Below are 61,359 nucleotides of genomic sequence, written 5' to 3'. Positions count from 1 at the left end.
TTATACGATTGGAAATTTAAAATTGGAAACTCTAAAGTGAGGTAAGTGTTTAATAGATGAAGATGTTGACATTCTCTGTGCTAAAAAACAGTTTTTATCAACGAAAAATTGAATGGCCCTTTGGGTACCCACATTTTAATTACGTGATGGAAACTTTTGGCTTAGAAAGTCAGTAATAAATCTTAATGGTTAAAAAATATCAGTCAGCCAAAGTTTGGCCACTTTTTATCCATGTGGATAAGGTAAACATTTAATGATTAATAAATAAATGAATAAATTGGAGAATTACGAAAATCTAATAGAGAGAATTAGTCATGCGTTCAGTACAAACGCAAAATATTCCAACTAATTTAATACGTGGTTTTAAATGCTAAAATCTTTTTATAAGAAACCAGTGAAATGTTTTTAAAACTGAAATTTTTTTATTGGTTTTCTACTTTTTACAACACTAACATAGAATAACATTTTAAAACACACTCTCTGTTTTTGTTTTTTCTTTCGTATTGTGATTTTGACTTAATCGAATTTTGCTCCGATTCGATTACAAATTAATTCAAATTGGATTCGATCGTTCGATAAAACAATTATCGTTTAAAAAAAACGGCCAAGTTTTTAAAAAAGTTTATAATAACAAGTAATGGTATAATCTAAAGAAGTTCAATACAAAGATTTTTTAATTAATTTGATACTGTAGCATCTAGTTTCTTAGAAACGTTTTTTTTATTAAAAAATACGTGTAGTGCTCAGTAATTAATTTCTCAGTATTTAATTTGTGTTTCTGTTGTCGTTAAAAATTATAAACTTTACATTTTACAAGGAAAGAATGCAAAAAATTATTCCACTTATTACACATTATACTGGAAACGGCGTTCATTAGGACGCTCCCCTACCAGTCGGTGCCTTTTTGAACAGAGAAAATGTTACATGGCGGTCGCACTGGTGTTGTACCGTACTACCAGAATATAAATCAATCCGTAACTGGAAGTACACGCTAAATCAACAAAAAGAAAATATTGTATCGTTTATTTGCATATGTGCCTTAGAGCGTAACAAATTTAAATCAACATAACTTGTCGAACGAGCATTATAACTGCAGAAACACAATCGAGAAAAATACGTAAAACTTATATTCAAATAATATTTAAGATACAATTTAGATGAGCAATTATAAAATTTATTTCTTATTTATTTTATTTAATTTTAAGTAATTGTGTTTGTGAGAACTATAATGCTTTATTTAAAAGAAATCTTTTAGATTACGGGTAAATGGGCAATTTATTACTCTCAATTTTGTCCGTGGCTGGAAAATCTTTGGCTTTTATAAACTACCTGCGAATTAAACTATGAATCAGGTTATTAGTATACTGCAAATCTTTGTCGCAAAATTAGTACATATTTCGGATTAACAAATATTGGTGCTATGGCGTGTCAAAATGTTGCTTTGAAGATATATATTACAACTACCCAGCATGATAAAGTAGTGCTTGTTCCGTGAAAGACGAGTAAAATTGTATGATATGCCATTTTAAGTGATGAAAATATAAAAACATTACATAACAATTTTTAGTCGTTGTCTGTGTGACAGTAGGCATCTTGGATAACATTGACCTCTTTAATATGCTTGTATTGTTGCCGTCATTACCCACGAGTATCGTAAAGGTCCACCTGACAATTCGGAGGACCTTTCATCGACGCATCAATCTATAATAAAGTTTATAACTTGAAAATGAATAAAATAAAAAAGCATATTTTTAATACAAAAAAGAAATCGGGAAAATTTTATTACTTATCGGGTAGAGGAAAATACGGTCGTTGTCTGTATGATAGAAGGTATCTTGGATAACATTGATCTCTTTCGTAGATGACAAAAATTATTGGATTGTTTACGTCATTAACGCAGCTGTCGTAAAGTTCGACGTTAGAGTTTGGTAAGTTTGGAGGACGCTTCATCGAAGAAACACCCTATAACAAGTTAATAAGGTAAAAACAGGAAAGTTTAATCAATACAAGAATCTCTATAATAATAGCCGTCGTCTGTCTGTCTCTGCGCGGACCCCCCGCTGAGTTTGAAAATAATGTTACGGAAACACGAATATCAAATGCGATATATTTTTATTATTATTTACTTTGTTGCGACGGGTAAATATAAAGGACGGCCGAACCCGTGGATTTTTCCACGGGCAACGATTAGTCTCTTTAATAATAGCCGTATTTTTGTCTGTCTCTGCACGGACCCCCTGCTGAGTTAGAAAATGATGTTACGGAAACACGAATATTAAATGCGATATATTTTTATCCACTTTGTTGCGACGGTTGGCTCCGTGGATTTTTCCACGGGCAACGACTAGTTTCAGATATTTTTTACATCCTTTTTAATTACATTCTACTGCTAACCTAAACCTGTTAAAAGGGCTTCAGCTGTTCCAACTGCAATAATTTTAAATCTAGCAGACTCGTTTTGTTTTAAACAACCATATTAGTTTATATGTTTCGAATCTTGTTTTGCCTTGTTGTCCTTAACGATCTCCAGTTTCAGAAATTACGCTCTTAAAAAGGCGCAGCGTCAAAAATAATTTTCTAACATATTTTTGTTAGTGATAAATACACATACACAGTTGATACAGAGTTTAATATTGCATATAATTTCCAAATTATGATATTATGGCATTAGTGTCAGGCTACTTCCTGAAACTTTAGGATAGGATAAAGGAAAACAAAAATATCGGACCAAGGACATATATGTATGTAAGTATAAATATATTTTGATACTGCATAAGTCAATGACGTCGGAGGTATGTTCGTGCGATTTACCTTAGCATACTGTCCAACCAGAACTTCAGCAACAAACATATAAAAGATTCCTGATGCATCTGATGTTGAATATTTATGACTGTAACTTGCGTTATTAGAAAAATAACTTCCCTGACCAAAGTGAGTAGCATTCTTTCCACATACTCTCCAGTCAAAGTTTTGAACACAGATTTGATCAATAACGGTGTGACTAGTTCCATGATATAAAGTCATCTCATTAACATTGGTTAACCTTTTCGAAAACTCATCTTTTTTTCTAAACATTAAAGATAGACAGTCTTGAGAGTTGAGATAAAGAAAAGGTAAAGAGTTCAAATACTTTAACACTCTCATACATTTGAAATTGTGCAAAGTGTGCACTATGGCAAATTTCTTCTATAGTGATGACTTGAAAAGATGACATTGTTAATCCAAACGAGTCCTTCAGTTTTTTGCTAATGGCAGCATCCTGTAGTGGAATTCTTTGTCCAGGTTTGAAGGTTACGGGCCAATGCGAAGGTGTGCGGTATAATGCAGAAAGAGCTAACTTCTTCCTGAATAAAAAGTTTATTTAGTTGAGTACGAGCATGCTACACAGCATTACATGAAAGATTTCCAAAATACACCTACGAAAGTGTACAAAACTGTACTGGCTCCTATTACTTTTACATATGCAGCGGATGATAATTGGTTCATACCAGCTTTAACCCGCTTAGGTTACTGTCGGTTAACATCCTAAATTGCTGAAAATGATCACAGACTTAAGTAGAGAATTAACACTGCGCTAGGGATGAAAACGTTATGGTATTTATCTTACTGTTAAAAGCCGTAAGTTGCACCTTTTTATCTATTTGAAAATTCAAATTTTTTTTAAAGCGTTTAGTACCTACGTATTACATGAAATGTTATCTGAAATAAACTTTTACAAAGAACATTGCGGCTACGTCCCTGTACGAAACTTAAAAACTTTACCATATTATATAGACATATTCTAAATTAACAGTATAAATGGTCGGTAAAGTAAAATGTGGTTTTGTCTGTCCGTGAGCGAAAGATAGTTGTTAGCTAGCGACGGATAAATACGCTAAGGGAAAAGAGATGAGGAATTGAAACATGTATAATAAACTAAAAGGTAAAAGGTGAGTGTTTAGTAACAAAGTGTTTAGTAAAAGCAACAACAAGACATTGAATCATTCAATGATTTTAAATTATATAGCACAAATGCATCGAAAGAGAAAGTAAGAGATAAATGGATCATATGACATATTGCTATCTATGCTTTATCCATAACGCATAGATAACAAGAATTTTTTGAAACAGGTGTCTGTCGATATTTATGAAAAATCGATAATTATCACAAACAGAAAAGAGATATTATTAAAAATGGCAGGAGGAAAAGGAAATAGCAAATCTGCAGCACCAGCACCAAAATATTGTGGAACCACCTGTTCACCTGTAAGCGCTGTAATTCCTAGGTGCTTAGACATACGGACTTTAAGATGGCTTTTTGTTTTGCCATAATAAGTGGTGTTGTAACGACTACACTTAAAACAGTAAACCAGTCCGAGGCGTAATGAATTGGGCATTCTGTTTTTAAGGCAAAGCAGCTACGTTGCCTCCTTTTGCAATTAAATATAAGCTTAACCGAACAATGTGCAAATTTCTGTTAAAACAAACTGTGCAAACGTGTTATAATTTGTAAAGGGATATTTCATAAGAAAGGTAAAACAAAGACTAACTATTTCCTTGGGGCAAGGGACCCTGGTTCTTTCGGGTCGTAATTCTGCTTTTGACGATTCTGAGACAGAATTCAACACGTTCACGAGATTAACTACCACTGCCTACCTTATTAACTCTGCTTCTTTAAATACAGGTCGTCTTCGCACATTTCGTTTAGTTCGGTATCTTTCGTCCTGGTTTTCTTGTGTCATTTCTTGAAAATAAAGTTTGTACTTGAACTGATTGGTGGAAAAATTACAATGCTGATCTCCTTTAATGTAGGCTTTCTCGAAAGGATTACATTTATCCTAAAGATTGAATGAGTAAATGCACTAAAACGTTAAAAGTTTTTATGACAGACTAATGTTTAATTTCCCTAAAAAATGCCATAACAAAGTGATTTTGTTTTATTCAGTTGTGATTGACGGCAGCAATTCACTCGATAAAAATAACGTATAATTCTATAATGACATTCTTCTGAACGGGGGCCTCCCTTGTGTCGCCTTAAAAAGTAGAACAGCTATGACTAGATTCTATTCACCCTAGGGGAAGAATTTTGTCAAAATTTGTTGCAGCCAAACAAGCTGCATGCATTTTTAGCAATGTAAGTATCCATCAGAAGTAACCTGAGCTTCCTCTTACCAATCATCAGCTTGTTGGATACAACACAAAAAAACAATAATATTGGAAAAAGTTAACAGCACTTCATCAAATCCAATGCTAACTGGCTAAGAACGCTGTTCTTTATGTAAAATAAGTTTGTTTAAGATGTACAAGGATGGAATATGTGATAATATTTTTATCTTAACATTTAAGAGCACATAAGTATTACAAAAATGGAAAGTAATTGGAAAAATATATCGCAATTGTTGTTTTAAGCTATAATATTTCATGCGTGTCAAGGTCGACCCGCTTCAGTATATAGGCATTATTAATACAATGATTTATATATTTTTTATTTGATATTTTAGTTTTAAGAAATATCTCACACTTGCGTTTCTTCTAATCGCGTTCTAATGAAAAGTGTATTATGTGTGATTGTTAGACTTGTCGCGACAATGCAACAGCTTCCACAGCGCTCGTGTTCTGTTTATTATTCGTCTCAATGTTCTGATAAAAGGTAGTTTGGAGGCAATGGGTCGGGGTTGGCGACAATGAACAACATCTTTCAAGAGAGCTCTAACTCCAGTATGTAAGGAAAAAGAAAAACACGTTAACTTGCTTACATTGTGCTTGTATTCTTCCCACTTTTCTACATTCATTTGCCAATACCATTTCCACTCAGTTGATATAAAAGCTTCCTCCGCGGCTGTCTGTACAGCTGACATGGTGGACAATCGACGTACAGTGACGTTATATCCGTCATATGTGCCACAAGGAGATATGCCAGAGGAGAACATTATGTGGAGATTTCCGTTTCTAAATTGGTTAGAAAAGGTTATAGAGCACTAACAGAAATGTACATTCGCGAAAAGATATTAGGGAGAGCATTTTCGAGTTATAAATTTAGCGAGCATTCTTGGTTACGTATTGTTTTTTTAAATTAAATGCAGTGTATATTTTTGCAATTGGAAGCTCTCATAGAAAAAATAAATAGTTTAGGCGATTAAAATTCAACGTAATTTTAATCAAAATTACAACTATTAGGGCAATAATTTTTTGTTTGTTTAAAAAATTAAAAATAACATTTTCATACACAAACTGGGAAGCAGATGGGTCACAGTATTTCTTCTCAATGCTCGAATTAATTTCGTTTGAAAAGTTGTTCCAGACTTCATTGTTGCATGCTTTTTTATACTGCCAAAGATATGGTGATTTTGTGGGTGGGTGAACCAAATGACAATTCATTTCTGAGGAACATTTATCGACTAAAAAGTTTCGGCATATCCCTTCTTGTTTTAGCCAATCAAACACATCTATACAAAAAACGATATTGGCATTACACTATGTCCACTAAACACATTATAAAGTTCTTAAACTGCAGGTGGAACTTACCAAGTGACGTAGCATCGGTTTTTATTTCTACTTCACTTGAGTCTGGTATGATAACACAAGTTCGAAAATTGTCGTCATCTATTTGATATTCTTTCATCAACCTTATTGCTTGTTTGCCAGAAAAAGCACTGTCATGTTTAAAACGGCAGAGACCTTGCTTCTTTCAATTACCTTCCATAAAATCGATACAAACATGTAGATTGGGACACAAATCTTCACCATATTCACAATTCTCCTTTGTATAATATGAACAAACGTATGGATATCGCATTTTAAGTAATAGTAATAATTGATCCTCATTCACAGACCATTCCAACTGTTGCATGAGCTTCTTTTCTCGTGGATCTTTCAGGTTATGGTTCAATTTACAAGTGCGCATATTATGCGACTTCCCTGATAGAAATGCTTGACATATATGAAACATTTTACAATCAGGCTTTGTACACCCGACATTCATCTGCCAATATTTATAACACGGTCGCACTTCTGCGAGAAACAAATAAACATGTCTCTCATTGCTTGGAGTTGTGACAATTCGAAATGTGTGTTCGTGGTCTTGTAACCATGACAGCGTAGATTCTTCATTATCCAGGTTAAGGAGGGTGGATACATCAGATATTAAACAAATACCATCTGATTTATTTTTAAGAATGCAATCAAATACATCCTTCTCTCTTGGTACCTCATCTTCCGATTCAATGCTTTCTTCCTCTTCCGATTCAACACTGCCTTTGTCCTCCTGTAAATCACTTTGGGATTCTTTAACCACATTATTCTCAGATAAACTTAAGGTGGAGTGGTATATTGGATTCCGTTCTACAATATCTCCAGTAGATGCATATCTCAAAGTTTGTTTTTTGGGATATGTATGACTCATCTTTGAAAACAAAATATTTGATAGAATAAATACTTTTTCGGTAGACTTATTCTTATGCCATATCTTGTGCAGCGAAAAGCACCTAAGAACTGCTAAGTTGTGTTTGTCTTTCAAATTATGCGAAAAAGCGCAATTCAAGTTGGTGCATTCGCCAATGCAAAATTTAAGACATATATGCATTCTACGACATTGAGGTTTAGAGCAACCAGATTTTTCTCTGTAGTAGCTGCACACACGTGGAAATGAACTACGAAGGTGTTTAAGTAACTCTGATGATTTTTTATCTTGAATTCCATTTTTTAACATTATCTTTTTGTTGTGTGCATCTAAAGGACTGTGGGAAAATCCAAACTTGCAATCCTTTAGATTACACTTCCTTCCATCCACCAGAAATTCTTTACACATATGTAACCGAGGACAATTTTTATTTCGACAATTTCTTTTCATGTAGTGAAAGCAAATTAACAATGGACCATTTTCTTCCTTCTTTGTACATTGAGCTGGTGACACCTTTTTGGTATTAGATTCGTTCACTGGAGAAGTGTTCTTTGCAGTTGCTATTTTGTGATAATAAGCTCTTGCAGTAAGCATGTTAAAAATTTGGAATACTTTTTGGTTATGATTAGAGTTCAGATTACGTAAGTTGGCAGTTGATATCTTGCTTGATCCAGATAACCTGCATTGACCTGAATATGAACCAACAACAAAGTCTTGACACAGATGCAAGCATCCACAAAATTCTTGTTGTAATACACCACTTTTTTAAACACTTTTAAAGAGTATTGACAAAATATAATGTTTAACATTGAAGTTTCTAAACTGGTAAGAAACAACATTCACAGATTGACCTTTTAAAGCGCCTTTGTTTTTTTTACTAAACTTCTTCTGTTTAAAGCCATAATTTTTATGTTTAAAAATGAAGCTCCTGCGGCTACAACCTATATGCAGATGATTCTATTTCGTGAACTCAAAAGATAAATTAAATTTTGCGATACAAGCAAAATATTGTTTTAGAATGAAGACCAGTTTTACGTTTTGAAAAATGACCCTGCAATGTGTGTTTACACTATGACCGAAATTTATACGTCTAGTTACAGTCGAAATATACTAACTTGGGTAGAGGGAACAGTTTAGGGAGACCTAGAACAGTTTTTATAAGAATTCACAACACTTCTTCACTAGATCACACTGTTAACATAGTCGAAATGCGCGCCTCTCTGGTACAAAGGATGACAAAGAAGAAAGAGACTGTAATGCTGTTTAATAACAGAGAAATAAATACTTACATAAATATATTAAATTTCCTAATAACGACAATTAATACAACTTTCCATTCTTTCGAATAAGAACTAACAACATTTTCATATTTTAAAAGTCTTATTTCGATATGTACAGTCATGTGACTTATATTGACAAGTTGAATTGGCCATTATATAATTTATGGCCGCCTTTCCATTGCTATGAATATCGTATTAATATTAAAAACATGATTAGGCTTTATAATCTGATGAATATTTGATAACTTTACTTAAATATAAAATATGCAAAGTTGTATAAGGTATTCAAATAAAATAAAATAACATTCACACTGGACCATTTGCCTGTCGAAAATGATTCATTAACTATATTGACATAACAATTTCTGGGAGGAATGGTGGTTAGCCTACTAAAGCTAATTAAAGTCGACTTAAATTATCGAAAAATAAGTAAATGTAGTTTATATAGCCTAAACGTGGTACACCGCTGTCAATTTTTACTGCGACAGAAAAACATCCATTACTGAGCGGCAATATGAGAAGCACGCAATAGATCAAATCTTGTAGATCTAATTATGTACCTCACAATGTGTTTTTCACCATTCGCAAACGATAACGTCAGACTTATACAGATAAATTAGATATAGCACCGACTTAAATTATCTTTACTCTTAAATGCCTCCCTCAGTAATATTTCACAATAATAACGATGTATAGTCTTGAAAATAAATCGGACCTGCGCAGGATCAAAACCCAACTCAAGAACTCTGCTACGCACTCATTCCGTTTTCGTGAGAGATGACCAGTAGTAAGGGACCAGATTAATATCAATACTTCAGACGGTATAAACGAATTCGCTAAAATAATTCGTTTCTCAAATGACAGAAATATAGATATTTGTCTTAAAACAGATAAGTAGCCCTTATAAGATGAGCACCTACAATCCTAAATTTCATAAATTTTTGGAACATGGCAGTTTTTTAGCAGTTTCTCAAAATCGCAAAACAGCATCTCCTTTCGAAAGCTCCCCTGCAAAAAGCCTGCAAAAACTTTTGTAGGTCCTTAGAGGAACGTCGAAAACGCGGTAGCCGCAGTGTATGCATTGTGGAACAATTTATCCGTCCGTCCGCAAAAGTCCAGGAAACCAAGAAAGTTACCCATACTGTTGTCAGCAAGTTTAGAGTATCGGATCTAACTAAATAACCTAATATCCTGAATCCGTTAAGTGCGTGGGTATAATAATAAAAGGCTGTAAATCATTACTGGCGGATATGATACTTAGCGCCAGGGGTTCTGCGCTGCAAACGAGTGTCATATCCCAATTTCTGTTCAACTTTTCTCCAAGCATTTGCCACTCCATATTTTTCTCGATAATCTTTGCAATTTTGATGGTAAAGACATGTAAAATTTCGAACAGCCTCTGCCAAATACTCATCTTCCCTTAGATCGCAACTATTTGTTTTCCCCACTATATAAACATCTTTCACAAGACAGCTCGTTTCGCAACACATGTGAAACTATTTCTTGTGCTTGGCTTGTGTTAACATAGCAGTTTCATGTCAATAGAATCTATCCAACTTTTTTAAAAGGACATTCGGTATTTCTCTGAATTTGCACTTTTAGAACAATTAGTTGCACTTTATAATTGTCGCTCTGACCATCGCACTAAAATTGGGCAATGAGAGCCAAAAAGTGGCCCTCTGCAAACTCCAGCAGAGCGAAACAATGTCAATGTGTCACAAAAGTCAGAACGATCAGATAATCCGCACTGGAGCAAATTCAGTTTCAGCATTAATCTCAATAATTTTCTGACCATGATTGTAGAGAAGCATTGCGATTTATAAACGGGATCTTTTTCCAGGAGTGATTTCTGCAAGCCTTAACGATTTTAGAAAATGATTTTCCTGATCACATTCATTGATAAAATATAAGTAAGGTCTTTGCAGCTCAATATTTGTGTGTAAGCGTATTTAACAACACAGCGGTAGAGTGTATCTCGAGGTTATAAGTAGCGCTTGCTGCGTAATAAAACTAAATGTAACTCCTACTTTGGCACTGATAGTTGTGTCTTAACAGGGTCATATTAATATACGGTAGTTTTTCCCCTTCCTAAGAAATTGAATCACTTTTTACTTATATTTCCTTCAACAAAGCCAAAAGAAGTGTATTTCTTAATACACTACTGAATATCCGTGGTAAAAAACGTCTGGATAGCTTTACAGGTTCTTTAATTGGAAATATACATATATGAGTATATATAAATTATACATTTGAAAATGTTCTGTTCAATCTAACTCATTTTCAGAGAATCGGAGCGCACAGTCAGCGTATCCATGTCGATTAGAATTATCTTTTAAAAACCTCGCTTGGTATGTGTGTCCGTGGCTAACCGAATTAAAATAGCAGTACCCATAATGGAAACTAGCCGGGAAAAAAGAATAATACTTAAAAACCATTTTTCACGCCCTGTGCAGCTCTTAATACTTATTACTAAACTAAACGCTTACAGTGGTACTCCTTTTCAAGCATACGCAATTTTGAGGCAAAGACAAAGGCTGCTGTGCTTCAAATACAATCCTCCCCTTTTTTGATATTTAGGATAAATTTCTCGAAAAGTAACAAAAGTAATCCGAAGCAACGCAAGGCTAAGCGCTAAGTACATATAAACCAAGCCACGCATTAGCATGGAACACACAGTAAAGGTATAGTGTCTATCATACTAACAGCAGAGCACTCAATCAGACAACTTGTCTTAATGACTCTCTCGCCTGTTTTGTTCAAATAAAAATCGATTTTACCCTGGCGTTAACCAGTTATAGCTACAAAAAAAATAGCTGAATATAACATAGGGTAAATTATTCGGACTCATAAGTGTTTAGAATTTCATAGCCAGAAACGCTATCCGGTCCGCGTTATTATACTATCGCGAAGACTGCCTGCCCGCTTAGACGAAATTTGACCAACTATTTTAAAATAGACGCCAGTTAATGCTTTCGGGACTATGAAGTGTCCCTTGTAGTTACCATTTGATAATCTAAGAAAATTTAAAAATAAAAATGATCATAAAAAAAAATTGTTACGGCAGTATAAACAAGAAAGTGTGTAAATATTTTCTTTAGTGATAGTTATAGCGGGATTTTCTTGCGATACTTATTTTTTGTCTTTTTGTGAAGTAATTGATTTTTTGCATTATTGGCTTTGAAAAATTTCTCTAGGATTGTATGTATTCCAAATGGAAAATTCAAACTCGTTTCTAATTTCTGCTAACATTTGCACATTTCCATCCCTGATATTTAGGACTGTGAAGTGGATTGCCCATCATGCAGGCATCTGCAAAAGTGAGACCTTTCTAGGATACCCGTTGCATAGTACAGGCAAATAATGCTGTTCGGTCATTCCAGGAAATATTTAAAACGGCCGATTTCACAATTATTTTGTCACGGGTTATAGTTAGCTATATGACAATGTTATGAATTGTTATGAAATGTGATCCGCAACCATTTTTTAACTTTCGTGCAAAAGTATTTTTCGAAAAATGCTAGCAAGACTGTACTATTTCGTTTACTTTAACTGGATTAATTAATGCTGAATGTAATATTGCGGGAGTATTTTCTGCTATCACAAAATTTGCCTAATAACGGATTCGAAAAAATAAGTCCTGCAGATATATATAGTATTCTCACATATATCTGCTTATTTAGTCTGGCTTATCGGGAATATTAAAAAAAATAGAACACAATATTCGTATACAAGGTTTCTTTCAGTCAATGATTCAAAATGATTACACAAAAGTCAGCAAAAATTTTATCGCCTTAATTTTGAATTTTCATTAACGATCGTCGAAAAATTTTCGGAATTTTCGAACTTTTGGCGTAGTAAACTCAAAAAAGTCCGACTTAAGTTGTGTTTTGTGGCTGAGGGGACCGAAGAAAACAGGCCGGATTAATGGAATGACCATTTTGGTGTGAAATGGGTACGAAAATTCAAGGGGAACAAGGTTTTACTCAGACTTTAAAAAACTTCCGATTTAAACTGTGTTTGATTAACAGGGATGTAGTGTACTGTAAAAGACAGAAACTTATGCGTTTTTTTTTATCTAAAGGGCCAGTCTCTATAACGTTTTATAAATAACCTTTCAAAAATTAAGAAGGCTGAACAAAAATTTATAGATGAGTTGCAGCGTGACATAGCTGTTTTGATTTTGCGTCTAAAACAATGGACATGCGCACGCATGCACACAGGAAGAAATATAAGGAACAGGCCGCAACAATCGAAGAAATCAAGTTAAAAAGGCAACTTAAAACCTGATCTTATAAAGAGAGCAGAAGAACTAATCCAAGCTTCTATTAGCTCGTTTATTCCTTATTTTTATAAATAAAAAGAATAATTAATTTTCATTGCCTACTCCTTCTTTTATTGCTTTTAGCGATGCGCTCACATGTACGGAACTTTGTTAACATTTGCAACTCATCTAAAAAAACCCGTTTAGGTACACCTCACCCGATATTGATTCATCTGACGCAAAACGAAAAGGACATTCACCTGATCCATCAAACGTGAAATATGAAAAAGCGGCTTTGTTAGATGACGAAAATAATATGGGTGCTAATGATAAGGTGTGTGTATAAAGGATATGCAAAAGGAATTCAATTCAGGAAAACTATCAAATTCCACTAAAAATGACTTTGGAATTTGAAAGCTTACGTTACGGACATTATTTAATGCCGGTATAAAAAAATGCATCATAAAATGTTTGCGACATTAATGTATGCGATTAAGCTCAAAGTCACAAATTTAAATGCGCAGAGTTTAGGGAAATAATCAAAATCGCAAACAATAATTTTGCAAAATCCATATTTGCGAACCTTCATTTCACAAACAATTATGCATGTGCCGAAAACGTCTATAATATTGCTACATTATTCCAGATAAATCTCTCTCATCTTGCTCGTAGATATGGTATACCAGGACCTTTGGGTGATATGGTTTTCAGAGAATTTTTGGTATAGCATGATATTGTCTTATCGAAATTTGGTAATATATTACTAATCATACCATGTTTACTTTTATATCGGTAGAAATTCTTTTCTTTTTCGAAAGTCCATCCGAGTCAAACCCATCAATGTCTTAAAATTTTATGACATGTGCTCCGGTAGCCCGGCCTTAAGCAGTTTTCCGACACGTCGACAAAAACAGAAAAGTGCTGGTCAGAAGCGTGGGTGGATTGCGGGTTATACGGAAAACAGTTTGACGCGCTATAACTCGCCCGAGAGAATTAACTTTTACGTTTAAAATCATCTTGGATGTTCAAAGTACAACGTAAGACCTTTTTTCCAGCCATGAGTTTAAAGATACTTTTCTATGACTAGTTGATATCCAAATCTTCACTCTTCACGATTAATCTTAGAACTTACACGAGAATTTTTCTTTTTGCAATATGATAGCTGTACAACTATTTAAACGACGGTGTTACCGCAGTGGTTATACTTTATCACAGTTGCGAGAAAGTTAATTTTTTCAAAGAACACTTCGCGTACAAATGAGCCCTGTTACAAGGCGATGTAGTTTTTTAAAATTTCTTTCCTTTAAAGACAATTTGTTTTTTTCTTGTCTTCACCAATCAGTAACATTTATTTGAATTAAAGTTGAAGGGCAATGATTGCTTGCGAAAAACATTACGCCCCAGAGGTACACTACAGCAAGTCCTTCTTTCGAAATGCTTTAATTAAGTTAATTAAGCTTCCATCCCCTGTGCTAAACGCACAATCTGTTTTTTTTTTTCACTGTTTAATGGTAACTTTCAAGGAGGAGTGTTCTATCTTTGTATTGTGGTGCTGCAAATTCTAAATAGTTCGCAGGATTCACTTAAGGTGAAAGAATGCTAAATTTATGTTTGCGAGTTCGACTAAGCATAAAGAACACTAACAACCTTCTTTTTTTTTCACAGCTTACCATATTTTAAGACATTCGCAAATTCCTGCAAATTCAATATAGGAAAGATCAATAGTTATTTCGATTTAGTAATTTGCAATCTGTAATTCCGCAATTTAAGTAAAAATGTCTTTATTCGCAATCTTTGAATCCACATTTTGTGCAATTGTCTAGAACTTAAAATCTTAATTTTTGCACACTTTTATTTTTTAAACATTTATTTCTCTAAAAAATTATATGTCGATATAAACAACAACGAACAATCTTTATCTTTTCTTAAGTCTATTATATAACGAAGTTCATGGTCGTTATTGCGCAAAAGTTTACCAACCCAATTTAAGCGATATAATGGCTGACGACACGTCACTGACAGATATGATTGTATACAGCGTGGTTGAAAATTTGATGCGAAGATAAACATACTGATAGAACAGCTAAATCAATACACTCCGGATGATTGTTATAAACCAAAAACCCTTTCGTCATAAATTTTCGCGGCAGATGTACAAACTAGCAATATAAGTACGGTAAAAAAGTTGTTTAACCATATTATGTTTAGCAGTTTTAGGACTTTGCACGCACGCAGGGGCATAAATTTTCCATCCCTTGTAAAATCTTACAGGATATAATACGCACGGGAAAAAAATTAACAACATTGTAGTTTGGAAAAAAAATATTAGCATAGTTATTATTTCTTCGCTAACACTAAGAATTACGGCAAAACAACATCCAGGCTTTCAAAATCTGGAAAAATGCGGCCACATATGTTAGTTGGGAAGCGTCTTAATCAGTATCTTACCACAATGGGCTTTCATTTGGTAACAGAAAAGCCCTAAAATAGTAGACAAGGAAAAAGTCATTATCTTCAATTAATTTGATTGGATAATGCATGATGTCAACTGATTTTGTTAAGCTCCAGTGCATATAAAAAAAGTCTGTAAATACGAAAATGAAATGGAAAAAGTATTTCCTCTTTGCTGCTTAAGCATTTCACCAATAACTTGTGAAGTCATTAACAGGTACATATGTAGATTGCTTTAAGGAATTTCGTTTATTGTACCTTCAGACGAAAGCCATTGGCGTTATCATATGTTCATAGCTAAAAGAATTGAAAGCAAACAATCCAATTTTTTCGTGACACTTTCTTTCTCATATTATCTCATGTTTTTCTCAGAAAAAAAAATAAAATAAATGAAAATTGAAATTACATTTGTACAGTTACATGGAGTAATAGGCTATATCTACAAGTAAGATGTTGTAAATGTGAAAAAACGGATTTCACTGAAACAGATTGTAAATCGCTCCGAAAAGCTTTCTCAATTTTCTCAATATGGAAAAGACAAATGCAAAATTTTACTTAAGTAAATCTTGGTAACACGTGAATGATCAGAGAGAGAGAGAGAGAGAGAGAGAGAGTGATAAGTTCTTTCCGTTTTTCTGGTGACTGCGTTCTGATTGGTTAAAATGTTATGCTCTCTGCCTTTCTGAAACGCAAATCATTCGAAGCAAAGACGAAGTAACATCCGAAACCGGTTTGCTAATATTATTCCATATTGAATTTTAAAGCATAATTATTATTTATTTTAACACATTATCATGACTAAAAGATTAATCTGTACATGATTTTTGTTTTTATTTCATGAAGCTATTGTGAAGAAACAGTAACCATAAAAGGAGAATATCGTTTAATTTAAGCACCTAAAGCCGAAAAAGAGCGTATTCAACTAACAGTTTTATCACGCACACTCCATAAGATACTGCATGATGCACCAACATATAGTCCTTTAAATATCTTAGTAAGATTTATTTACAGTACAAAACAAATACACTCACAATTAATCGCTTGTTAACCAATCTGATAAAAATCTTAAGTTCAAATAAGATAAATTACGTAAAATCGGATGAAGATAATCCGCCAAAAAATGAATGAAAAGAACATACTCAATCTTTTCAACTATTATTCTAAAGTCAAGTTTAGCTGCATATATACATAGAGATATCTCCATGATATAAACCAACCATTATAAGAAACAATTAAAATCATTTGATTCTGAAAGCTTTTTGTATTGACATTTCTTAAAACAACTCTTGCTTGTTATAAAAGCTTGTATATATATAAATTTTGATGGTCCCACTGAAAAAGAGAAGCCAGACCCACCCCACCGGATTTTTAACTCTTTCGGTAGTCCATTGTAAGTTCTCTTAATAAATTCTTTTTATCAGCATCAGCATCAGTTCATTTATTAAGATAGGGGAGCAAAAATTTCCTGCGGGGAGTAATAATTTTCAGGTAAATAGATACTCTCGGTAGTAACAATATCCCGGGAAATAAGTACTGGGGAGTACTTATTTCCTAGTAAATTATTACTGGGGAGTAAACTTTTAGGGGAGTATGTTTTTACGGTGACACCGTTAACAGAAATAAAAATGGAAAGTTATTTTGCATAGAAGTCAGTGAAGACATTTATTTAAAATAGTGTATTATAAGAACACTAGTCGTTAGTCCGTGGAAAAATCCACGGGTTCGCCCGTCCTCTTTATACCGCATTGCGTGCGTCTCGCTACCTGCGCAGCGAAGCTACCATTTTGCGTGACAGACAGACGGACGGACAGACCTAACAGACGTATACGGGTATTATAATATAGATAATTACAAACTGTGAATGTAAATCATAAAAATCAATTAATAGCTGTTGTTCTAAAAATACTTGAGTTACATACCGAATAATAGTAATTATACCACACACAAAGTTAAATTTCGCGAAACACAATAATAACTTTTTTTTCAATTAAAACTGTTTTTTTTATAGGGCTCCTTTGTAGGAGAGGCAAAGATTAAAAATACACAGAGGTTAAACTTCACATAAAAATTACATAAGTTCTGACAAATCAGGGAAAAGAATAGTATAAATCGCGTTTTAAAAAAGAAATAATAACTTTCGCAAAAAAGTCTTTTTTGCGAAATTTACGAACACTCGTTAAACTTGCGAAAACTGATTCCTTTATGTGCACAATTTTTCATACTGGTGAAAGGTAAAATCTTTTATCGGATGGAAGCAGGGTAAGGCATTGAACACTAAACCGGGGCTCAAAAAAAGTAGGTGCAAAAAAAAGTAATTCAACGATGTTTTTCGCATAAGACAGGTTTATGTGTTAAACAGTGATTTACTTTAAAAAAGATTTCTGTGATGTGCCTTGATACGGATAGACATAAAAGCAATTTTTCTCCAACTTATGTCCTTCATTGTAGAAATAGCAATACGAAAGAATGCCATGACTTTGGAGTATAACGATTGCTGTTTATATGTTTAAAGCTCTTCTTCTTAAATACATATCTAACTTAGACAGTCGTTGTTTGTACGATATAAGGTATCTTGGATAACATTGGTCTCTTTCGTAGATGACAAAATTATTGGATTGTTTACGTCATTAACGCAGCTGTCGTAAAGTTCGACGTCAGAATTTGGTAAGTTTGGAGGACGCTTCATCGACGAATCACCCTATGATAAATTTATAGTAGTGAAGAATTAAACAAGAGCGTTTTCTTGCACACACAAGATGTTTGTAACACTTTGTTACAATTTATCATTGAGTATGAAGAGATAAAAAGGTAACATGGTAATTTCAAAACCATAAAGTAATGATAGTGTAATTTAACGTCCAAACTTGCTTTCTTTACAAATGTGTAAAATACATGATTTCTATAACCATATAAAATATCGATATACAGTGTGTCAGTGTGTTTGTAAGGGACAATTTTCACATATGTTCATTTTCCTTTATTGTCGCCAAAAAAGGTATGCTAATCTTTCTAACGTTACGGCACGACGATGATAAAATTGATTTATGAGGCCAGGTAATTTGGAACACGCTTGGACAAAATTGGGTTAGGTCTTCGTAAATAACAAACTTATAAATAACAAATTTACTTTTTCGTGGTCCTGTTATATTTAGGTTATATTGTATTTTTTATGTACAAAATATTTATTGTTTTAAAAAAAATATATATAAAAAGATTGGGTAAGTTGCCCAAACCTGAATTTCCGAATCCATTTCAGATTAGGCCGATTGATGACGTCATCAAAAAACATTTAAACCTCGATATATCGGCAACCGTTTGTCAAAGATACACGATCTTATACATTTTTGATCAGTGTTTCAAGATTTATACAATGAGGGTAACGGGTATACAATTTTATTTAAAAAATTTTTTGTTATTGCCGGTCTCTGCTGACGTTAGCAAAATCTTTAAACCCTTACATCTCCTTAGGCGTTCGTCGAAAACGTATGATCCTATGCATTAGTTTGATGAACTCTACACATTACAGACCACAGACAAACTTAATTTTGCCATTATTTTGTATATGCACTGCTGAAGTCAGCGAAACATCTAAATCAATCTATTTTTCCATTGTCTTTCTGCGTAAGTGGATTATTCTACGGACCTTATCGTAATGCCTTATGCAGAATAAAAAGGACAGGCGAACCCGTGGATTTGCCAATGCAGAAAAAAGTTCTCTCACGGTATAAATTATTGGTATAAATTTCCTAGAATACAGTTGACTCTCTCTATCTCGAACTCGCAAGGGACCAGAAAATTTGTTCGAGATAGAGAAAGTTCGAGATAAGTTGGACATTTGTTTATAAAGTATTACTCATTTCTGTTTTTATTGTTTTTGTTATGAAAGAAATATTAAGTGTGTAAACCTTACTTGTTCTAATGTAATAATCATGTTTATTTTCTTTGCATGTTATATTTTACTGGTTAAGAACCAGAAAAAAAGTGGTGATTAAACACAACCTTGTAATACTACTTTATAAAAGGAACAAGGAAGCACAAATCTCAAAATAGAGTGAAGAAACATTGCAAATTTTTTAGGTACTAAAGGCACTCCTTTTCTCAAAATTGATATCTATAATCAATATTTGCAACTTCAATTGTTACCAATAATGATATTATGTCTCTGTTGTGCTTCTCTTAGACATGTTGAACAAAAGATTTTTTTTAACTAATTGAAAAAAATAAGCCCTGCATAAAATAAACTGACTAAAATGTCTATTTACGTATTTTTAACCTTCAGTGTATCGGGAGTTGATAGAGGTCAATGAGAGATGTTAAAATGTTAATATTCAATGCACAAGACTTCTTTTAAAATAAATACATAAAATAAATTTACAGCTTCATTTAAAGAAATCGGTTATGTCTTTTTGTTTAAGTGATGCCACTCTGTCTTCATTATACATTTTTTCGAATTTGGAGATAAGCATTTGCATTTCATTGCCTTTTTCGCAACACATTGCTAGATCTTTCAAAAGATCAATACTACAAATTGCCATCGATCGGAATGTTTTGGCTTCTTTGAACAGTAAACCATTTGAAAACAGCCTTGTCTATCTGCTCATAATCACAGCCTCGAACCTTTTTCGCGGTTTTTTGTTCTTCCAAGCTTTGTAGGATCTTATGTTTTTTTTTCATCCAAGTTGAAATTGTATTTTTGGGGATCCCGTATTTTTCTGCTGCCTCCTTGTTTGACATTCCTTTCTCGATTTCCCGAATTATTTGACATTTTTGAATTAAAGAAACGTTATTGAGTTTTATTTTTAAAGCCGACATCTTCACCGCAAGAAGGTTTCTGGTTCAAAACACTGTAAACAATGTTTTGTGAGTGACTTTAGAATTCGAACGTCAAACATTTTCGTTCGAAAATGGTACATTTTAATTCGATTTTTAGTGTAAATAGGTTCTTAAATCCGGAAAGGTTCGAGATAGAGAGAGAAACAGTCAGACGGGACCGAGATTTTGGTTCGAGATAGAGAGGTATTCGAGATAGAGAGGTTCGAGATAAAGAGAGAAAAATAGCTTAGAGCCTACACAAATGTTCAAGGGACCGAGACTTTGGTTCGAGATAGAGAGATGTTTGAGATAGAGGGTAGTCGAGATAGAGAGAGTCAACTGTATTGTTTAAATGTGAAAAAGCATCGTTCCGCGTTTTACCATTCGTTTCGTTTAGAATTGAAAGATTGGTTGTTTTAATGATAAAACAGTGCGTGATTTCAGGTATTTTATTAAGGAAAGAAACTTACGGCAAAATTAGATGACAAATTATTTTATAACTTTATTTTATGACTTTCGAGCGAACAAGATGCACCATTATGCAACGTCAATAACACGATCGTTTGCTACTAGTTATTCAAACAGCTTCCAGAGTATGTTATTGATACTCTGGGACTTGCTCGTAGAACCTATGTTTTTGACAAATAAAAATATATTATCTCAGAATTGGTTGATCTTGTTAGATTGTGAAGCGATAAAAAGCTGAACGAAATTGTATTCCCGTTGCCTCTATGGAATACAGCCTGAAACGTTGATCAAGAAAAGGTATAGGATCATGTACTTTTGACGAATGATTACAGAGATATTGTGGTTTTAAGATATTTTGATGACGTCATCAGCCCGTCTGTTCCGAAACGGATGGGTCAATCCAGCAAGAAAAATAAGAAACAATTAAAATCATTTGATTCTGAAAGCTTTTTGTATTGACATTTCTTAAAACAACTCTTGCTTCTTATAAAAGCTGGTATATATATAAATTTTGATGGTCCCACCGAAAAAGAGAAGCCAGACCCACCCCACCGGATTTTTAACTCTTTCGGTAGTCCACTGTAAGTTCTCTTAATAAATTCTTTTTATCAGCATAATAAAGGTCATGTTTATTTATTAAGATAGGGGAGTAAAAATTTCCTGCGGGGAGTAATAATTTTCAGGTAAATAGATACTCCCGGGAGTAACAATATCCCGGGAAATAAGTACTGGGGAGTACTTATTTCCTAGTAAATTATTACTGGGGAGTAAACTTTTAGGGGAGTATGTTTTTACGGTGAGACCGGTAACAGAAATAGAAATGAAAAGTTATTTTGCATAGAAGTCAGTGGAGACATTTATTTAAAATAGTGTATTATAAGAACACTAGTCGTTAGCCCGTGGAAAAATCCACGGGTTCGCCCGTCCTTTTTATACCGCATTGCGTGCGTGTCGCTACCTGCGCAGCTAAGCTACCATTTTGCGTGACAGACAGACGGACGGACGGACCTGACAGACGTATACGGGTATTATAATATAGATAATTACAAACTGTAAATGTAAATCATAAAAATCAATTAATAGCTGTTGTTCTAAAAATACTTGAGTTACGTACCGAAAAATAGTAATTATACCACACACCCTTAAAGTTAAATTTTGCGAAACACAATAATAACTTTTTTGTCAATTTATACTGTTTTTTATAGGGCTCCTTTGTAGGAGAGGCAAAGATTAAAAATACACAGAGGTTAAACTTCACATAAAAAATACATAAGTTCTGATAAATCAGGGAAAAAAATAGTATAAATCGCGTTTTAAAAAAGAAATAATAACTTTCGCAAAAAGTCTTTTTTGCGAAATTTACGAACACTCCTTAAACTTGCAAAAACTGATTCCTTTATGTGCACAATTTTTCCTACTGGTGAAAGGTAAAATCTTTTATCGGATGGAAGCAGGGTAAATTGTTTTTTGTAGTCTCTACATACCATGATCGACCATTGAACACTAAACCGGGGCTCAAAAAAAGTAGGTGCAAAAAAAGTAATTCAACGATGTTTTTCGCATAAGACAGGTTTATGTGTTAGACAGTGATTTACTTTAAAAATGATTTCTGTGATGTGCCTTGATACGGATAGATATAAAAGCAATTTTTCTCCAACTTATGTCCTTCATTGTAGAAATAGCAATACGACAGAATGCCATGACTTTGAAGTATAACGATTGCTGTTTATATGTTTAAAGCTCTTCTTCTAAAATACATATCTAACTTAGACAGTTGTTGTTTGTACGATATAAGGTATCTTGGATAACATTGATCTCTTTCGTAGATGACAAATATGCTTGGATTGTTTACGTCATTAACGCAGCTGTCGTAAAGTTCGACGTTAGAGTTTGGTAAGTTTGGAGGACGCTTCATCGAAGAAACACCCTATAACAAGTTAATAAGGTAAAAACAGGAAAGTTTATTCAATACAAGAATCTCTATAATAATGTTACGGAAACACGAATATCAAATGCGATATATTTTTATCCACTTTGTTGCGACGGGTAAATATAAAGGACGGCCGAACCCGTGGATTTTTCCACGGGCAATTATTATTATTATTCATTTATTTATAGTTGACTAAGTAATACATATATAGCTAATAAAAGCTAGTTAATGTCAACTTGAAAAGAAAGATTTTAAAATATACAGTATAAATATAAGGTATAAAATATTTTTAGATATATACAATTTTTTAAACATTTGTGATTGTATAAATTAAGTGAGTGTATTAGCAAATATGAAATTAGCGAGAGTACATACGCGAGTCATATAAAAACAATTTGTGGGATGTATTTTTTACATAGTCTGCAGGAGCAGTTTGGTACCCACTTTTTAATTTGGGTTTTAAAGGATTGCAAGGATGACATTTCTTTGACTCTTACCGGAATTTGTTGCAACGACTAGTCTCTTTAATAATAGCCGTATTTTTGTCTGTCTCTGCGCGGACCCCCTGCCGAGTTAGAAAATGATGTTACGGAAACACGAATATTAAATGCGATATATTTTTATCCACTTTGTTGCGACGGTTGGCTCCGTGGATTTTTCCATGGACAACGACTAGTTTCAAATATTTTTTACATCCTTTTTAATTACATTCTACTGCTAACCTAAACCTGTTAAAAGGGCTTCAGCTGTTCCAACTGCAATAATTTAGCAGACTCGTTTTGTTTTCAACAACCATATTAGTTTATATGTTTCGAATCTTGTTTTGCCTTGTTGTCCTTAACGATCTCCAGTTTCAGAAATTACGCTCTTAAAAAGGCGCAGCTTCAAAAATAATTTTCTAACATATTTTTGTTAGTGATAAATACACATACACAGTTGATACAGAGTTTAATATTGCATATAATTTCTAAATTATGATATTATGGCATTAGTGTCAGGCTACTTCCTGAAACTTTAGGATAGGATAAAGGAAAACAAAAATATCGGACCAAGGACATATATGTATGTAAGTATAAATATATTTTGATACTGCATAAGTCAATGACGTCGGAGGTATGTTCGTGCGATTTACCTTAGCATACTGTCCAACTAAAACTTCAGCAACAAACATATAAAAGATTCCTGATGCATCTGATGTTGAATATTTATGACTGTAACTTGCGTTATTAGAAAAATAACTTCCCTGACCAAAGTGAGTAGCATTCTTTCCACATACTCTCCAGTCAAAGTTGTGAGCACAGATTTGATCAATAACGGTGTGACTAGTTCCATGATATAAAGTCATCTCATTAACATTGGTTAACCTTTTCGAAAACTCATCTTTTTTTCTAAACATTAAAGATAGACAGTCTTGATAGTTGAGATAAAGAAAAGGTAAAGAGTTCAAATACTTTAACACTCTCATACATTTGAAATTGTGCAAAGTGTGCACTATGGCAAATTTCTTCTATAGTGATGACTTGAAAAGATGACATTGTTAATCCAAACGAGTCCTTCAGTTTTTTGCTAATGGCAGCATCCTGTAGTGGAATTCTTTGTCCAGGTTTGAAGGTTACGGGCCAATGCGAAGGTGTGCGGTATAATGCAGAAAGAGCTAACTTCTTCCTGAATAAAAAGTTTATTTAGTTGAGTACGAGCATGCTACACAGCATTACATGAAAGATTTCCAAAATACACCTACGAAAGTGTACAAAACTGTACTGGCTCCTATTACTTTTACATATGCAGCGGATGATAATTGGTTCATACCAGCTTTAACCCGCTTAGGTTACTGTCGGTTAACATCCTAAATTGCTGAAAATGATCACAGGCTTAAGTAGAGAATTAACACTGCGCTAGGGATGAAAACGTTGTGGTATTTATCTCACTGTTAAAAGCCGTAAGTTGCACCTTTTTATCTATTTGAAAATTCAAATTTTTTTTAAAGCGTTTAGTACCTACGTAATACATGAAATATTATCTGAAATAAACTTTTACAAAGAACATTGCGGCTACGTCCCTGTACGAAACTTAAAAACTTTACCATATTATATAGACATATTCTAAATTAACAGTATAAATGGTCGGTAAAGTAAAATGTGGTTTTGTCTGTCCGTGAGCGAAAGATAGTTGTTAGCTAGCGACGGATGAATACGCTTTTTCCGATATAAATATTCGTTCTGCTAAAAATTAAGGGAAAAGAGATGAGGAATTGAAACATGTATAATAAATTAAAAAGGTAAAAGGTGAGTGTTTAGTAACAAAGTGTTTAGTAAAAGTAACAACAAGACATTGAATCATTCAATGATTTCAAATTATATAGCACAAATGCATCGAAAGAGAAAGTAAGAGATAAATGGATCATATGATATATTGCTATCTATGCTTTATCCATAACGCATAGATAACAAGAATTTTTTGAAACAGGTGTCTGTCGATATTTATAAAAAATCGATAATTATCACAAACAGAAAAGAGATATTATTAAAAATGGCAGGAGGAAAAGGAAATAGCAAATCTGCAGCGCCAGCACCAAAATATTGTGGAACCACCTGTTTACCTGTAAGTGCTGTAATTCCTAGGTGCTTGGACAAACGGACTTTAAGATGGCTTTTTGTTTTGCCATAATAAGTGGTGTTGTAACGACTACACTTAAAACAGTAAACCAGTCCGAGGCGTAATGAATTGGGCATTCTGTTTTTAAGGCAAGGCAGCTACGTTGCCTCCTTTTGCAATTAAATATAAGCTTAACCGAACAATGTGCAAATTTCTGTTAAAACAAACTGTGCAAACGTGTTATAATTTGTCAAGGGATATTTCATAAGAAAGGTAAAACAAAGACTAACTATTTCCTTGGGGCATGGGACCCTGGTTCTTTCGGGTCGTAATTTTGCTTTTGACGATTCTGAGACAGAATTCAAAAACTTTCGACGTGTATCTATTCCACTTAAGAATAATTTTGAACTGACGTTACCCCCCCCCCCCCCCCTTGCTGACCGAACAGAAATACGGCGACGGTTTAAACTAAGCAGTACGTTTAAAAGACCTATATATGCAATTGTAAAATGCGCTCTCAAGGGCTTGTTGTCATGTAGCTAATATACAAATACCAAAAACATATAGAGAGAATTATAGTTTTTACATTCCTGCGGAGAAAACACAAAAAAATATAAAGACACGTTCACGAGATTAACTACCACTGCCTACCTTATTAACTCTGCTTCTTTAAATACAGGTCGTCTTCGCACATTTCGTTTAGTTCGGTATTTTTCGTCCTGGTTTTCTTGTGTCATTTCTTGAAAATAAAGTTTATACTTGAACTGATTGGTGGAAAAATTACAATGCTGATCTCCTTTAATGTAGGCTTTCTCGAAAGGATTACATTTATCCTAAAGATTGAATGAGTAAATGCACTAAAACGTTAAAAGTTTTTATGACAGACTAATGTTTAATTTCCCTAAAAAATGCCATAACAAAGTGATTTTGTTTTATTCAGTTGTGATTGACGGCAGCAATTCACTCGATAAATATAACGTATAATTCTATAATGACATTTTTCAGAACGGGGGCCTCCCTTGTGTCGCCTTAAAAAGTAGAACAGCTATGTCTAGATTCTATTTACCCTAGGGGAAGAATTTTATCAAAATTTGTTGCAGCCAAACAAGCTGCATGCATTTTTAGCAAGGAAAGTATCCATCAGAAGTAACCCGAGCTTCCTCTTACCAATCATCAGCTTGTTGGATACAACACAAAAAAACAATAATATTGGAAAAAGTTAACAGCACTTCATCCAATCCAATGCTAACTGGCTAAGAACGCTGTTCTTTATGTAAAATAAGTTTGTTTAAGATGTACAAGGATGGAATATGTGATAATATTTTTATCTTAACATTTAAGAGCACATAAGTATTACAAAAATAGAAAGTAATTGGAAAAATATATCGCAATTGTTGTTTTAAGCTATAATATTTCATGCGTTTCAAGGTCGACCCGCTTCAGTATATAGGCATTATTAATACAATGATTTATATATTTTTTATTTAATATTTTAGTTAACAATTTAAGAAATATCTCACACTTGCGTTTCTTCTAATCGCGTTCTAATCAAAAGTGTATTATGTGTGATTGTTAGACTTGTCGCGACAATGCAACAGACTCCACAGAGCTTGTGTTCTGTTTATTATTCGTCTCAATGTTCTGATAAAAGGTAGTTTGGAGGCAATGGGACGGGGTTGGCGACAATGAACAACATATTTCAAGAGAGCTCTAACTCCAGTATGTAAGGAAAAAGAAAAACACGTTAACTTGCTTACATTGTGCTTGTATTCTTCCCACTTTTCTACATTCATTTGCCAATACCATTTCCACTCAGTTGATATAAAAGCTTCCTCCGCGGCTGTCTGTACAGCTGACATGGTGGACAATCGACGTACAGTAACGTTATATCCGTCATATGTGCCACAAGGAGATATGCCAGAGGAGAACATTATGTGGAGATTTCGGTTTCTAAATTGGTTAGAAAAGGTTATAGAGCACTAACAGAAATGTACATTCGCGAAAAGATATTAGGGAGAGTATTTTCGAGTTATAAATTTAGCGAGCATTCTTGGTTACGTATTGTTTTTTTAAATTAAATGCAGTGTATATTTTTGCAATTGGAAGCTCTCATAGAAAAAATAAATAGTTTAGGCGATTAAAATTCAACGTAATTTTAATCAAAATTACAACTATTAGGGCAATAATTTTTTTTTTTGTTTAAAAAATTAAAAATAACATTTTCATACACAAACTGGGAAGCAGATGGGTCACAGTATTTCTTCTCAATGCTCGAATTAATTTCGTTTGAAAAGTTGTTCCAGACTTCATTGTTGCATGCTTTTTTGTACTGCCAAAGATATGGTGATTTGGTGGCTGGGTGAACCAAATGACAATTCATTTCTGAGGAACATTTATCGACTAAAAAGTTTCGGCATATCCCTTCTTGTTTTAGCCAATCAAACACATCTATACAAAAACGATATTGGTAGTACACTATGTCCACTAAACACATTATAAAGTTCTTAAACTGCAGGTGGAACTTACCAAGTGACGTAGCATCGGTTTTTATTTCTACTTCACTTGAGTCTGGTATAATAACACAAGTTCGAAAATCGTCGTCATCTATTTGATATTCTTTCATCAACCTTATTGCTTGCTTGCCAGAAAAAGCACTGTCATGTTTAAAACGGCAGAGACCTTGCTTCTTGCAATTACCTTCCATAAAATCGATACAAACATGTAGATTGGGACACAAATCTTCACCATATTCACAATTCTCCTTTGTATAATATGAACAAACGTATGGATATCGCGTTTTAAGTAATAGTAATAATTGATCCTCATTCACAGACCATTCCAACTGTTGCATGAGCTTCTTTTCTCGTGGATCTTTCAGGTTATGGTTCAATTTACAAGTGCGCATATTATGCGACTTCCCTGATAGAAATGCTTGACATATATGAAACATTTTACAATCAGGCTTTGTACACCCGACATCCATCTGCCAATATTTATAACACGGTCGCACTTCTGCCAGAAACAAGTAAACATGTCTCTCATTGCTTGGAGTTGTGACAATTCGAAATGTGTGTTCGTGGTCTTGTAACCATGACAGCGTAGATTCTTCATTATCCAGGTTAAGGAGGGTGGATACATCAGATATTAAACAAATACCATCTGATTTATTTTTAAGAATGCAATCAAATACATCCTTCTCTCTTGGTACCTCATCTTCCGATTCAATGCTTTCTTCCTCTTCTGATTCAACACTGCCTTTGTCCTCCTGTAAATCACTTTGGGATTCTTTAACCACATTATTCTCAGCTAAACTTAAGGTGGAGTGGTATATTGGATTCCGTTCTACAATATCTCCAGTAGATGCATATCTCAAAGTTTGTTTTTTGGGATATGTATGACTCATCTTTGAAAACAAAATATTTGATAGAATAAATACTTTTTCGGTAGATTTATTCTTATGCCATATCTTGTGCAGCGAAAAGCACCTAAGAACTGCTAAGTTGTGTTTGTCTTTTAAATTATGCGAAAAAGCGCAATTCAAGTTGGTGCATTCGCCAATGCAAAATTTAAGACATATATGCATTCTACGACATTGAGGTTTAGAGCAACCAGATTTTTCTCTGTAGTAGCTGCACACACGTGAAAATGAACTACGAAGGTGTTTAAGTAACTCTGATAATTTTTTATCTTGAATTCCATTTTTTAACATTATCTTTTTGTTGTGTGCATCTAAAGGACTGTGGGAAAAACCAAACTTGCAATCCTTTAGATTACACTTTCTTCCATCCACCAGAAATTCTTTACACATATGTAACCGAGGACAATTTTTATTTCGACAATTTCTTTTCATGTAGTGAAAGCAAATTAACAGTGGACCATTTTCTTCCTTCTTTGTACATTGAGCTGGTGACACCTTTTTGGTATTAGATTCGTTCACTGGAGAAGTGTTCTTTGCAGTTGCTATTTTGTGATAATAAGCTCTTGCAGTAAGCATGTTAAAAATTTGGAATACTTTTTGGTTATGATTAGAGTTCAGATTACGTAAGTTGGCAGTTGATATCTTGCTTGATCCAGATAACCTGCATTGACCTGAATATGAACCAACAACAAAGTCTTGACACAGATGCAAGCATCCACAAAATTCTTGTTGTAATACACCACTTTTTTAAACACTTTTAAAGAGTATTGACAAAATATAATGTTTAACATTGAAGTTTCTAAACTGGTAAGAAACAACATTCACAGATTGACCTTTTAAAGCGCCTTTGTTTTTTTTATTAAACTTCTTCTGTTTAAAGCCATAATTTTTATGTTTAAAAATGAAGCTCCTGCGGCTACAACTTATATGCAGATGATTCTATTTCGTGAACTCAAAAGATAAATTAAATTTTGCGATACAAGCAAAATATTGTTTTAGAATGAAGACCAGTTTTACGTTTTGAAAAATGACCCTGCAATGTGTGTTTACACTATGACCGAAATTTATACGTCTAGTTACAGTCGAAATATACTAACTTGGGTAGAGGGAACAGTTTAGGGAGACCTAGAATAGTTTTTATAAGAATTCACAACACTTCTTTACTAGGTCACACTGTTAACATAGTCGAAATGCGCGCCTCTCTGGTACAAAGGATGACAAAGAAGAAAGAGACTGTAATGCTGTTAAATAACAGAGAAATAAATACTTACATAAATATATTAAATTTCCTAATAACGACAATTAATACAACTTTCCATTCTTTCGAATAAGAACTAACAACATTTTCATATTTTAAAAGTCTTATTTCGATATGTACAGTCATGTGACTTATATTGACAAGTTGAATTAGCCATTATATAATTTATGGCCGCCTTTCCATTGCTATGAATATCGTATTAATATTAAAAACATGTTTGGACTTTATAATCTGATGAATATTTGATAACTTTACTTAAATATAAAATATGCAAAGTTGTATAAGGTATTCAAATAAAATAAAATAACATTCAAACTGGACCATTTGCCTGCCGAAAATGATTCATTAACTATATTGACATAACAATTACTGGGAGGAATGGTGGTTAGCCTACTAAAGCTAATTAAAGTCGACTTAAATTATCGAAAAACAAGTAAATGTAGTTTATATAGCCTAAACGTGGTACACCGCTGTCATTTTTTACTGCGACAGAAAAACATCCATTACTGAGCGGCAATATGAGAAGCACGCAATAGATCAAATCTTGTAGATCTAATGATGTACTTCACAATGTTTTTTTCACCTTTCGCAAACGATAAAGTCGGACTTATACAGATAAATTGGATATAGCACTAAATTAAATTATCTTTACTCTTAAATACCTCCCTAAGTAATATTTCACAATAATAACGATGTATAGTCTTGAAAATAAATCGGACCTGCGCAGGATCAAAACCCAACTCAAGAACTCTGCTACGCACTCATTCCGTTTTCGCGAGAGATGACCAGTAGTAAGGGCTAGATTAATATCAATACTTCAGACGGTATAAACGAATTCGCTAAAATAATTCGTTTCTCAAATGACAGAAATATAGATATTTCTCTTAAAACAGATAAGTAGCCCTTATATGATGAGCACCTACAATCCTAAATTTCATAAATTTTTGGAACATGGCAGTTTTTTAGCAATTTCTCAAAATCGCAAAACAGCATCTCCTTTCGAAAGCTCTCCTGCAAAAAGCCGATATGATACTTAGCGCCAGGGGTTCTGCGCTGCAAACGAGTGTCATATCCCAATTTCTGTTCAACTTTTCTCCAAGCATTTGCCACTCCATATTTTTCTCGATAATCTTTGCAATTTTTATCGTAAAGACATGTAAAATTTCGAACAGCCTCTGCCAAATACTAATCTTCCCTTAGATCGCAACTATTTGTTTTCCCCACTATATAAACATCTTTCACAAGACAGCTCGTTTCACAACACATGTGAAACTATTTATTGTGCTTAGCTAGTGTTAGCTTGGACGGACGGACGGACGGACGGACGGACGGACGGACGGACGGACGGACGGACGGACGGACGGACGGACGGACGGACGGACGGACCTGACAGACGTATACGGGTATTATATTATAGATAATTACAAACTGTGAATGTAAATCATAAAAATCAATTAATAGCTGTTGTTCTAATAATACTTGAGTTACATACCGAAAAATAGTAATTATACCACACACCCTTAAAGTTAAATTTCGCGAAACACAATAATAACTTTTTTGCCAATTTATACTGTTTTTTATAGGGCTCCTTTGTAGGAGAGGCAAAGATTAAAAATACACAGAGGTTAAACTTCACATAAAAATTACATAAGTTCTGATAAATCAGGGAAAAAAATAGTATAAATCGCGTTTTAAAAAAGAAATAATAGCTTTCGCAAAAAGTCTTTTTTGCGAAACTTACGAAGACTCCTTAAACTTGCAAAAACTGATTCCTTTATGTGCACAATTTTTCATACTGGTGAAAGGTAAAATCTTTTATCGGATGGAAGCAGGGTAAATTGTTTTTTTGTAGTCTCTGCATACCATGATCGATCATTGAACACTAAACCGGGGCTCAAAAAAAGTAGGTGCAAAAAAAAGTAATTCAACGATGTTTTTCGCATAAGACAGGTTTATGTGTTAAACAGTGATTTACTTTAAAAATGATTTCTGTGATGTGCCTTGATACGGATAGATATAAAAGCAATTTTTCTCCAACTTATGTCCTTCATTGTAGAAATAGCAATACGAAAGAATGCCATGACTTTGAAGTATAACGATTTCTGTTTACATGTTTAAAGCTCTTCTTCTAAAATAGACGTTCTATATCTAAGTCGTTGTTTGTACGATATAAGGTATCTTGGATAACATTGGTCTCTTTCGTAGATGACAAAAATGTTTGGATTGTTTACGTCATTAACGCAGCTGTCGTAAAGTTCGACGTCAGAATTTGGTAAGTTTGGAGGACGCTTCATCGACGAATCACCCTATGATAAATTTATAGTAGTGAAGAATTAAACAAGAGCGTTTTCTTGCACACACAAGATGTTTGTAACACTTTGTTACAATTTATCATTGAGTATGAAGAGATAAAAAGGTAACATGATCATTTCAAAACCATAAAGTAATGATAGTGTAATTTAACGTCCAAACTTGCTTTCTTTACAAATGTGTAAAATACATGATTTCTATAACCATATAAAATATCGATATACAGTGTGTCAGTGTGTTTGTAAGGGACAATTTTCACATATGTTCATTTTCCTTTATTGTCGCCGAAAAAGGTATGCTTATCTTTCTAACGTTACGGCACGACAATGATGAAATTAATTTATGAGGCCAGGTAACTTGGAACACGCTTGGACAAAATTGGGTAAGATCTTCGTAAATAACAAACTTTAAACTTACTTTTTCGTGGTTCTGTTATATTTAGGTTATATTGTATTTTTTATGTAAAAAATATTAATTGTTTTAAAAAAAATATATATAAAAAGGTTGGGTAAGTTGCCCAAACCTGAATCCCCGAATCCATTTCAGATTAGGCCGATTGAGGACGTCATCAAAAAACATTTAAACCTCGATATATCGGCAACCGTTTGTCAAAGATACATAATCTTATGCATTTTTTGATCAGTGTTTCAAGATCTATACAATGAGGGTAACGGGTATACAATTTTTTTTTGTTATTGCCGGTCTCTGCTGACGTTAGCAAAATCTTTAAACCCTCACATCTCCTTAGGCGTTCGTCGAAAACGTATGATCCTATGCATTAGTTTGATGAACTCTACACATTACAGACCACAGACAAACTTAATTTTGCCATTATTTTGTATATGCACTGCTGACGTCAGCGAAACATCTAAATCAACCTATTTTTCCATTGTCTTTCTGCGTAAATGGATTATTCCACGGACCTTATCGTTATGCCTTATGCAGAATAAAAAGGACAGGCGAACCCGTGGATTTGCCAATGCAGAAAAAAGTTCTCTCACGGTATAAATTATTCGTATAAATTTCCTAGAATATTGTTTAAGTGTGAAAAAGCATCGTTCCGCGTTTTACCATTCGTTTCGTTTAGAATTGAAAGAATGGCTGTTTTCATGATAAAACAGTGCGTGGCTTCAGGTATTTTTTTAAGGAAAGAAACTTACGGCAAAATTAGATGACAAATTATTTTATAACTTTATTTTATGACTTTCTAGCGAACAAGATGCACCATTATGCAACGTCAATAACACGATCGTTTGCTACTAGTTATTCAAACAGCTTCCAAAGTATGTTTTGATACTCTGGGACTTGCTCGTAGAACCTATGTTTTTGACAAATAAAAATACATTATCTCAGAATTGGTTGATCTTGTTAGATTGTGAAGCGATAAAAAGCTGAACAAAATTGTATTCCCGTTGCCTCTATGGAATACAGCCTGAAACGTTGATCAAGAAAAGGTATAGGATCATGTACTTTTGACGTATGATTGCAGAGATATTGTAGTTTTAAGATATTTTGATGACGTCATCAGCCCGTCTGTTCCGAAACGGATAGGTCAATCCAGCTTCAGGGAATTGGTCCTCTTTAGTGGCATGTGGTTCCTAGTTATCAACGCAGGAAATAAGACCAGTTATTTTCACTCGTTTTCCAGTTAATTGGCCTCAAAGTTGAAAGTGCTGCGCAAGGGCTTCTGACGTCAATCGTTATAACTACGTAATGTCTAAATCGCTGATAAAACAAATTAGACTATTTTTTTAAAATGTGCGCATTCTTAAGGAGGAAAAAACATCTCCTTTGGAAAGCCAAATTTTGATCTGGTTCGGTATTGTCACAGACAGACTATTAATATAAAAGATGTCAAAGTACTTCTATCATTTTGCTAAGTTATCTCGGCAAGTTTCCTAGTCATAGCGTTTGCCCTACCGTGAATTAAATGAGGTTGGTGGTATTATCACAAATTCGGTTAACCCTATTTGATCCAGAGTTTTTCGAGCATATTATCTTGGACGGATTCCTACCCCATAACATTTGATAACCTTTTCCAAATTAAATCGTAAATCAGTCATATAATATATAATAGGTACATATTATAAAAATGAATTAATAAAGGAATGAAGGAATAAAAGATGCAAAGTGCAGCAAAGGGCAGCAAAGCGAAGCAACTTGTGTTATTGTTGTTAAAAACTGTGCGTGGATAGTTAAAGGAGCTACGAACCGGTTACAATGCTCACATTCCGTATATCTCGCGCACATATTACCAATCCGGCAAACGTGTTTTGCGCACTGAACAGACCAGCGCACTTTGTTCGCTGATTCAATATTTGTTTCGAAAAGTGTATTACAAAGAAATATTTCAGCGACACTCATTCTGGATGAAATCATGACCAAGGCTGGAGAAGATAAAAATTCTAGATATATCTATATGTTCGAGTCTGTGAATTACATACATGCCTGAAAATAGCCAGTTTGTTTTTAGCCGGCATCAGCTCGACTTTCGTGTAGGTCACTAAAGTCGAAAACCAACAGCCGTTCCAGCAGATATTAAATATATTTCACGGTTTGTTTATCTTGATTAAGAAAAACAGCTGGCAGCTATAATATTTTACCTTAGCATACTGTCCAACCAAAACTTCAGCGACAAACATATAAAAGATTCCTGATGCATCTGATGTTGAATATTTATGACTGTACCTTGCGTTATTAGAAAAATAACTTCCCTGACCAAAGCAAGTAGCATTCTTCCCAGATACCCTCCAGTCAAAGTTTTGAACACAGATTTGATCAATAACGGTGTGGCTAGTTCCATGGTATAAAGTCATTTCATTAATTTCGGTTAACCTTTTCGAAAACTCATCTTTTTTTCTAAACATTAAAAATACACAGTCTCAAAATATTTTGATAGAGAAAAGCTAAAAAGCTCAAGTGTATTAAAATTATAGACAAACTCATACATTTGAAATTTTGCGAAGTGAGCACTATGGCAAATTTCTTCTATGGAAATAACTTCATACGTTGGCATTGTTAATATAAACGAATCTTCGATTTTCTTGTGAATGGCATCATCTTGCAGTGGAATTCTTTGTCCAGGTTTAAAGTTGTCGGGCCAATGCGAAGGTGTGCGATATAATGCAGAAAAAGCTAACTTTTTTCTGAATGAAAGATATAATTTTGGTGAGTATGACCTAGCAAAATAACGTCATAGTAAAACTTTCAACAACTACATTTAGAATTACTAAATTATGCTAGCTATACCAAATTCACAGAAACGATATGGTATATCGTTTCTGTGGCCTTGTTGATGATAAAGTTGACATATTGAACGTTACAGTGATTATAGCAGTATTAGAATAGCACCAGTGTTAGTCCTATTTGTAATGTGACTTTGGATTCCCGCAGTTTATAAATTGTGCCAGAGGTATACATAGGATATAAAATCTACGATATGAGATAAAATAAATAAATTAAAATAATCATTTTCTTGCTGCCTCTATCAAGTTTTTGTGACTTTTTTAAAATTGGAGAAAAAACTGTTACCTATCAAAAGAACGTTTGAACGCGTTCTAGGCAATTTTGTTTTAACTAAAATATCAGCTCAAAAGCAAGTGATTTAAAATAAACTTGAATTGGTTGCAGGCAATTTACCTTTTTCTTATACCAATAGTGTTAACACATCTTAATACGCACTTTCTTAATGAGCCTTTTAGTCTTGACATCAAATAGTTAAAAAAATAACAACATCTGAATATTTTGACATACTCAAGGGAAAGAAAGCACACAAAGCATTAACTACGCCGCTTACCTTATTGATTCTGCTTCCTTGTATACAGGTCGACGTAGCACTACCCGTTTCGTTTTATATCGTTCGTCCAGATTTTTTTGAGTCATACTTCGAAAAGAAATTTTATACCTGAACTGCTTGGTGGAAAAATAATAACGTTTTTTCAATTTTAAGTACTTTTTCTCAATAACATCACTTGTAACCTAAAAAAATACACAGCTACATGTTGGCCATAATTGTTTGACACAATGCTATTGTGTGAAAAAACGACAATTGGTAAATTTCCACAGTTGGCGGGTTGAAAGGTCGCACACATGTAAGGCAAGTGGACATCGCTTAAAATATAAGCACTGTACCACAACCGCACAGAAAAATTAGAGTCAACAACAGTTAGCACATTTCAATTTCAGTCAGTTAAGTTCTTTATATTTTCTAAAATTTTCCTTAAAAGCACCTATAAAACCTCCCCTAAATGCTTTTTTCGTTTTTCTACGAAGGTTTACAATTTTGTGATAAAATGAAGCGATTTTTTACAATTTTGTGATAAAATGAAGCGATTTCAGGAATTTTGCTATTGTGTTCTAATTTAAAAAAGTTTTAAGAGAACAGGTAATGTAATTGACTTCTTATATATAAATGCACGGGCAAAGTCACGGACAATTAAATCTAATAAAGAAATGGCTACACATTTACTTCTGGGTGCAAACGAGCCCGAGATCTAATTTATCAAAAAAAACTCTATGTATTGGGCATTATTTTGTTCAAACATTATTAACGATAGAAAGCCATGTAGTAACGACTTTTGAGATGGTAATATTTGAGCTAGCATGCTATATATACTATTTTGAGCTTTTTGCGCAATAGATTGATTCTGTCAAAACACCTGATTGGCTGATATTGCTCTATTTCATTTTGTCTGCACTTCTATGTCTTTTATGTCCCTGCGCATATGAAATTATATTATGTAACAAAACCATTTTTTAAATTTTATTTTCTATTCTATTTTATGTACTGATGATGGCGTAAACATTTTATTTTTAATAAAATATATATTTTTAAAATACATTTACATGGCGAATTTTATTACAACTAAATTCTATTGGTTTTGGTGATTTTTTATAGCTTTCTTTTCAAGTTTTATGTTTTTTCTCACACTTTGCCACAATCGCAGCAAAATATTTTAGAGGGAGCGGTTAAATTATGCTTAGTGTAACCAAAAACAACACAGTAGGTCGTTTTTACACGTAACTCGTACGTACCCCAATATTGCCAATGTTCAAAAACACTTAAATGATAACTATTATTGGCTTCTTGGCGACTTTCCAGAAACGAGGTTCAGTAACGTAAAGTTAAAAATACGCACACTTATAATGTTGAGTCACGCTTTTGCCCAGAACATACAATATGCTGGGCAGGTTGTAAATGAAACATGGGTAGATGTCCCATGTGTACATTCTTTGTGATTTCTTTCATTGTCGTGGCAATGAGATAACTTCTAACAACAAGTTACTTTAAAAAGGCCTGACAGAACAAAAAAAAGAACACTTAAAGTTACATACATTGCACTTGTATTCTTCCCACTGTTTCAAATCCCCTAGCCAATACCATTTCCATTCAGTTGATATAAAAGCTTCTTCTGCGGCCGTCTGTACGGATGACATTGTGGACAATCGGCGGACAGTAACGTTATATCCGTCATAGCTGCCATAAGGAGATATACCAGAGGAGAATATTATATGAAGCTTTCCGTTTCTGAAAGGTATAGAATTAATTATATATGAGCACTGAACGAGAGGTACATTCCCGGAAAGAAATTAGGGAGAGTATGTTTAAGATTATAAATTTAGCGAACATTCTTAGGCAATATATTGTTTTTTTTAAGTAAAATGTGGTACATATTTTATCTATGTAATATCATATGTATGCAAGTATAATGCATGACCACTAGAACTAATCTTTGCAAACACAATTTGATCTAATTTTGCAAAACTTATTTTTCATTTAAAATTAGTTCTTCAACAACTCTTCGGCTAACACAATATAATATTAAATGGGTTGAACGTTTCTTAGAAAAACAACATACATAAACTGGGAAGCAGATGGGTCACAATATTTTTTCTCAATGCTTAAATTAATGTCTTGTGGAAAATTTTTCCAAACTTCATTGTTGCATTTCTTTTTGTACTGCCAAAGATATGGTGATTTGTTGGGTGGGTGAACCAAATGACAGTCTGACTCTGAAGAACATTTATCGACTAAAAAACTTCGGCATATTCCTTCTTCCTTTAGCCAATTAAACACATCTATATGAAAAACGACAGCGGAATTACACTGTGTCTACTAAATAGCTGATGAAGAATTTAAACAATGAGAAATCTTACCAAGAGACGTAACATCACTTTTTATGTCTTCTTCCCTTGAGTCTGGTATAATAACACAAGTTCGAAAATCGTCGTCATCTATTTGATATTCTTTCATCAACCTTATTGCTTGCTTGCCAGAAACAGCACTGTCATGTTTAAAACGGCAGAGACCTTGCTTCTTGCAATTACCTTCCATAAAATTGACACAAACATGTAAATTGGGACATAATTCTTCACCATATTCACAATTCTCCTTTGTATAATATGAACAAACGTATGGATATCGCATTTTAAGTAATAGTAATAATTGATCCTCATTCACAGACCATTCCAACTGTTGCATTAGCTTCTTTTCTCGTGGATCTTTTAGGTTATGATTCAACTTACAAGTGCGCATATTATGCGACTTCCCTGTTAGATAAGCTTGGCAAACATGAAACATTTGACAATTGGAGTTTGTGCAGCCAACACCCATTTGCCAATATTTATTACACGGTCGAACTTCAGAGAGGCACAAATAAACATTTTGCTGGTTGCTTGAGTTTGTGACAATTCGAAAGGTATGCTCGTAATCTTGTAACCATACAAGGGTAGATACTTCATTATCCAGGTGAAGGTAGTGACATAAATCAGATATTGAACAAATACCATCTAATCGATTTTCAAGGATGTAATAAAACACATCCTTTTGACTTGGTGTTTCATCTTTCATCGGAACACTTTCTTCCTCTTCCAAGTCAATGCTTTCCTTCTCATCTAATTCGATACCTTCTTCCTCCTCAGATAAATCCCAATAAGATTCTTCGATTACACCATTTTCCAAGCCCAAATTTTCAGATAAACTTAAGGTCGATAGGTATGTTGAATTCCATCCTGTAATATTTCCTGTCGATGCACATCTCCAATTCTTTTTCCTGGGATATGTATGGCTCCTACTGGAGAACAAAATATTCGATAAAATAAATCCCCTTTCCGTGGATTTATTCTTATTCCATATCTTGTGCAGCGAAAAGCGCCTTAGAACTGTTAAGTTGTGCTTGTCTTTCAAATTATGCGACAAAGTGCAATTCAAGTTGGCGCATTTGCCAATGCAAAATTTAAGACATACATGCATTCTAGGACATTGAGGTTTAGAGCAACCAGCTTTTTCTCGGTAGTAGCTGCACACACGTGGAAATGAACCACGAAGGTGTTTAAGTAACTCTGATGATTTTTTATCTTGAATTCCATTTTTTAACATTATCTTTTTGTTGTGTGCATCTAAAGGACTGTGGGAAAAACCAAACTTGCAATCCTTTAGATTACACTTACTTCCATCCACCAGAAATTCTTTACACATGTGTAACCGAGGACAATTTTTATTTCGACAATTACCTTTGATGTAGTGAGAGCAAATTAACAATGGACCATTTTCTTCCTTCTTTGTACATTGAGCTGGTGACACCTGCTTGGTATTAGATTTGTGGACTGGGGAAGTATCTTTACCAGTGAGAACATTGTGAAAGAGAGTTTTGTGATCTTTTGTGGCTGCATTTATACTAAACATTTGAAATACTTTCTCGTTATGATAGGACTGCACATTATGCAATTCTGTTAATGGAATGTGACTAAATGCCGCTAACTTGCAAGCGCCAGAACATAAACCAAAAACAAATTCTTGACACAAATGCAAATATCCACAAAATTCCTGTTTGCATGTACCACTTTCTTGAAAGCTTTTACATAGTCGCGGAAAAGAAGACCGCAAGAGCGTCTCCATCATTGAGCACTTGTATTGTGACAACAGGCGAAAGTTATGCGGATTTAAAACGGTGTGAGAAAGCCCATTTTTGCAAGGTGTTGGGCAACACTTTCGAGATAATATAAAATCTTTGCATACATGCACACAACCACATTTTCTTTTACATGTTTTCGACATATAACGATAGCACAATTTTATATTAAGCTTAGCCCTAACCTCTTTGTACTTTGCATCGCGAATAGAAATCCAAAAAAGATCTGGAGAGTTCAATAAAACAGTCTCTAAGTCAGTGATATTCGGAAATTGTTTCTTAAGGGCATTTAAAGACATGCCATTCTTACTGCGCAAATATAAATGTAATTTTTCAGTATTATTATCCATTATAGATGAACTTCTTCAATTCAGTGGAATCAGCAACTGATAAATGGCGTGGCTAAATCATCATATGTGTAATTAGCGAAACCGCAACCATTGATATATCCTAGGCAATCTAATCTACTGATACCAGTAACCTCTAAACAAATGAAAATAAAGGACACTACAGTTTCACATATAGTAAAAATAACGGTGAAAGCGAATTTTGTTTATAAACTGCAATCGCCCAAAAATGCTTTTTAAAATAATGTTTCACTACCCCATATATTTTTTTAGTCACTGTTATTATAAGTAGATGAAGGTGCATTGATAATGATGACTGGCCTTTAACAAATACACATCATTGTTTGCATTGAACGACGTATCTTTTTTTGTTAGTCATGGTTGCTCTCTTTAAAAGCAAGGCTTTACCAGCTTTAAGCTATGGATAAAATTTTTAAGAAAATACTCAATATATATTGAATAAAAGGAATCTGTCGCAAAAACTGAAGAGAGGTAAAAAGATCAAGTGAAAGACCAGCGTATTAGGTCGCGGTTCATACTATATATAAGGCTTCTAAAACTGTGTATCGTTTACCATCTTCTTCAAAAGATTACTGTAATCAGGGTTAACGTCGAAGATTATACACATGTGCAATTTACAAACTTTTCATATTGAACACACGCACTTTTTAAGTTGGTAATGTTCGCTCGTCAATTTTCACAAACAGATCTTAGTTTTTTTGGTTAGATTGGCTAGTATAGCCATCTGTTGTTCTTTCTCGATCCTTTACTGGTCGTTGTATTGATTTTTCGATAATGCGCACTTTACATAAACTGAGTCTAGCGCATTTGCAACAATCATTACATTGCCTACAAATCAGCTGGAATGGATCTCCCATAGCCTATCGGCTGCAGAGCATTCCTTGGACGATTCTGTTTGGTAACTTTGTTAAAAGACAAAATTATGGACAGGATTATGTACCCATATGTACCTATATTCAGGACACTTTACTTATTTAGGGAGTAAACTATAGCAAGTGAAAGTTTTTCACATCTTGTAAATTTAACTTTAAATGTCTGAGAAAGGATGTTATAAAAAGACTCAAATAAATTGTATGGATCACGTTGAAAAAAATTAACCCTCTATAGAAAAAATCGAAGTTATTTTCAACCTCGTCCCCAGGAGTTTTTGCGTTTGTGGCATCAAGGCAAGCGTCGAAGAACCTCCCCCCCTGGTTTAGGCTGGTAAGTTCTCCAATGCGATTGGTTCACTTTAGATAACTTATACACCCGTCAAAATATATGCAACGATTTGCTAGAAATATGGCGGGTTTTGTACAAAAACATTGAAACGTGAGGGATTTCTGGCTATCGGAAATGTTCAAAAGAATTGGCCAAATTAAATGCTGAGCCAAAAAGTAAATATTTTTATGAAAGATGTTTTTTGACAGATTCTTATTGTTGACGTTATAAATGAAAACGAAGGTTATTTTTAAAGCTTTTTAGCGTAATAACATTAGCTACTTTCGGCAATTTAGCTAGGTGGGAAAAAATATGTAGCTAGCTATCTTGCTAACCTGTAAATGGGCAGGTGCAATAAGCTATTACTAAGTAAAAACAAGTTTTATCTCAGACAAGTTAATATATCTTCCAATTCTCAACAACTAACGTGACTACTTAACGACAAGTTTAAAATTTGTTGATCTGTTATTTATAGCTAGGGGATACATCACACTTGTGCAAAAATTTAGCCACACAAGTCACATGTAAGCTAGTTAACGATTTACAAAAAATATTTACAGTTGAAATAAAATTATCTACAAGACATATTTTGTTAAAAATACGTACGAACCAAAAAAAAAGCTAACTAGTACATTATATAAAACATTTAATAGATACACAATTTGATTAATCATCACCTCTTAGGACTGGTATTAGATTGCTAAGACATTTATTGATCACAAATTTCTTAGCTGGTTGTTTTTAGCACCTATAATTATTTTACTCACACAGTTCGTGAAATGTGAACCAGATCCTGACCATTTGGATCATGTTCCTAAGTGGTGAATTTATCATGCTAAAGCACATTATATTGCTGTGTAAACGAAGTATATATTGCTTCGGGGAAAACTTTCTCTATAGTTTACCTGGCAGAAAGAGAAGAGATGGGAAGCAAGATGCTTAATTTTAAATTCCAATTTTAAACCTAGTCTTATCAACTAAATTGCTTACAGAAAAGTATTCAGTCAACATTTGCATTTATAAGATTTTATATTTTTTCTTAGCTAACTGGCTAGATATCTAAGCTAGCTTTGTTTTGTTTTCATTATCGAATATATAAACCAGCCAGATGCCACAATCTAAGACTTGGTTTAAGCTTATTAGTTGTACTTAAAGAGACAAGTTAACCTTAAGGTTTATATATTTTTAAATTTTTTATTTACAAAGATTTATTCACAGAAAAAAAACATCCTCCACCCCAGGGTTTGTTGCCTGGTATTAAAGTTGTTAGCGCTTACTTGTCGGCTAACACGACACAGGTACAGGCTGCTTTTCATACTCAGTATATTGGTTACTATGAATAATTAATGAGTATGTCTCGCTGTCACAATTTCGGCTAGTAAAAGCAACTTGATTGAGTCCTCCTTGGCGAGGACAATGTAGTTTGGTTGTTTATGTTATCCAACGCTTGACTTTAGAAAGTTTTATTTCTTGATATACAAATAATTCACACTGGAAACAAGTTAGTTTCGACTTTGTATACAAAGTCCACTGATACGAACTGCTAATGAAATTTGATTGCCTTGCATCTTTAGGACATAAGAAATCAGTGCTTATTAGTATGATCAACAGGATCTTTAGAGGTTGCATTTCTTATAAAATTCTTTACGAAAGCCTACAGCGAGCAAAAATGATTCTTAAGATCAATCAGTATCCAAAGTCTTTTGTTGATTCTGTTATAAGAGATACGTTGAACAAATTATTTAAGAAGAACGTGTGGAGTGTAAGGAAGAGGAGGAAGAAAAAGATAAGAAAATGTTATTCATTGAATACAGAGGAAAGTTTTCAGACCAATTTAACAAATCTCTTATGAAAATGAACGCTCATGTCAGTTATTTTTACTTTGAAGAAATTAAAAACTGCTTTACCGTCGCTAATATAATCTGTAGATAAATCTTTAAAAAATGATGCTGTTCACAAAATTACATGTCTGCGATACAAACAGTGCTATGTTGGCTAGGCGCCGACATTTGATCACTAGAATTAGAAAACATAGAAGAAAAAATGCGCCGGCAGCTGTTCACATGGCTTCATGTCAACATTTCATTTCGATGGATGACGTCATCGTTTTAACATCGAAGTCAAAATCTGTAAACCATCTAATGACCCTTGAGTCTTTACATGTCAATCAATTACGTTAACAACTAAACACTAGAGACGAATATAAAAGTCGAACTTTAGTAAGTTTTTTTTATTTTGTATTCTTTTTTCAGATGCTGTCCCGTGGACCTTACGTTTCACTTCTTCTTTAGCTTTTAAATGTATTTCACTGTGGAAATGTATATAAACACATAACATGGATTTTTAATCTTGTTTTATCTTTGTTTTAGAACTGAAGCTGATCAAATTATAGATCGAAACATATTGTCAAAATAAGGATGCTCATTGTTGGTTATACTTCAGTTGATATAATAATATTATAGTTTAAAAATTTTCCTGAGTATATTTTTCAATAAATTTTCTTTACATAAGCTATGAAGGATATTTCAGGTTATATCTATGGTGGTGTCGTTTTTTTTTACAGTTGTCTAAGCAGCCGAGTAATAATTGAGATTCTTTTGTTGAGCTAAACGTCGGACAAAACCAATTTGGTTGCAAAGAAAAGAAATTTTTTAAGATCATCAGAAAAGCCGAGACAATGACGATTAGTTAAGTTTTCAACCCTAAGCTAAGGAGAGTGACGTTTTGGCGGTTTTATAATCGACGTTGGTTGTAAAAATTCAAATAAGAATAATGTCAGTAGTGCAAAAGATATCTTGAGGACCAGAAAATGTATACTTCAATATTGCAATGCTTCCTAATAATCAAGATATTTTTTTGTTGAGTGATCGTTGTGTTTTTAAGTTTCTACCTCTGTAAGGTGCAAAGTAAGTTAGATAAGAAATTTTGTAGTTAAAAAGAAAACAATTTGTATAAGAGTTACACGTAATTTGGCACGAAAGACATGCGCGCAATTTGACACCATCTATAAAATTTATGTCTGGGCTTTTCGAAAGTCTGTATCAGGTTACACGTGATAGGTGACATGAGATTATATGCCAGTACGATTTATTTTGTCTTAAAAGGACAAGCATGGAATCTCATGCAGGCACGTAAAATTGCTCTTTACATATCTTTATATTCAAATTTTTATGTCGCTATATCATTTCAAAAGTTGCTTACACCACACAGTTTCTTGTAGTAGCTGGAAATGGCTGTATCATCAAATATCATATCACTTTTATTTCGATATATGTAACCGCATACTTACTTCATGCTGGAACAATATTGCCCACGTGTGAATTTTTAGGGAGGCCGCAAACATAAAGTAATGACGAGACATTAAAAATATATAATAGATGTGTCTTGATGTAAACAAAACTCGAAAGAGATCAAGTCAAAGATACTGTGTCTTGATGTAAACAAATCTCGGAAAAAATTAAGTCAAAGATATAAAGTGTTTAAAAAATCTAGAAAATATTAAGATACACAAATCAAAGTCATCTGAGAGTTTGTTTTAATCTGTATAAAATCTTTACCTTGAGAATCTCGAGCAAACCAAAATGCTGCGTTGGTAATTTTTTAAAGCATAGATTACTGCCACAGTTAGCTTTATTGTACGTTTAAAGCTGATAAAACTTGCTGAAACCTGTCTAACAACATGATTAATGAACTTTCACTTTGCCTTTGCTAAACGAAAATCCTACAGTGCCATTCTCTTCAAAAAACAATTTTTAATACTAAGAGTAAACAAAAAGAGTATGTTTACTTTATTTTACAAGTAATAAAAAAATTTTGAGTTCATATCTTTTTACAAAAGGTCTTCTTTAACTGTCGTTATAGCTACACATTCTTGTCTGTATTTTTTTTATTATTTTGATATTGTTGAAAAATTTAAGGTAGCGGTATGGTAAATTACACCTCTTCTGTATAAAGCATATTTTCCACTTTCATTTTAAAAAAGCATTATAAAAGTATATATGCACTTGTTAACAAAAGTTTGTTCTACAATATTATAAAAAAAAATTAAAATGTTGTAACAGAAAAAAAATGTAGTCGAAAGTCTTAAAAAGTGGGTGTCTGTGAAGGGATTAGTCTCAAAAGTATACCAGTGTACAGAAAAAAGAATATGTCCACATCTTCAGCATAGTCTGAATTTAAATCGTGTGTCTCATTTTTTTCTCAACTTTAAACGTTTTGAAAATATGCCATAAAACATCTGTAAGATCATAAAATCTGTGACTGTAACTCGCCTTCCAACACAAGAAATTCGTGGTTATTAAGTGAGGTTATCCAAAGAACGCAAAACCCCAAGGGACCCAGGACCGAAAGACAAAGCAACAGTTTTATTTTGAAAATGTTTATGGATAAATAAATTGGTTACTAACTCTATCTTCGATTCTTTGGTAGTAAATAACAATCCGTCGCACACAAGTTCTTAAATTTTCTTCTTTTTAGCTCTTAAAAATTCCAATGTTTTAATACGAAGTTAATCAAAGGAACTAAACTAAGTTTCAATCTCAATTTCTCGTACATTAACTCTAAATAATCCAAGTTCAAATTCTCAAATATTTAATCTGTTCTCTCAAAAACGCAACCTTAATCTCATAACTGGCCTTCAGAAAAACTCAAAAAATCTGCTTCGTAAAAATATACGAAGTGGATATTCGTCCGCACTTTAATAAAGTGCGGACAAATAATTTTTAGGTAATCATTTATTTAGGTATGCATTTAGGTATTCATTTATTTAGGTATGCATTTATCTCTCCTGCGCAGAGCCAATTAACTAAGTATCCCGGGAGGAGGACACTGTTTCGTAAGATAGAAGTCCGTGTACCAGAGTGGGTTTTAATTCTTAATATGTTTTCTGGAATTGGGTACAAAATTCTTTTCTTTGAAAGAATTAAACGATTCAATTGAGCAATACCGAAAAGAAAAAAATGTGGCTTTGTACACCAGAGACTCGAAAGTTTTAAAGGAAAAGAACAACGAAAAGAAAGAAGTAAGAAAAAGAATGACTCCAAAGTATAATTTGAAATATCAAAAAAATTGTATGCAGTTGCATTAAAGGTAGTAAGAAATAAAAATTTAATTCTCATTCGACCGGAGCTCGCCCAAATCAGAGGTAAAAACAAGTTGTTGTTTATAATTTCAACTTTTTTTAATTAAAGATAATTAACTCCTATAAATACGGAGGTATGGCACTCGAGGGCTAAAATATGCTGATATCAGCAGCAAAAAAATGAAAATCATAAGGCAGGATCACATTTTTTCAAAATTACCCAGGGTTCCTCAACGTTGTCCGTCATATTGGCCAGCGCTGAAACTTGTGAACGAGACGCGGTGGGAACTAAGGAAGTCTTAAGTATTTTTTTTTCATTAGATATACAAGAATTTGAGGTACCTTACAATGAGAAGTAAAGAACAGAAACGCCTTTCTGATGTCTGATGATGAAAGATGGTCGCATCTGGATAATACTTATTTTGTGATTTTAAGCTACCTAGCTAGTACCATGCCAGCACTCCAGGGGCACATTTGTTGTTAAACAATGACGTGATAAAGTACAAGAGCTAAATATATTATTTTTATGTAGCTAGCTACACAAAAGATTTTTCAAGGCATTCTGTCATTTTAAATAAAGATAGCTAGCTAGCTATTTGGACCTCCCATAACAGTGAACAGTCAAGACTTGAGTATATAGCTAGCTAGGTATGTAAGGCATTGCATGTTGGTTAAATATGTTGTCACAACAAACAGAAACCTGTATTTCATGAATAAATTCTTTTATCGAACGGGAACCTATTTTTCATAAATAAATTTTAACCTAACGGTTTCTTTTATGAAATAACAAAATTTGGGAGAGTAGTAATAGCCAGAAGTAATATTCGCTTGGAGCGGGAAGACCTAAAGTCTCTGTCCAGGTTAAGATTCAGTAAAGGGTAAACTGTGTCACATGGAGGACACTTAGTGTAATGTGTTACAAATCCAGTGGAACGCTTATTGCATTAAAGATACAGTATATTATTCATACACCAACATTCACAGGACTTATGATGAAGCCCATTGATACTTCTGCAAAGCAAATACAGTTTAGCATTTTTCATTTTGCATAATAAGTTCCTGTGGATATTCAAAAATTAATTGTGAGTGGCACTAGGCTGAGCGATTAGTGCAAGTAAACGTGTTGCAGATCCAGGTGGACAATCATTACATTGCCTACAAATCAGCTGGAATGGATCTCCCATAGCCTATCGGCTGCAGAGCATTCCTTGGACGATTCTGTTTGGTAACTTTGTTAAAAGACAAAATTATGGACAGGATTATGTACCCATATGTACCTATATTCAGGACACTTTACTTATTTAGGGAGTAAACTATAGCAAGTGAAAGTTTTTCACATCTTGTAAATTTAACTTTAAATGTCTGAGAAAGGATGTTATAAAAAGACTCAAATAAATTGTATGGATCACGTTGAAAAAAATTAACCCTCTATAGAAAAAATCGAAGTTATTTTCAACCTCGTCCCCAGGAGTTTTTGCGTTTGTGGCATCAAGGCAAGCGTCGAAGAACCTCCCCCCCTGGTTTAGGCTGGTAAGTTCTCCAATGCGATTGGTTCACTTTAGATAACTTATACACCCGTCAAAATATATGCAACGATTTGCTAGAAATATGGCGGGTTTTGTACAAAAACATTGAAACGTGAGGGATTTCTGGCTATCGGAAATGTTCAAAAGAATTGGCCAAATTAAATGCTGAGCCAAAAAGTAAATATTTTTATGAAAGATGTTTTTTGACAGATTCTTATTGTTGACGTTATAAATGAAAACGAAGGTTATTTTTAAAGCTTTTTAACGTAATAACATTAGCTACTTTCGGCAATTTAGCTAGGTGGGAAAAAATATGTAGCTAGCTATCTTGCTAACCTGTAAATGGGCAGGTGCAATAAGCTATTACTAAGTAAAAACAAGTTTTATCTCAGACAAGTTAATATATCTTCCAATTCTCAACAACTAACGTGACTACTTAACGACAAGTTTAAAATTTGTTGATCTGTTATTTATAGCTAGGGGATACATCACACTTGTGCAAAAATTTAGCCACACAAGTCACATGTAAGCTAGTTAACGATTTACAAAAAATATTTACAGTTGAAATAAAATTATCTACAAGACATATTTTGTTAAAAATACGTACGAACCAAAAAAAAAGCTAACTAGTACATTATATAAAACATTTAATAGATACACAATTTGATTAATCATCACCTCTTAGGACTGGTATTAGATTGCTAAGACATTTATTGATCACAAATTTCTTAGCTGGTTGTTTTTAGCACCTATAATTATTTTACTCACACAGTTCGTGAAATGTGAACCAGATCCTGACCATTTGGATCATGTTCCTAAGTGGTGAATTTATCATGCTAAAGCACATTATATTGCTGTGTAAACGAAGTATATATTGCTTCGGGGAAAACTTTCTCTATAGTTTACCTGGCAGAAAGAGAAGAGATGGGAAGCAAGATGCTTAATTTTAAATTCCAATTTTAAACCTAGTCTTATCAACTAAATTGCTTACAGAAAAGTATTCAGTCAACATTTGCATTTATAAGATTTTATATTTTTTCTTAGCTAACTGGCTAGATATCTAAGCTAGCTTTGTTTTGTTTTCATTATCGAATATATAAACCAGCCAGATGCCACAATCTAAGACTTGGTTTAAGCTTATTAGTTGTACTTAAAGAGACAAGTTAACCTTAAGGTTTATATATTTTTAAATTTTTTATTTACAAAGATTTATTCACAGAAAAAAAACATCCTCCACCCCAGGGTTTGTTGCCTGGTATTAAAGTTGTTAGCGCTTACTTGTCGGCTAACACGACACAGGTACAGGCTGCTTTTCATACTCAGTATATTGGTTACTATGAATAATTAATGAGTATGTCTCGCTGTCACAATTTCGGCTAGTAAAAGCAACTTGATTGAGTCCTCCTTGGCGAGGACAATGTAGTTTGGTTGTTTATGTTATCCAACGCTTGACTTTAGAAAGTTTTATTTCTTGATATACAAATAATTCACACTGGAAACAAGTTAGTTTCGACTTTGTATACAAAGTCCACTGATACGAACTGCTAATGAAATTTGATTGCCTTGCATCTTTAGGACATAAGAAATCAGTGCTTATTAGTATGATCAACAGGATCTTTAGAGGTTGCATTTCTTATAAAATTCTTTACGAAAGCCTACAGCGAGCAAAAATGATTCTTAAGATCAATCAGTATCCAAAGTCTTTTGTTGATTCTGTTATAAGAGATACGTTGAACAAATTATTTAAGAAGAACGTGTGGAGTGTAAGGAAGAGGAGGAAGAAAAAGATAAGAAAATGTTATTCATTGAATACAGAGGAAAGTTTTCAGACCAATTTAACAAATCTCTTATGAAAATGAACGCTCATGTCAGTTATTTTTACTTTGAAGAAATTAAAAACTGCTTTACCGTCGCTAATATAATCTGTAGATAAATCTTTAAAAAATGATGCTGTTCACAAAATTACATGTCTGCGATACAAACAGTGCTATGTTGGCTAGGCGCCGACATTTGATCACTAGAATTAGAAAACATAGAAGAAAAAATGCGCCGGCAGCTGTTCACATGGCTTCATGTCAACATTTCATTTCGATGGATGACGTCATCGTTTTAACATCGAAGTCAAAATCTGTAAACCATCTAATGACCCTTGAGTCTTTACATGTCAATCAATTACGTTAACAACTAAACACTAGAGACGAATATAAAAGTCGAACTTTAGTAAGTTTTTTTTATTTTGTATTCTTTTTTCAGATGCTGTCCCGTGGACCTTACGTTTCACTTCTTCTTTAGCTTTTAAATGTATTTCACTGTGGAAATGTATATAAACACATAACATGGATTTTTAATCTTGTTTTATCTTTGTTTTAGAACTGAAGCTGATCAAATTATAGATCGAAACATATTGTCAAAATAAGGATGCTCATTGTTGGTTATACTTCAGTTGATATAATAATATTATAGTTTAAAAATTTTCCTGAGTATATTTTTCAATAAATTTTCTTTACATAAGCTATGAAGGATATTTCAGGTTATATCTATGGTGGTGTCGTTTTTTTTTACAGTTGTCTAAGCAGCCGAGTAATAATTGAGATTCTTTTGTTGAGCTAAACGTCGGACAAAACCAATTTGGTTGCAAAGAAAAGAAATTTTTTAAGATCATCAGAAAAGCCGAGACAATGACGATTAGTTAAGTTTTCAACCCTAAGCTAAGGAGAGTGACGTTTTGGCGGTTTTATAATCGACGTTGGTTGTAAAAATTCAAATAAGAATAATGTCAGTAGTGCAAAAGATATCTTGAGGACCAGAAAATGTATACTTCAATATTGCAATGCTTCCTAATAATCAAGATATTTTTTTGTTGAGTGATCGTTGTGTTTTTAAGTTTCTACCTCTGTAAGGTGCAAAGTAAGTTAGATAAGAAATTTTGTAGTTAAAAAGAAAACAATTTGTATAAGAGTTACACGTAATTTGGCACGAAAGACATGCGCGCAATTTGACACCATCTATAAAATTTATGTCTGGGCTTTTCGAAAGTCTGTATCAGGTTACACGTGATAGGTGACATGAGATTATATGCCAGTACGATTTATTTTGTCTTAAAAGGACAAGCATGGAATCTCATGCAGGCACGTAAAATTGCTCTTTACATATCTTTATATTCAAATTTTTATGTCGCTATATCATTTCAAAAGTTGCTTACACCACACAGTTTCTTGTAGTAGCTGGAAATGGCTGTATCATCAAATATCATATCACTTTTATTTCGATATATGTAACCGCATACTTACTTCATGCTGGAACAATATTGCCCACGTGTGAATTTTTAGGGAGGCCGCAAACATAAAGTAATGACGAGACATTAAAAATATATAATAGATGTGTCTTGATGTAAACAAAACTCGAAAGAGATCAAGTCAAAGATACTGTGTCTTGATGTAAACAAATCTCGGAAAAAATTAAGTCAAAGATATAAAGTGTTTAAAAAATCTAGAAAATATTAAGATACACAAATCAAAGTCATCTGAGAGTTTGTTTTAATCTGTATAAAATCTTTACCTTGAGAATCTCGAGCAAACCAAAATGCTGCGTTGGTAATTTTTTAAAGCATAGATTACTGCCACAGTTAGCTTTATTGTACGTTTAAAGCTGATAAAACTTGCTGAAACCTGTCTAACAACATGATTAATGAACTTTCACTTTGCCTTTGCTAAACGAAAATCCTACAGTGCCATTCTCTTCAAAAAACAATTTTTAATACTAAGAGTAAACAAAAAGAGTATGTTTACTTTATTTTACAAGTAATAAAAAAATTTTGAGTTCATATCTTTTTACAAAAGGTCTTCTTTAACTGTCGTTATAGCTACACATTCTTGTCTGTATTTTTTTTATTATTTTGATATTGTTGAAAAATTTAAGGTAGCGGTATGGTAAATTACACCTCTTCTGTATAAAGCATATTTTCCACTTTCATTTTAAAAAAGCATTATAAAAGTATATATGCACTTGTTAACAAAAGTTTGTTCTACAATATTATAAAAAAAAATTAAAATGTTGTAACAGAAAAAAAATGTAGTCGAAAGTCTTAAAAAGTGGGTGTCTGTGAAGGGATTAGTCTCAAAAGTATACCAGTGTACAGAAAAAAGAATATGTCCACATCTTCAGCATAGTCTGAATTTAAATCGTGTGTCTCATTTTTTTCTCAACTTTAAACGTTTTGAAAATATGCCATAAAACATCTGTAAGATCATAAAATCTGTGACTGTAACTCGCCTTCCAACACAAGAAATTCGTGGTTATTAAGTGAGGTTATCCAAAGAACGCAAAACCCCAAGGGACCCAGGACCGAAAGACAAAGCAACAGTTTTATTTTGAAAATGTTTATGGATAAATAAATTGGTTACTAACTCTATCTTCGATTCTTTGGTAGTAAATAACAATCCGTCGCACACAAGTTCTTAAATTTTCTTCTTTTTAGCTCTTAAAAATTCCAATGTTTTAATACGAAGTTAATCAAAGGAACTAAACTAAGTTTCAATCTCAATTTCTCGTACATTAACTCTAAATAATCCAAGTTCAAATTCTCAAATATTTAATCTGTTCTCTCAAAAACGCAACCTTAATCTCATAACTGGCCTTCAGAAAAACTCAAAAAATCTGCTTCGTAAAAATATACGAAGTGGATATTCGTCCGCACTTTAATAAAGTGCGGACAAATAATTTTTAGGTAATCATTTATTTAGGTATGCATTTAGGTATTCATTTATTTAGGTATGCATTTATCTCTCCTGCGCAGAGCCAATTAACTAAGTATCCCGGGAGGAGGACACTGTTTCGTAAGATAGAAGTCCGTGTACCAGAGTGGGTTTTAATTCTTAATATGTTTTCTGGAATTGGGTACAAAATTCTTTTCTTTGAAAGAATTAAACGATTCAATTGAGCAATACCGAAAAGAAAAAAATGTGGCTTTGTACACCAGAGACTCGAAAGTTTTAAAGGAAAAGAACAACGAAAAGAAAGAAGTAAGAAAAAGAATGACTCCAAAGTATAATTTGAAATATCAAAAAAATTGTATGCAGTTGCATTAAAGGTAGTAAGAAATAAAAATTTAATTCTCATTCGACCGGAGCTCGCCCAAATCAGAGGTAAAAACAAGTTGTTGTTTATAATTTCAACTTTTTTTAATTAAAGATAATTAACTCCTATAAATACGGAGGTATGGCACTCGAGGGCTAAAATATGCTGATATCAGCAGCAAAAAAATGAAAATCATAAGGCAGGATCACATTTTTTCAAAATTACCCAGGGTTCCTCAACGTTGTCCGTCATATTGGCCAGCGCTGAAACTTGTGAACGAGACGCGGTGGGAACTAAGGAAGTCTTAAGTATTTTTTTTTCATTAGATATACAAGAATTTGAGGTACCTTACAATGAGAAGTAAAGAACAGAAACGCCTTTCTGATGTCTGATGATGAAAGATGGTCGCATCTGGATAATACTTATTTTGTGATTTTAAGCTACCTAGCTAGTACCATGCCAGCACTCCAGGGGCACATTTGTTGTTAAACAATGACGTGATAAAGTACAAGAGCTAAATATATTATTTTTATGTAGCTAGCTACACAAAAGATTTTTCAAGGCATTCTGTCATTTTAAATAAAGATAGCTAGCTAGCTATTTGGACCTCCCATAACAGTGAACAGTCAAGACTTGAGTATATAGCTAGCTAGGTATGTAAGGCATTGCATGTTGGTTAAATATGTTGTCACAACAAACAGAAACCTGTATTTCATGAATAAATTCTTTTATCGAACGGGAACCTATTTTTCATAAATAAATTTTAACCTAACGGTTTCTTTTATGAAATAACAAAATTTGGGAGAGTAGTAATAGCCAGAAGTAATATTCGCTTGGAGCGGGAAGACCTAAAGTCTCTGTCCAGGTTAAGATTCAGTAAAGGGTAAACTGTGTCACATGGAGGACACTTAGTGTAATGTGTTACAAATCCAGTGGAACGCTTATTGCATTAAAGATACAGTATATTATTCATACACCAACATTCACAGGACTTATGATGAAGCCCATTGATACTTCTGCAAAGCAAATACAGTTTAGCATTTTTCATTTTGCATAATAAGTTCCTGTGGATATTCAAAAATTAATTGTGAGTGGCACTAGGCTGAGCGATTAGTGCAAGTAAACGTGTTGCAGATCCAGGTGGACAAAAAAATAACTTTCTAACCACTTTGTATTTATTCGGCATATTATAATATAGATGTTGTTAGGAAGAATTACAGAAATACACTTAGGTTTAAATTAAAATATGGTTATGAAATATAGCTTAGTAGATTTTAGACTTTAGAAATCTATAATTTTTTTCTCTCGCTTAAAATTTATTTTCTGGCTGCCACAAAATATTTTTTGTTCGCCTCTCTCTTAAGTGTACATCTGATGATCGCTCAGCGTGAAACTCGAAGTTATGTACATATTTTGATTTTTTATCTTGTAAATAAATGAATGCAATTTGGTTATATAAATTTTTTTTACTATCAGCGTGTGATCTTGGTATTTGAAAACTTCTTCACAAAGAATATATAGGCATCAGATCTATCCACTGTCGCTAATTGTTCGTCTGGTCGAAAAAATGGTCGTATCTAGGTTTCCCGTCCAGCTTATATTAATAGGAACAGATAGCTTGAGCGCTACATAATCTCTCGATCACTCAGTGAACTAAAACTGTGGAAAGTGGCTGGACATAACAAGATTTGTAATTAAACTTAGCTCCCAGCACTATCCTATGCTTATGATATATTCACTGGACAAAGTTGTGACTGCCCAGGAGGTGTCATAATCGCATATTATTAGTATATGCGTGATGCAGATATACCCAAATTAATTTTCTGACAAAAGAACCTTGCGCGTAGGTATTTGCATATGTGCATTACAAAATGTAAGTGTAAAAGCCTGGATGGTTTGCTCACACGAAGAATGCGTCCGTTGAATCTTGTACAACCAACATATGGGAAGGCAGTATTTTTACATTTACATTACATACCCGTAATTATATTTCAGCGTTATCGGCTTAAAGTCATTCAAGATTTTACATAACCTATGGCAACGCATAAAGTATGAATGTCAAGTTTGTCTTAAAAGGACAAGCATGGAATCTCATGCCGGCAAGAAAAATTGCTCTTTACATGTATTTATAGTAAATATTTTATGTCGCTATATCATTTCAAAAGTTGCTTACGCCACAAGGTTTCTTGTAGTAGATGGAAATGGCTGTAACATCAAATTTTATATCACTTTTATTTCGATATAGGTAACGCCTGCGTGTAAACCTTTTAGGGAGTCTGTAAGTAAGACGTAATTACGAGGCATTTAAAAGATATTATAAATGTGTCTTGGTGTAAGAAAAACTTGAAAGAGATTAAGTCAAGGATACTGTGTCTTGATGTAAACAAAACTCGAAAGAAATTAAGTCAAAAATCTGAAATGTTTTAAAATTCTAAAAAATATAAAAATACACAAATCAAAGTCAACCAAGAGTTTTAGTCCGTATAAAAACTTTACCTTAAGAAGATCGAACAAACCAATATGCTGCGTTAGTAAGTTTCTAAAACATAGATTACTGCAACAAAACCTTTTATTGTACGTTTAAAGCTGATAACGTTTGCTGACAGCTGTCTAACAACATGATTAATGAACTTTCACTTTGCATTTGCTAAACAAAAAGCCTATCAGTGCCGTTTCTTTCAAAAAAAAGTTTTATTACAAAGAGTAAACAAAAAGAGTATGCTTACTTTATTTTACAAGTAATAAAAAGATTTTGGAGTTCATATCTTTTTACAAAAGGTCTTATAGCTACACATTCTTGTCTGCAATTTTTTTTTATTATTTTGATATTGTTGGAAAGTTTAAGGTAGCGGTATGGTAAATTACACCTCTTCTGTATAAAGCCTTTTTTTCAACTTTCCTTTTAAAACAACATTATAAAAGTATATATGCACTTGTTAACAAAAGTTTGTTTTAGAATATTATGAAAAAATTAAAATGTTGCAACAGAAAAAAAATATAGTCGAAAGTCTTAAATGTGGGTGTGGCCAACTGTGAAGGGATTTGTCTCAAAAGTTTACCAGTTCAGAGAAAATAGAATATGTCCACATCTTCAGCATAGTCTGAATTTAAATCGTGTGTCTCATTTTTTTCTCAACTTTAACCGTTTTGAAAATATGCCATAAAACATCTGTAAGATCATAAAATCTGTGACTGTAACTCGCCTTCCAACACAAGAAATTCGTGGTTATTAAGTGAGGTTATCCAAAGAACGCAAAACCCAAAGGGACCCAGGACCGAAAGACAAAGCAACAGTTTTATTTTGAAAATGTTTATGGATAAATATTTTGGTTACTAACAAAATACCTCTATCTTCGATTCTTTGGTAGTAAATAACAATCCGTCGCACACAAGTTCTTAAATTTTCTTCTTTTTAGCTCTTAAAAATTCCAATGTTTTAATACGAATTTAATCAAAGGAACTAAATTAAGTTTCAGTCTCAATTTCTCCTATATTAACTCTAAATAATCCAAATTCAAATTCTAAAATATTCCATCTCTTCTTATAAAAACGCAACCTTAATCTCATAACTCTCCTTCAGAAAATTAAAAAAACTCTGCTTTGTGAAAATATTCGAAGTGGATATTCGTCTGCACTTTAATAATATGCAAACAAATAATTTTTAGCTATTCGTCCGCACTTTACCAAAAAATGCAGACGTACGCATTTATCTTTCCTGCGCAGAGCCATTAACTAAGTATCCGCGGAGGAGGACACTGTTTCGTAAGATAGAAGAAGACGGGTGGGTTTTATTTCTTAATATGTGTTTTTCTGGAATAAAGTACAAAATTCTTATAGGTGAGTATTTATAGCACATCCGTATTTCATTCTCATCAGAGAATGCTTCACCCGATCAGACCTCTGATCATGACGTGCGAGTATAATGCGTGTAAGTCATATTGAAGAAGAACTACTTTATTCATCACTAACATACTGTTTGAAAGAATTAAACGATTCAATTGAGCAATACCAAAAAGAAAAAAATGTGGCTTTGTATACCAGAGACTCGAAAGTTTTATGGGAAAAGAACAACGAAAAGAAAGAAGTAAGAAAAAGAATGACTCCAAAGTATAATTTGAAATATCAAAAAATTGTATACGGTTGCATTACAGGTAGTAAAAAATAAAAATTTAAATCTCTTTCGACCAGAGCTCACCCAAATCAGAGGTAAAAGCAAGTTGTTTTTTTAATTTCAACTTTTTTTAATTAACACATTCCATCACTTTGAGCACGATGCTCAAAGTGATGGAATCGAAAAAAAGCAACAAAAAGCTGAAAGACCACAAAACAACTAAAAAAATGGAATTAAAATGTAAAAAATGAATATCTCATTTAGCACATTTCGTCAAGGATGCGGCATGTTTATTAAGATCTGCATTTCTAAGGATAGTAAACATTTATGAAGTTAATATGTAACAATACGCTACTTCAACAGAAAATTGAGAAAGAAACCGGGAAGAAATGTACGCTGCGAGATCTATCTAATTAAGGCAGCGGTAGAGAAAAAATCACCATGGAACGATCTAGAAAGCCTTGTAAATAAATTGAAGCAGCAATCAGCTGCTTCATAAAAATATAAGTTCCACAATAAAATATGACAAAAGCCTATTATACTCGCACACTCTAAACAATAAACACCATGTTAGTATATCCTTCATATATATGGAGTTATATATGGGACAATATTCGTGTATGGTTTTCGTCGTGTCGTAAATGCTTTTCGTCGTGTCGTATCTTTCTTTGTGGGGTGGTTTAACGTTTCGTTGAGTCGTAATTGTGTTCGTCGCGGCGTATTTCCCCTCGTGGCGTATTTTACTTCGCGGCGTATTTCGCTTTGTGGCGTATTTCACTTCGCGGCGTATTTCACTTCGTGGCGTATTTTATTTCGCAGCGAAAATTTTCATGCTTTTTTACCACAAAATTACTAAATTTGTGTAGCGCTTACAAGAAATCCAATTCACTTGAATAAAATAGAAGTAAAATAAACAAAACCTTTAGTTTAGTGCTTTTTGATATTTTCATCAGAATCCATTTAAACTACAAAATAGATAATAGATTATACAGTGTAGCATGCTTAAAATGTATAGCTAGCTAGCTAAATCTATAGCTAAGAATATATCGTTTATTAAAAGAAAATGACAAAAATAATAGCTAGATTTACCCAGTAGCTAGAAACACGAAAGCCACTAGAAAGAAAGTGAAATATATTGTGTAAAAGCTTCACAAAATTAGTAACTCCGTGTAAAAAAAGCATAACTATTTTGCCTTAAAGTGAATTACCCCACGAAGTGACATACGACACGACGAAACATGAGATCACACCAACATGAGTAATACACCACGACGAAAACCATTACGCTGCGAAGAAAACCACACGACGAAGAAAGATACGACACGACGAAAACTATTACGAATCAAAGAAAACCACGCCACAAAGAAAGATACGACACGACGAAAAGCATTACGATGCGACGAAAACCATACACGAATATTACCCCACATATAACTCCATACATATGACGCACTACTGATTACGCAGTTCAGCATGATTTCTAACAGATATATTAAAGAAAACAAGAAGCCCTGGGGGCTCTAAGAATTTCCGCTCGCTACCAAAATATTTGATAACAACCTGCTAATTCGTTGTGTTATCGTGCCAAACATTCGAAGAGGTTTGGTGCCTGAAACTCTGAAGATAAAACACACAAGTGACATTATATCTTACAACAAACGCAAACAAAACGAAACGTGTCATAATAAACTCACATTTTAAAAGAAATTGCTAACGAAAAATACAGCCTATTATCATGGTTGAAAGTCTTGCGATTGAAACGTTTGTGTGCTTGACCGGCATTTAGTTGACAAAAAATCAAAATTTTGATATGACCAATTATTTTCAGCATACATTGTTAACTATGCCAGATTTAGCCGAAAATAAAGTGGTTTTAATTTTTGTACCAATTTTGGCCTAAAATGATATTTAAAGTGGCAAAAAAAAAACAAAATTTATATATACTTTTTTTGTTAACTGTGTCAAATTTTGTCAAAAATAAAGTAGTTTTAATTTTGGGACCAATTTTGGCCTGAAATGACTTTTGGGTAACAAGAAATCAAAGTTTTCATGTCACCATCATGTTCAGCATACTTTGTTTGTTAACTGTGTCAAATTTTGTCAAAAATAAAGTAGTTTTGATTTTTGGAACAGTTTTGGCCTAAAATGACATTTAAGGTGGCAAAAAAACAAAATTTTGATGTCACCATCATGTTCAGCATACTTTTTTTGTTAACTGTGTCAAATTTTGTCAAAAATAAAGTAGTTTTAATTTTGGGACCAATTTTGTCCTAAAATGACATTTGGGTAACAAGAAATCAAAGTTTTCATGTCACCATCACGTTCAGCATACTTTGTTTGTTTACTGTGCCAAATTTCGTTGAAAATAAAGTAGTTTTGATTTTTGGACCAATTTTGGCCTAAAATGACATTTAAAGTGGAAAAAAATAAATTTATATATACTTTTTTTGTTAACTGTGTCAAATTTTGTCAAAAATAAAGTAGTTTTGATTTTTGGACCAATTTTGGCCTAAAATGACATGTTAAGTGGAAAAAAAAACAAAATTTATATATACTTTTTTTGTTAACTGTGTCAAATTTTGTCAAAAATAAAGTAGTTTTGATTTTTGGACCAATTTTGGCCTAAAATGACATTTAAGGTGGCAAAAAAACAAAAATTTTGATGTCACCATCATGTTCAGCATACTTTTTTTGTTAACTGTGTCAAATTTTGTCAAAAATAAAGTAGTTTTAATTTTGGGACCAATTTTGGCCTAAAATGACATTGGGTAACAAGAAATCAAAATTTTGATGTCACCATCATATTCAGCATACTTTGTTTGTTAACTGTGCCAATTTTTCTTGAAAATAAAAAGTTTTAATTTTTGGACCAATTTTGGCCTAAAATGACTTTTAGGTGACAAAAATCAAAATTATGATAACACTATTATGTTCAGCATAATTTTTTTGTTAACTGTGCCAAATTTTGTCGAAAGCAAATACCAATTTTGGCCTGAAACGTCATTTAGATGTATTCCCAGTACTTTGGGAGCTTGGGTACGAAGTTTAAATCTGTGACGTTGCAATTGACCATTTGGGACAGGGTTAGTTAGTTAGTCAGTTATACCAATACTATCCTCCTCTCAGAGGAACGTGAAATCCCAGGGTCGATTTTTTCTCAAAAAATGCTCTGAAAGAAAAAAACGACGGTTTTAAAGAATTTCCTACGCATTCGGGCGCGGAAATTCAATAAATTCTCACAGTTCTAGAAAACTATGCAAAATAGCTTGCGAGTTGCTGCCGCAAAATAGACACTAATTTTTATCGGTCAGAAATTTTTTTATCAGCTTTTAATAAAAAATTTGATGTCATGATAAACGACGACTTTCTACACCAGAACTCGAATTTAATAAAGTCAAGAATGTTTATTGCACTTTCGGCAGTAGTCAAATCTCCATCTATTTTTATTCTCGCACGATGAAAAAATATTACTTCTTTAGCAATTTAGTAAAATTTTGAAAGGAATTCTATTGAAAGAGTGCTCAATACGAAAATATTTCTTGAAAAACATTAAAACGATCCCACCGGACTTGACTGAATTACAATTTATTTTATTCGTTCTTTAAAACATTGATATAGTTTTTTTAAAGGAGAGGCGAACTGCGCACGGCACGGCTGCGAAATAAAAGTTTATGATAACTGTGTTGATTTTAAAGACCAGACAGACTGGCATAGTCTGCTCTATGATAAATCAATTTACATGTTTCAGCCATCACAACAAAAAACGTGCTAAAAAAAGAGTAAGAATGTTTTATATTGAAAATATTTGTAGGGTTAAAAAAATTTCACTTTTTCACATAAAGACGGTAAATTTTCACCTAACACTTTGCAGAACGACATTCCACTAGACACAAATCTTTGTGAGTGCTGAATTTTTTATAATTCAGT

General features: G+C 33.3%; 4 protein-coding genes across 6 annotated transcripts; all 4 read right to left on the bottom strand.

The window, feature by feature from the left end:
- Nucleotides 1-1,285: 1,285 nt before the first annotated feature.
- On the bottom strand, nt 1,286-6,618 carry LOC130612597 (protein mono-ADP-ribosyltransferase PARP12-like). Of its 2 annotated transcripts, XM_057433936.1 has the most exons (8): nt 6,505-6,618; nt 6,206-6,425; nt 5,736-5,928; nt 4,636-4,817; nt 3,147-3,344; nt 2,812-3,067; nt 1,787-1,962; nt 1,286-1,701 (listed from the first exon to the last, which is right to left on the bottom strand). In XM_057433936.1, the coding sequence occupies exons 1-8, from the start codon at nt 6,599-6,601 to the stop codon at nt 1,686-1,688; spliced, it is 1,338 nt and encodes a 445-aa protein (XP_057289919.1). In that variant the 5' UTR covers nt 6,602-6,618; the 3' UTR covers nt 1,286-1,685. The 2 variants fall into 2 exon arrangements, with proteins under 2 accessions (XP_057289919.1, XP_057289920.1); XM_057433937.1 differs by lacking the exon at nt 3,147-3,344 and having other exon boundaries at nt 1,299-1,701.
- Nucleotides 6,619-6,667: 49 nt separating this feature from the next.
- Nucleotides 6,668-10,148, bottom strand: LOC130612892 (uncharacterized). Its single transcript, XM_057434228.1, has 5 exons — nt 9,901-10,148; nt 9,795-9,849; nt 9,396-9,582; nt 8,668-8,685; nt 6,668-8,067 (listed from the first exon to the last, which is right to left on the bottom strand). The coding sequence occupies exons 1-5, from the start codon at nt 10,146-10,148 to the stop codon at nt 6,668-6,670; spliced, it is 1,908 nt and encodes a 635-aa protein (XP_057290211.1).
- Nucleotides 10,149-20,513: 10,365 nt separating this feature from the next.
- LOC130612891 (uncharacterized) lies at nt 20,514-31,932 on the bottom strand. The gene is made up of 15 exons (XM_057434227.1): nt 31,890-31,932; nt 31,648-31,733; nt 31,344-31,370; nt 30,840-31,026; nt 30,588-30,649; nt 30,359-30,483; nt 30,168-30,250; nt 29,865-29,882; nt 27,702-29,264; nt 27,404-27,623; nt 26,933-27,125; nt 25,827-26,008; nt 24,048-24,245; nt 23,713-23,968; nt 20,514-22,577 (listed from the first exon to the last, which is right to left on the bottom strand). Exons 1-15 carry the CDS (start codon nt 31,930-31,932, stop codon nt 22,377-22,379), a joined length of 3,444 nt encoding a protein of 1,147 aa, XP_057290210.1. The 3' UTR covers nt 20,514-22,376.
- Nucleotides 29,907-47,594, bottom strand: LOC130662274 (uncharacterized). Of its 2 annotated transcripts, XR_008988968.1 has the most exons (9): nt 45,197-47,594; nt 38,318-40,836; nt 38,020-38,239; nt 37,496-37,688; nt 35,958-36,139; nt 35,110-35,340; nt 34,765-35,020; nt 31,593-32,157; nt 29,908-31,237 (listed from the first exon to the last, which is right to left on the bottom strand). XR_008988968.1 is itself a non-coding variant. In XM_057461096.1 (8 exons), the coding sequence occupies exons 2-8, from the start codon at nt 40,419-40,421 to the stop codon at nt 31,966-31,968; spliced, it is 3,378 nt and encodes a 1,125-aa protein (XP_057317079.1). In that variant the 5' UTR covers nt 40,422-40,836; nt 45,197-47,594; the 3' UTR covers nt 29,907-31,965. The 2 variants fall into 2 exon arrangements, 1 of the variants encoding a protein (XP_057317079.1); XM_057461096.1 differs by having other exon boundaries at nt 29,907-32,157.
- Nucleotides 47,595-61,359: the final 13,765 nt, after the last annotated feature.

The sequence above is a fragment of the Hydractinia symbiolongicarpus genome, chromosome 10 (genome assembly GCF_029227915.1).
Source record: "Hydractinia symbiolongicarpus strain clone_291-10 chromosome 10, HSymV2.1, whole genome shotgun sequence".
In the NCBI taxonomy this organism is placed as follows: Eukaryota; Metazoa; Cnidaria; class Hydrozoa; order Anthoathecata; family Hydractiniidae; genus Hydractinia; species Hydractinia symbiolongicarpus.
This window is presented reverse-complemented; position numbering and strand designations above follow the sequence as displayed.

What these genes read in the sequence shown, in the direction of transcription:
- LOC130612597 (XM_057433936.1), bottom strand. Translation starts at nt 6,601, where the DNA reads ATGAAAGAATATCAAATAGATGACGACAATTTTCGAACTTGTGTTATC. An exon ending in AACCGATGCTACGTCACTTG is followed by an intron (nt 6,426 to 6,504) that starts GTAAGTTCCACC and finishes TTTTTTGTATAG; the next exon opens with ATGTGTTTGATTGGCTAAAA. An exon ending in GGGAAGAATACAAGCACAAT is followed by an intron (nt 4,818 to 5,735) that starts GTAAGCAAGTTA and finishes TTCAATCTTTAG; the next exon opens with GATAAATGTAATCCTTTCGA.
- LOC130612892 (XM_057434228.1), bottom strand. Translation starts at nt 10,148, where the DNA reads ATGTGTTGCGAAACGAGCTGTCTTGTGAAAGATGTTTATATAGTGGGG. An exon ending in GCTAAGTATCATATCCGCCA is followed by an intron (nt 9,850 to 9,900) that starts GTAATGATTTAC and finishes TAACGGATTCAG; the next exon opens with GATATTAGGTTATTTAGTTA. An exon ending in ACTTGCTGACAACAGTATGG is followed by an intron (nt 9,583 to 9,794) that starts GTAACTTTCTTG and finishes TATGAAATTTAG; the next exon opens with GATTGTAGGTGCTCATCTTA.
- LOC130612891 (XM_057434227.1), bottom strand. Translation starts at nt 31,932, where the DNA reads ATGGCATTCTTTCGTATTGCTATTTCTACAATGAAGGACATAA. An exon ending in GGTATAATTACTATTTTTCG is followed by an intron (nt 31,027 to 31,343) that starts GTATGTAACTCA and finishes AGTATTTGGCAG; the next exon opens with AGGCTGTTCGAAATTTTACA. An exon ending in TAGTTGGACAGTATGCTAAG is followed by an intron (nt 22,578 to 23,712) that starts GTAAATCGCACG and finishes AACTTGTTATAG; the next exon opens with GGTGTTTCTTCGATGAAGCG.
- LOC130662274 (XM_057461096.1), bottom strand. Translation starts at nt 40,421, where the DNA reads ATGGATAATAATACTGAAAAATTACATTTATATTTGCGCAGTAAGAAT. An exon ending in AAGGAAGCAGAATCAATAAG is followed by an intron (nt 35,341 to 35,957) that starts GTAAGCGGCGTA and finishes TTATTTTGCTAG; the next exon opens with GTCATACTCACCAAAATTAT. An exon ending in CACTTCGCAAAATTTCAAAT is followed by an intron (nt 35,021 to 35,109) that starts GTATGAGTTTGT and finishes TTTAATGTTTAG; the next exon opens with AAAAAAAGATGAGTTTTCGA.